Consider the following 72,089-nt stretch of genomic DNA (forward strand, 5'->3'; position numbering starts at 1 on the left):
ATATGAAAATCCAAGGGGATACATGACCCACCGCTACTAAATCTTTGTTTACGTTTGCTTGTAACTATCTGTATATGTAATACTTTATGTCAAAAATGCCAGTTTTTATTTTTCACACGACAAAAGTATATTAATCCTTTTATCTCTTGGGAAGTTTAATAAAAAGCGAAATTAATTGCCGATATCTAAATACTTTATTTTGTTGCAACGTTTCTGCCACTCGACTCGTTCCTTTCTGAATACTTGATAAACGATGAAAAAATAAAAGAGCTTTCGAGCATTTCCAAACCAAAAGGTTTAATTAACTTATTTAGTACATTATACGTCCTACTTAAAATTCAAACTTTTCCTTGAATTATGTCTTAAGTAGCTCATTTTCATAAATTAAACTGAATTCCGTTAATTTATAAACACTCGAAAACTATAGAAAGTGAAAAAAAAAAGCTTTTTGTTTTTATTGGTTAAGTTGAACCACCGACAATAGTTATTAAAAGCTCACTCTTAAAAATTTTCATTTTCATTTCACATCAAAAATATTACATTTGAGATTCGTAATAATCGAGTTCTTCGCAACAATGTTAAAGAAGCGAATTTGTTCAATGTTAACGCTCTTCACATTGTAATAGAGACATAATTATATAATCGTACTATTATTTATGAAATTTCCTCTCACCTTTATTCTCGATCCCCTTATTTTTCCTAATTTCTTCCAATGTTAGCCTCGCCCGAATGCGCACCTCCTCCTCCCCCCCCCTCCCCGCCACCACCACCACCAATGACATGCACTTAGTGGCAAATGCACGGCCATAAGTAAACGGAAATCCGGGAGACGCGATGATGGGCTTCGGCGATGTGATAAAAAATTAGCCAATCATCGTCCTCATTATCGACGTATACACTCATTCGACGTGAAAATAATCCAAATGCCACGAATAGGAGAACCGACTGTAAACATTATGGCCTTGGTCGTTGTGGAGCGGCGGCTGATACGTGCGAGTCCGACTGACCGAAGGCTTTTATCTTTCAACAAGAACGAAATTTAAGAGAGAAAGAATGTGAATAGCCCGAAACGTTTAGTGGCACTTTAGGCTTAATATCATGCCTGCCTGGTGAATTAATGCTTTTTTACCGGAGTAATAGACACTTTTCTGCGAGGTCGTGTTTATACGCAGGCGACGATCGCAGATTATCAATTCCGTGCAATGGACGGGGAATTCGATCGTTAAAGTATAGAGAAAGCGAGCTCGGATTCGTTTTTTCTATACAATTTCAATAATTTCACTATATTTGCTCATAGCGCTATTCTATTAAAATTGACTTTCAATTTTATTAAATCAATTCATCTGAGTTATCACTAATGTATTTAAATGACGTAAATTCGTTACTTATGTCCTGAGACGCACTACCATACTTTTATGCAAAATTTAATAATCACTTCGATACTTGCCAACGAACTTTATTAAAAAATTCATAATAATTCGTATGAAATAGGAGAATTCTTTTTGTTTCGATTAAAGAAAAAAAAAATATCTATTTATATTATTTTTTCATTAAAATGCACCGGGGAGTAGAAATCTAATCTAATATAAAAATATCAAATTTCACAATCGAAAGTAATTCCGTCTACTGACCAATGCGTCGATCCCCACACGCTTGGCTGCTTCAAAAACTCCTTAATACCTACTTACCTAACGATTCTCTTTAAAAGAATCGAGCTCAACACACAATGCATCTGATAATTTTAAAAGGTAAAAGGTAAAGCCATAGCGAAGAGAATTTATAGAATTTATATCGGCAAGCTCAGAAGTGGAAAGAGCAAAAATCGTGGCTTCTGCATTTCAGCGAGAAAGCGTTGAGAGTCGAGACTGGGGAAGGATATCCCGTGGGAGCGACACCGAAGAGACGAGGAAGCAACGAAAAGGCGAGTATCCGCTCGGTTCACTGATTTACAGAAGAATCCGCTTAAAGGGACGAATATATGTTGGCGCCTCGTTGCTGAGGCGTTTCGCGCGCTTCAGCCAAAGGGACTTGCAATTGCAGATGACCGCGCTTAATAATTGTTAAATATAAATGTTCGTTTGCGTCTCCTCTTCGCGACACGAAAATTAAGGCAAAGCCAAAATGACTAATATTATTTGTGCTCTGATAGTGCGCTAAGCGATAATAAAAAATTGAAAGCAACATTACTATTGTCATGACTCCGTTTACGTTAAATACATTGCAAATTGAATATCAAATCACATGATATAATAATAATATATTTAGCGGTAATATCGAACAAATAATAATACCTAATAATAATGTTTATCGTAATAAATGAATAGGTTGATTGTTATGTAACAAGTAATGATTTAAAATAAAACCAAGAATAAGTATTATTATACTAGAAAATAGTGTAAATGAGTTTTGTACAGAAATTTTTATATTTATTTTGGACTCTTTTCCTTTAAAAATAATATCTTGAGAAATATGCAATATTAAATTCAGCTATATTTCTCGTATCATATTTGCCTAGCCATGCGCATTAACGCAAACGCAACAGCACACGCGCGCGCACACACACCAAATTATATACATATATATGCATATATATATATATGGCTTTAATTATATGAGTATGTGCACAGCCATACGCGAGCAGTGAAAAATTTGCAAATTTTTTTTCACCATAAGGATAATCAATATTTATGAAGATTTTTAAACAACAACATAAATATACTTTATTTATTTGTTATAAAAGTTCGTGTAAACATATTTTATCTTAGTTTATATATAATAAATCTCTTCTCGCGTATATTTATTGCCATCGAAAGAGAAATTATAATATTTTAGGTATAATCACAGCTGCTTTCTTCGATATATATTTTTATTCTTAGATATTCATAGAATAACGACTCGTATTAAAAATAATATAAACTCTGAAATAGTTATTCGTTATAATCATGGATAAGTTATACTAAACATACGATAATAAACGATCACGTTAAATCTAATAATTTTTCCTGGAATCCATGTAAAAGCTGCAGTCGACATATATTTAAATGAAACTTTATATAATAGGACCTTATAATACGGCGGAAAGTTAGTGAATTTGGATTTTACATAAATCAGAGAATATTTTTATTTGAGTCATACATTTAATGGCACATTGATACACGGATGGCAGAATAGATCATGTGGTGAAAGTTTGTATAGCACACTTCATTAGGTTCATTCCCACCAAATTGATGATAACTTATATTTGAAAGTCAATTTTGTTTTCAAAACAAGTGAATGCTCATCCAATTTCTATAATAATATCCTCACGTAATCATAAATATAATGTACTTTAAATGCACTGAACTTTTATTTCAAAATTTGTCTCTTATAATTAATTATCATGTTTTCGCGGATTTCTAATAAAATATTTAAGCATTTATTTCAAAAATTTACGTTAATCATCATCAATATAAATTTTTTGTAAAATTTATGTAAAAAAAAATGATTACTTTTCATATCTTTTGTAAGATAATAAGTTTCAACATAAAATAGTGCTTATATGTAGATAAATTTAAATTAATTTTTTTTTTAACAATTTTCGAACTCTAGGTGATGGTCGTAATGTGATGACATAGTGAGATTATTTACATTCTGCTAAGTCTTCTATCATAATCTATAATTACGTATATTTTTAATTCTACTAATTATACTTGGGATAAATCTAATATTGCGCTAATTACTATAACGATAAATATCTTTGATATTATATAAATGAAAATGCCGTATATAATAAAATCTTTTAAGACAAAAAAAAAAATCAATTTTTTATGACAACCATCAGCTTTTATTTTATGGAGTAATAAATACCATTGAACGTGTAATAAACTTATAAAACATTTTCAAGCGCAAGCGATTTTTAAAAAATTTATATTCTTCTTAGTGGTTACGAAGCGTTACAATGAAAAAATTACTACAAAAGTAAAAATGGTACTAACAACAATTTTCAGGCGCACATCAAAATTCTTCAAATTTTTTTTTTTTTTTTTTTAAATATTCGTGATTTATACAAACTTAATAATGTCTTAATATAATGTGTCCATATGTTTATCATAATTATTATTCTTTATCTTAAGCTTATCAACTTAGCGAACGAAGTTTGCATTATATCTTTATGCTCGTGTAGTAGAAAACATGTGCGACTAAAATTTACTGAAGAGAGCTCAAATCTAAAGCTTGAACAATGACATTTACATGGTTTGTTCCGTCCTGTAGTGTTCGTAGATTAAGATTCCACAAGATCTTAAGCACACTTACACAAGTAAAGCCAAAGTACTTATATAAACTTAGTACTTGAATAATTTTAATAGGAGATGATGCAAAAATTTGAGGTACAATTTATGAGTAAAAATGCATTTTCACACTTTACTTCTTCCTTTGTTGTTTAAATTATCATAGTAATTTTAATTAGCTTACAATATTAAATTTTTAATAGTTTGCACTAAAACTGTCAAATTATGTTTGATATAGAGTGATTAAAAAAAAAATTTTATACATTTTGTTAAAATATAATATTTCGAAAGCTATAATCGCAAATAAAATGAAGAATTCTCTATTCGTTGAAAATGATTTCATATCACTAATTTAACAGAATTATTCGTAAAATTAATAAGACAAAATGTATAATAAATGAAAGTAAGATAAAATATTGACAATTTATCATTTAATTGTTGTTCTTGTTCGTATTAATTTGTTTTTATACAATTTTTATCGAGGAGAAAATTTATAGTCAAGCTATCTCTAAGCGATTATCTATTCATTGATACTTTCTCTCGAGTTATTCCCAAGAGTATGTCGTGCATACACCTTCTCCTTATCATCTCAGACTCTATATACATATGTCTATGGAAAGAAGATTTTTCAAGTTAAAAGTCCGATCTAGTGAGGTTTGCGAGTATTCGAGGATGTGAGCCGAGAGTTGGACTCGAGGGAAAAAGATTCGTTACACTTTTCGTCCTTGAAATAGTCACGAGATGTTCACACTGAATCGTTAATATTATATTCTTATATATATATATATATATATATATATATATATGAGTAACAATCAATTTGCCGTATTCAGATTAAAAGCAAAATTGCACTTAAAAGATATTGGGATTCGACAATTAATAAGATATTCTGTCTTGTTTCATGCCATTTTTCAAATATGTCAAATCAATTGTAAATGTAATTGAAGCATAACAATTCTTCCACTACTTATAGCATAAATATAAATATTATACTAATATTGTAAAATAATTAAATATATTTAATTTGAACTTTTTGAATTTTTTAAGCTTTTTAACAATTATAATATTTCAATAAATATTTACTATCCAGAATTTCTTTGAGAAATCTATAAAGAATATAATACTTTTTTTGTATGTAGATAGTTTAAATCTTATTCAGACGCTTAAATTAAAATATTTTTAATAATAATTCCTGCAAGGATTACTCCAAGGAAAATTTTTAGTAATACGTTGAAAAAAATAAAGATATATACATGATAATTGGGAAAACTAATATAAAAAAATGGATATGAACACATCTAATTATTTTAATTATTTATGTCAATATAAATTTTAATAAATTCTGTCTGGTTGTGAAATTTTAACATTATTCTGCCTTACTTTATACTCCACGTAAATAAAAATGAACCATATATTTTAAAGTTTAAAGGGAATATTTTTAATTTAAATACTTTTTACAATATTTGTTGATCCTATTAAAATTTTTTTTAATGTTTTGTATAAAGTGGTGCTACGCACTTTTCATTTAAATATTTAAAGATTTTAATAGTATTTGGAAAACAATTTAATTAAAATTGAAAAGTACGAAATAAAAATATTTATAATAAATACATCATATTATACATTTTTTAACATCTTGTGCATACCAAACATTTGTAATAAATTTCAACAATACATTGCAGCCAGAATAATGTAACAGATTGTAGGCATTTTAATTAACTATACATAGGATTTAATTAAATTTTTACTATTTTGTAAAACGTACAAGGTAAAGTTATAATATATTAATAATATCGATTATTTAATAGGTATCATTACTTTTTAAATTACAAAAAATATTAAGTATTTTATAATTGAATAAACTCTTAGTACCATTTTACTTTCCATTATACTTATATTATTTTATAATATCGATAAGAAATATAATTTATTTAACTATATACTACAAATAAATATACAAGCGTTAAAATTGTAATTACGTTTATTTTTTATTACTCATGCCCTTACGTTAATTCAAATATCCCTGAATCAATAAACTCTTTAAATATTTAATAAAATACTATATATATATATATGTTTTCAATTATTCATGATATGGCGCCATAAATTTATATGACAGCAAAAAAAACTCATTAGAATGAAGTAAAGCAAATACAAAGCTTCCTACAATGCATAGTAATTAGGACACAAACAAATTCTCTGGTTTAAATTCTTAAGGTAACGATAGTTATGTCACATGAGCTATGTAAATAAATGTCTGCATATGCATTGAGCTTTCATTATTTTGTATAATTAATATTGCTCTTATGTTTAATGAAAATGTAACATGATAACGTACGTGAGGTGAATATTACTCTCAACTCCGTATTTGAGTAATAATGTAAACAATGAACTTGACAATAATTAATTAATTATTTAGGGAATTACGTATATATAATAAGTTTAAAAAGACAAAAATTATATGGTTTATTTTTATAAACTATATTTTAAGAAAGGGCACGCGAAACTCTTATGAATACTTAAGCATTTGTGCATATACAATTAAATTAAATACAATTAAATTTTTACATTAAATAGATTTATTTTACGTATTCATTGCATCGAATATAAATTTCCAAATACCGAAATACCTAAGTAATCGTGTTATATTAATTTGAACTTTATCACTATAATGCAACTGTAGAATTTAATTTTCACACGTACTTCTTATGGTAAAATGACTAGATTACATCATTACATCAATTACGACATTCGAATATAAACAAAAAAAAAATGTCTACCTTCATAATCAAATTCATTAACAGAGTGCACAATAATTATAAGACTTAAATAATAATACGGAAAAATTGGTAAATTCTATTCTTAATTAAATACATGTATGTTTATTTACACTTGCCTTTCTCTAATATTACGTCAATTAATTATGTTATGACAACAACAAAAATTATAATTTCTTGATAAATGTCATGGTAAAATTGTTATTTTTATTTAATGAAGAGAGTAACAGTATTTTGAAAATAAATGAAAAACAAAACATTAATTTTCAAGTTTTTTTTCATACGAGTCTGTAAATTGCTAAAAATTGAATTTGCTTAACATTAATTTCCATTTTCACTGCTCAAGTCCAAATAACAATCACTATAAATATAAGAAATAAATAAATAATTTAAATAACTATAAATAATATATTAATGTAAGTAATGTAAAAAAATATAAACTATATACAAATTACGATAAAATCGTATTTAGGTTTATTTTTAAAAACACCAATACTATGTATTTTTGTGTGTATGTTTTACATCATTATGTATGAGATAGTTGAACTGCATGTTATATGTCTCAACAAATCAAATACAAATTAATAGAATTTGTGTAAGCGCTTAATAAAAAAAAAAAAAAAAAAAACTATAAACACAAAATATTAAATTAATTGGTATATCTAAGCCGATTTTACTATTTAGAAAAATACAAATTGTTACGGTGTTTTTCAAAAATGTAAAATCTACATGATTTTCTTATGTCTAATATTGAAATACAAAAATTTCTGGTATATTTGTATCGAAAAACAATAAGTGAATTATTATCGTTTTTTTTTGTTTTTTTTTTTGAAGCTTGTAAATAACATAGTGTATGCATAAATCGATATGTATTTAATTTGTGTTTATTTAATCTTATGTACTAAATATGTTTCGAGCAAATGTCAAATTATTTGCCGATTGTAATTTTTATGAATTGGCAATTATACGAAAAAATCTCATGTGAATTATATATAATAAATGAAAGTAAACTATTAAAGGTCCAATAATCGTACATTAACATAAAATCTAAAAATAATAGAATACTATAAGAAAAAAAAATACTATAATACATTGTAAGGAAGTAAAATTATTCCAAGTTCTCACGTATTATTGTAACTTTGTGTCATATAATACTTCAAATAATATTGTATTTTATGCGGTTTTTGGTGATCCTTTTAAATATCCAATAAATGCAGTTATCATTTAGAAAAACATAGCTGCCCTTAATATTGATTATAAAAAAATTGTTGCATCATTGGAAATCAGTGAAACTTTTAAGAAGGAATCAATGCTTCTGAAAATCATAAGTTTTATAGTTAATACGTTGCCCATATCTATCTTTATACCCAATGATCGATCATAATAAATGAGCGAGAGAATATCCGCTAATCCACAACACGAAGTTCTTGAATAAAGCAAAGGGTAATATTGTTCGCTAAAAAGTTAGTAATGTCATTTCGTAGCTATCAAGTATTTTTGAGGGTAAAAGATCCGAAAAAAAGCGGTATCGCTTTAGATCCAAATGAGCAGTCTATGCTAAAGAAGAATTATAGAAAGCTATCAGTCAGCTAATGCAAAAGTTGGAAAGTCGAAGTCACTTATTACGCGAATGAGAAGATTTCAACGGCGACTAATTTTACAGAAATAGTAGGAGTGATAATTCAATTTGATAGAGTGAATTATTCACAGAATGGAGGTAAAAACGTTGGCAATTTCTATTGGAGTTGAGGGATGCCGGAACGTACGTACGATCGATCCTTAAACTCGGCTTTTATCACTGTCTTATATCGCGCTTGACTTGTCGCGATTCAGACGAGAGACTACAATCGCTCGAATCTTTCTATCTGTCTCGTCTTATCGCACTAGCGCATGACCTAAAATAGAGATTTAAGACGTTTGATTGGGACATTTTTCAAAAGTTCTTTAAAATAAGATAATCGACGGTGAAACAATGGGATCCTTTTACCCTTGACAGATGCTGTAAGTCTGTATGCTTATAGCAATTAAAAAAAAAAAAAAAAATTAAAAAAAAAACCGTTCACCCGGATAGGAATAAGTAGGAATGAAATTGACGATTTCCTTATATAAAATTTGATTTTACCTGCTGTAGTCAATTTATAAAAAATCACTTATAAAATTATAAAATATTGAAAATAATAAAGGAACATTATCACTGAATCAATAAAATCACAATAATTAAGAAATATCGATATTTAAATTAATCATTATAAAGTCTATTTAAAAATTTCTTAAAAAAATAAATCACTCGTCTTTATTATCATTCCTGGATTTATTTTATATTGTATATTAATTATGTTTAATCTACATTCGCGAGAAAAGAAATCATGATGAGATTTAATATTATTAAAAAATTAAACATTAATAAAATAATTTAACACTAGTTATATAATTAAAGTGTCATCTTTATGATTTTTATTAATAATAATCTATGTGAAATGCAAATTATAGTTGTAGTAAAAAAAAAATTACAAATTTGAACTTTAGTGCATTAACTAGCATATATGCATATCAAAATTTATATAAAATCAAGAATTGGCGAATAGTTCTATGCTATGGAAGCTATTATTATTTATCTTTATCGTAATGTTCTTGAAACAATAAATTAATAAATATTCGATTCAGTTTCTAATAAATAATACATTTGTTAATTACAAGATTGTGCAAGTACCGACGATACACCGACTTATAATCCTAATTAGGGCCCCATGAATGTATTAATAACCATATTTTCAATATATATCGACAAATCTACAAATATGTAAGTAGTCGAAGAAAATTATTATTCATTACATTCCACTAACCTCTAATGATCATAATTTCTAAAATAATTTTTTTACGGTATATTATAAAATAAGTATAGTACTATCTAGATTAAAAAAAAAAAAAAAAAAAACAGGAAGAAGAAAATTTGGTATTTTTTTTAAAAAAATCTGAATCTTCTTAAGAAATTTCAATATATACCGTAATTATGCAGCAAAATATAGGAACACGACAAGTGGACGCTCAAATAGAAAGATTGGCAAAAGAGGAAAGAAGAAAAAATAGAAGGCCGGGAAAGTGGCTTTTCCGCGATAACGAGATCGTCACGTCGAAAATCGTTACATTGCTTCTAGACTTCAGTTGAGCTTGCATGCATAGAAAATCTCCCCTCTACTCTCCCTCTTTCATTTTATAGTGCTTCTGGAAAATCTTGAATTTTCTCACTTCGTGGGCTACCAAAATTTCCATCTCTATATGTCACCCTTTGATGTCTTTTTTTGATCATGTTCGTTTTTATGTCACATAATAAAATCCAAAAGATTTTCTCGCTTTCCTATTCTATTATCTTCAATATGCACATTTATCTATCGATCTGAATATGTATTTTATTATAATGATAATTTATAACGTTTGATGAACATTAGAAATTAGATAGATGGTGATTATATTTAGATGCACACATACGTATCTGGTGTGCGCGCGTGCGCGTGCGCGTGTAATTACTAGTGCATGCTAGAGGAAAATGTTTGGAGTTTACGAAACTGTTTAAACTATAAAATAACCTGTTCAAATTTTGTATCCAAATACAAATTATCTTATGTAAAAGAGCTTATGTTTCCCGCACGAATATTTTGTTATTCCTCAGAGAAAATGTTTAGCGCGGAAATTCAAAGAAAAACGCATAACATGCAACCCTTTCATATACGTACGTGAATAATGTATCATGAATGTTTTTGTAATTCGTGAAATTTAAGCTAAATGCTGGAAAAAAGAATATGTACATAAAACATATTGTAACACGTTATTTACTTACTTTTTATTATATCTTTTGACTTTCTCAATGTATCTCCGTAAACATAATTTATCTCTTTATTAAACGAAGTGAAGCCATTTTAAGGAGAAAAAAAAATTTCCACCTTGTATTTATAGAGTTTATCAAATGTAAAAAGAAGTTCATGCGCATGCCACATTTGCTCTTAAAATTTAAAATACATTTTAAAAGATAATTAAGTCTCACATGTGGTATATACGTACATATCCACGTGCAACTCTGAAATCTTTATTGACATTGGTATAAAGTAATTTGCGTGGATCGTGCCCGTGGTGGTAAAATCGATGCAAGACTCTTGTAAATTGCTCGGAAGGTGTAATAATGTGCGTGCGAAGTATTGAGGTAACTCGAGATCTCAATTCTGAGTAATGCAGAAGTCGCTTGAACGAATGAAGAAAGAAAACAATGCGACGCTAATATCTCGCATTGGCAATGGCCAGACAAAAGTAAGACAAAGTTTACTTTCTCGTAAGATGGAATTTTTCTTAAATTACGCAAGGATAAATGAGTCGCAGCTGCTAAAATTTGACAGTACCTGGCTTACTTATTATTTTGTTTTTGTTTTTTATTTTATTTTTCAAACAGCTTTTAAATAGACTTTAAATTTTCTTTTATTCGTTTTTTTTTTTTTTTTTTTTTTTTACACGTCGAACAACAATTGAAACTATCGCAATGTTGACTTTTTTGCTTCACCTTCTACCGCATTAATATGAAATTTGAGTATTTTCATGTGTTTTTACTTCAACTTTTTAATATAGCAATATTTTGATAAAAAAAAATCTTTTTCGAATTATAGTTGAATTTTTAATTAAATCAATGCACGCCACTAATGATTCAATAGTGCTCTACTATAGTTATTCAAGTAATATTTAATAACAAAAATATAAACAAATTCCTATTGCGATTATAAAAATCTATTAATTTCTGCAATGTGATTTAAAATAATATCAAGTCGTTTATAATGTAATGTTAATGCTTAAGATTATTTAATAACTTCATTTCTCGTAAGGAATCATATTAACGCTAAATACGCTAATATATTCTAATTATAATTTGTAATAATAATAATACGAAGAGATAAGATGAGTATGCGAAGTTGATTTTTTAAGAAAAGAAAATTTATTCCAAGTATATCATCTGGTTGAAATCAATATTGTTAAAATTGACAATTTGGCAGCCGAAAATGTAAAGTGCTTTGTATACTCTTTGCATTTTAAATAAAAACTTCAAACGTGTTTTTCTTAAAACTTCTTTGCCTTCATTTTTATAACGTAACTTTCAAACGGAGCCTGAGATCGACTGAAAAAAGGTGATAATGTTTAAAGCATATGTCGTTATTTTGTTTGAAGGTTTAAAAAATTTGCCAAAGATCATAGTTTTTTTTTTTTTCGAAAAGTCCATAGGTTGCGAATTTTTAGAGCTACATCCATGCAATTTTATGTTTCTTAATATAAACTCAATGGTTTTCGTGGTAATTTTTTTTTTTTTTTTTTCATAATTGTTCATATTGATTAATTCTATAGTGATTCTACACTATACACGACTCCCTATATATGCATAAAGTAACACTTGATTTAATAAAATAGGAGTAATTTTAACGTAAAAAAAAAAAAAAAAAAAAAAAAAACATCTGAATCTATTTTAATAGGTGTAAAATGGATGATTTTAAAAATGAAAATACAATCAAGTAAAAAAAAAAAAAAAAGAAGAAATTATAAGTAGTAATGAAAGTGGATGAATCATTTGAAATACTCGCGGGGAATGTGAAATATATTAAATACTCGGGATCGTCTATTTAAGCCCTAAAATGATAATCGCGGTTTAACGCAAACGAATCTCCTCGTCGCAAGTAATTTTACAGTACACATTACAATAACAATAGGGCAAGTAAATATAGCGTTTAATGGATGATCGGTATTATCCGCAAGAACTCCATAATTCAGCATCATACATGCGAGCATAGCACTGGATTATACATTAAGTGGTAATCCAGTCGTATGCAGTAGGAGCTTCTGCATATAGGTAAAACGTATATATCACCGGTGTGCACGCATCTTCAAAGAGTCATCCGAGAGCTTCTATCCACAAATACGTGTATACATACGGGCGTGAGGGTATGCCTATATGTATGCACATGGGATGAGGGTGAATATCCCCTTAGGAGCTTCGCGTCCTCGCGTCCTGATCAAAGTTCGAGGACATCGGTACATGGGATATTCCCACACTCCTCTTGCGGCAGCCTCCTACCGGCCCGAACCACAAGATACAAAACCATTTCGTTTTCTTCTGGCTTTGTGCTTTATGGACTAGATCGGCCGTACGACGATTAACTCTTCCATCTCGAGATACTACGCGGATAATGCGAAATACGAGCTTTAGCCCCCGGCTCTCCGTACTGACGAAATCTCGGCGCTGAATTGATACAACTCGGCATCTGGTTGATAAAGTTCGGTTGGCAGGGCGATTCGTTATGCCGATGATCGCCACTACCGAGTCGGTTTTTACATATCAGTCATGACAGAATCAATTTTACCTTTTCTTTATTAATCGCTATTCGATTTACGCCAACTTTTTTTTTTTTTTTTCATAACCACGTCATTCGTATTTGATGAATAATCCTTATGTGAGCTGCATGCGAATATTATTCTAAGACTCTGTAAACAATAAGCTTATTTATTTGGTAAATAGGAAGAGAATATGAAATACAGTATACGAAATAAAATTGTAAGAATCATGGGCTTATTCATTTATCAGTTTAGGTCGATAAAAATGTAAGAGAGAGAGAGAGAGAGAGAGAGAGAGAGCGAGAGAGAGAGAGAGACAGAGAGAGAAAATATATGATAGGTTAAGAGATAGGAAGAAATAGAAATTATATTAATAAAAAGTACATGGCATATAAAAGAGAGAATTTTTCGGAGAAACTGGATAAAATACATACAAGGTTGAAAATACGATGCGAAAATATGAGAATGATAAAACGAGAATAAATAAATAGGATTTGACTGGTTAGAAAAATATAACATTCATATTAGAATTAGATTTAATAATATGAAATTTTATAGAAAGAGAAGTAAGCAAAATAGAAGAAATCAAAATGTTAAAACTGTTAAAAGTGCAATAAGGCTTAAAAAACAGAACAAGAGAATCAAATAAAATCTTTTGTTCAAGCACATATAAAGCGTAAAATAATAGTGGGCAAAGGGATAGAATAGAGAATGGAAAGGTGAGGAAGGAAAGGAAAAGAATGTTGTTTTTTTTTTTTTAAATTATAAAAAAAGGAATTACAAAAATATGTGAAAAATGATGAAATTAAAAAAGATAAAAGAAATGGAAAAATCGTAGGAACGACAGAGAGTAACGAATATAGTAAGAAGTGAAGGATGGAATTAAATAACGACAAAGGCAGAAGAGAAGAACAAAAATATAATGGACTATAGAAAATTTTATACGAAGAGGAAAAGTCAAAATATTGGAACAAAAAAAAATTTTATGACCGTTATAGATAGGAGTTTAATGTCGAAATAGCGATGTGAAAATGAAGCCAAAGCAAAAGTTTATTGAAATGATGTAGAAGAAGAAGAAGACGAAGAAGACGGTGTAAAATATGTAATAAAGAAAGATAAAACATAGATGTATATCGAGAGAATATTAAGAGCGAAAGATAAAATAAAATAGAAGATAGAGATGAAAAGACAGGATATAAAGATAATTTAAGAATATGAATGGAATAAGCATACAAGTAAATTAAATAATAGACGGAATGACAACAATCGAACGAAAAATAAACAAAGAAGAAGAAAAAAAGGAAAAATAAGAAAAATTAATAAACGCGAAATGAGCTGGAAAGACGATATAGCGATAAAAGTAATTGAGATAATCGGTAATTTAAGGGTAATTAAGGAAGCGACAAATAATTACATGCGGTTATGAACAAATGCATTGTAAACATGACGAATAGCCGGGAGCTTAATAATTATGCCGATCGTAGATATATTATACTTTCGTTAGAGCAGAGTTAGTGTTAAGCCATTTATTTATTAAAAACAATGTTCGCTTATAATTGGAAGATAATCTGACATTTTCAGAATCGCATGGGTACGTGCGGGGCGTCCGTGAAACATCATTTATCCCGGTTGACGGATCAATGCACGATAGCGAGGAGCGCATGAACGAGCAGAATGTCCACGTGAGATCGACGACGACGGCGACGACGACGACTACAAGGCAGCCAGTAAGGCAGCCGTCGACGTCCGGTGGTAGTTCAAAGAGCTCCTCGGGCACGAGGATGGCTTGCGAGAAGGCTTCCCGTCGTCTGAGAGCGACTCTCCTTAAGGCCTCGAGGCTCGGTGTCACGACTGCCGATCTGGCACGTCTCCCCGCGGCCAAGAGAATCGTCTCCCAGAGGGACCACGACTGGAAGCTGGCGGTCCTGCTCCTACTAATGTTCGGCGGGGGTGTGATCGTCGCCCTTGTCTGTACAACGAGTCGGGGCTGCTCGAAAATCGAGGATATTGTGAGTTGATCACCTACCTCTTAATTCTATACGTTTATAAGCATTTCACGTCACATCGACAACATTTTCATCTCTCTCTCTCTCTCTCTCTCTCTCTCTCTCTCTCTCTCTCTCAAGTGTTGAGTCGAGAAATCTTAAAGACTGATTATCAAGTTAGTGGAATATTCGACTATTGAACAGTTTGTTGGTGAAATTTTATATTGAAAACATCAACTTCTTAAAGCTCGATTGGATTTGAATATTCGTCTTTAATGATATAATTAATAATATTTCAAGTTAATGTCGAGAGTACTTGAGAATTATAATTTAAGCATCGTCGAAGCATTTCCCTATCGAAACACAAGCATTTTACGATACAAATATGTGAAGCGTTAAGGTGTAAATTAAAAAATTTTGCATAAAAATTGTGAGCCACCGCAATGAAATTACCGACGCTATATTTGTTCGTTAAAATTCTTTATTCGGTTATTTTGCCATATTCATCGCTGAATTATAATGAAATTTTAATACGAAGATTTGCCTCAAATAACAAAAAGCCGTGAATTTTTGCAATAAATCATTTTTACGTTACGAAAATTCATACGACAGATGGATAAGGTAATCGAACGTGACGACTAATTACTCAATTTATCGTTAATCCGGCGATGCATGCAAATATTTCCCAATCGATTTCGCGACATTTTCGACTCTTCGTAAAATCTAATCTTTCATGAGAAAATTGAAGACCCCTGTGCTCGGCTTAAGATACACAATTTTTATTTAGATAATTAAGTCTCACAAAGTGGATTAAATTCCCATCGCATTACAAGCCTATCCACATTTTGAATGTATTAGAAGATTGTAAGTGTAATGGTGTATTGAAAGTAGACTATAAATTACATTGTAGCAGCGAAATGAAAAAGCTCATAGTTATTGTAGCAGAGCGGGGACGGGTTGTGACGCAATAGTTTTATCGCGATGCGCATGTGTTTCGAATAAGAAACATATGCCGTTACTATTAGCCGTCGCCTATTGGCCACGGTTATCAATGTGTGAGTGTCGAGAGTAAAGTTTCGCGCTCGAATTGCAATTGGTAGGAGGTAAGTTTGAAAAGACGTTTGGAAGTTGAAGGAGCCGCCGAATCGCAAGGAGCCGCCTTTGCAATAACCAGTTGGCTCGCTCTAGCAAACTCGATTAGGCGTCAGTTAGCAAAAAATCAAGGCCCCTCGAGAAGATAGCGTCCCGCATGCGAAATCGCATTGCCGCCGCGGACAATTAGTCCCGTGGCAGGATGCGATCCCTTGATTATGGAGCACGGCAGGGGAGATGGTAGGACCACCGAAACTAAGCGGAAACTAAGCGGAAGTAGGCTCGGCCTCGGCTCGCGGCTGATGGGATCGTTAAATACATCCTCGAGACACATTGAAATTCAAATTTCGGGCCGCCCGGCGGCACGGCTATCCACCCTCGCTCCTCCGTTCTTTTACGGGAAAACTGAGCAAGAGAGAGGAGAGGGTGACTGCTATAGATAGCGGCAATTTTCGAGCGGTTGTGTATTATGGAAAGTAATTTTCAGATCCATTCACATTTGGCTACTGCTTTTTTATCCTCGAAAGTGCGATCGTTGTACTGTTTTATGGAGTATTAACGGGTGGATGCTCGGAATCCTTGTTACTAATTATCGCTGCATTATACGAGCGCGCATCTCTCAAACATCGAATAATCATTAGTTAACTCGTGAAATAAACTCGCGCAGTAGCGTTTCAAAGTGCTCGTCTTTATTTCATGTCTAGCAATATCGATTATCAATGGCCCCCTATCGTATAATGAAGAATAAATTGATATTTGCGGAGAGTCATTTAATGATAAGCGTTAGACGTTTTATTAGTACAAATTCTAATACCCTTAATAAAAACACATTTATAAATGAAGTTTCAATAAAATATTTTACCGCTTGTGCATACGCAGAACGATTGTTTATTTAATGAAAGAGAGTCACGAATAAGGACATATCGTTTTAGCAATGATATATTATAAATAATATTAAGCTTGAATGATTTTTACATCGTGTGCTTTCCAATTATACCGTAGATTAAAAGAAATATTTGAAAAGTACATGTTTACTCAATTTTTATTTAATCTTTAAATATCCTTGGACGTATAATATCAATTTAACATACAAGTGTCTTCTTATTGTTTATAAAAAAATATAAAGTAACTTTCAGTAAGCTCATCGACACACGCCTTTCTTCCACATTAATACCCGTCTAACTATCTGTTTGTTTGTTTTTTTTTTTTGTTTTTTTTTTGTTTTTTTTTTTTTTTGTTTATATATTATTTATACGGATAATGTAAATTGAAGTCTATTTATGTAAAGAAGTAACATCACCAGGAATGATGAAATATAAAAATTTAAACTTTATATGGTTAATAATCATCGTTGCTTTGTATTATTATTGTAATCTAAAGTTCCAATCGCTTAATTAGTTAATAAACATTTTAATAAAATAGAATTTATAATGTTTATAATGATAATTGTTTCATAATTAAAGTAAATAATATGAAGTATTTATATCACAACTATTATTATTATTATTGTTTTGTTTATGTTTTTGTTGTTTTTGTTGTTGTTGTTGTTGTTGTTGTTGCCTGGTATTAGGGATATTATAATTGTCTGGACGTAAAGGTTTGGTAATAATTTATGAGTATATTACGTTTAAGTATGAAGCAGCCAGTGATAGATGAATTTCTAATATAAATTTCGTCTAAATAATTGTATCACTGTCTCACTTTACCCATTTGATCCACTATTAACAATTGTAAATTGTCAACAATAACTACTCGTATTTAGTAGTTTCTATACTCCATTTCTCCAATGTATTTCTCCATTACGCTTTAATAATCTGTTTGCATAAACCTTAGCAACTTGGCGATGATAATTAAATGCCGCAATGGTATGCGGGTCGCCGTCTTCCACACTCGAGCACATTCGTCGCTTTTAACGTCTGGTGATAAATTCAAGCAAGTGCGAGGAAGAGGCGAACCCGAAATAAATAAAAGGCATTATTGCAGCTGGCAAAACTCTTAAGTGAGTTGCTCTAATCGCCCGGGATGGATGGCGTGGGTGGGTGCTGTTGTTTGTTTGTTTGTGCGTGTGTGTGCGTGCGTGTGTGTGTGTGTGGGGGGGGGGATGTGAGGCATGAAAGAGGTTATACTTTGCCGAAATGAGCATCGTGGGCTCGTTAGCGCCTTTATTCTTCATAGTCCAATAATTGCTCATTGCAAAATACCCAACCATTTCTTATCTACCTATTTATCTGCTCGTCCATCATCCCCATCTCCATCTTTCTCTCTATTTATCCGTCTATCTATCTATCTCTCAATCTTTTTACGTGTCTTTTCTTTTCCTTTGGTTGTTGTTTGTTTGGGTATTTGTGTGTGCGTTTGTGTGCGCGCGCGCGTATACAAGTGTGACGAATACTTTGGTCATTACGCAAATGGAAGTGGCTGCTGGTGCTGGCAAGGTAAAAAGTGGCAGTGCATCAGCGCCAGCATAAATATACTGTCAAGACTTACGATGGGCCAATTTTTAAATACATCTCACCTCGAATATCTTTATACTTGCTCAGTCCCGTCAGTTGCGCCTCGATAGAAAATATTTTCATCGTCAAAAAATATCCGGACATCTTTGCATTAATTTTTCTAATACCATCCGTTAATTACAATGGATGCAATGACTATGAGGTATATTGTATAGTGGCTGGACACGAGACCATCGTGTCATTCTTTCAACTGAAAGCTTCTTTCATATTTATCGAGCTAACGTCTTATTAAGATTGTGCCATTGAATATCCTTCGTAGAATCTGCTGATTTAAGAATAAAAAATATAATGCCTAATGTAGAATGGAGGAAATGTCTGTTATTGTCTGTTCCAAGCACCGTGTAAATATCGAAAGAATTTCTGTAGTCTCGTTTATTTAAACAAATGAGAATCGTCATCGGCCGATTCGTGCCGGCTTTTCGTTAAACAAGCGGTTGGGAAAGAGGGCCGAGGAATGAATGGGGCGACATCATATCCGGTCGCGCTCCCCGATGAATGACGGGGAAGGAAGTGGAGGGTCGAGCTGGAAACGGGGTGTTCGCCGACAGCTTACCGAGGGTTGCTGCTGGTTACTGCCTCTGGTAGCAGGGATGCGATCCCTGATAGTTCAAATGTTGCATCCACCTCCCACGCGGTTCGTTACAATTAATTAATGCATCAATTTACTCGGGTTTGTATCGCTGCTGCTGCTGCTGTTGCTGCTGCTGCTGCTGCTGCGCCGCGAGTTTGTCATTCGGTCTACGCGAGCCTTCAACTCCAGGGTTCCGGATTTTGGATTTCGGGGGCTTTGATAACGACAGAGGCAGAGCAATTGGCGCCTGCTTTAAAATCCGGATGCACGGCAATAATTTCAATGCGAAACAATTCGACGCCCGATGTGATTCTCGGCGGATCGAACATTCGCTGGTCCATTATCGTATATACGAATAATAATAATAATAATAATAATAATAATAAAATATTGACGTCTGTCTGTGTCGTCTGTACTCTTTCATTATTTAATTTAATTGATTCGTTCGTTAAGATTAATTTAATAATTTTGCAATATGGACGAAGTCACCTTGCGAGCATCCATAATCTTTTAAGGATTTAGAAAATATTAACAAATTACTTTAGCATTTTGCAGGCCTCCCTCGTGATACCCAAAATTATTGTAATATTAATTTTTCGCTTAAGGTAAACGAATTTTTATTAAAATATCATTCTATGTAAATTTAGATTACATCTAGTGTGTTTTTCATTTAAGTTCCTCGCATATAGATGTGAAGATTCTTCGAGTAGTTCGTTTACTTTGTAATCCGAGCCAGATGCAGAAGGAATCGATTTTGAAAATTTGCATGTGCAATCAATTACCTGTAATTAGACTAAAATTGTTGATAAAAGGAAAAAAAAAAAAAAATAAACTGAACATTATTCGTCAATTTTCATCGCATTCTATGCATTCTTGTCGAGTGATTAGAAATTCAAAGCCTCGTTAACATGGAAACTGCAATTTATGTATGTTTTTTTTTTTTTTTTTTTTTTTTTTTGTTCTTTTCTTTTGATTTTGTTTTTCTTTTGTGTTTCATTTTATTTGTCATCCCGACAAAAGTAAGAACGAATTTTGAAAGAATGAGGATTTTCATAAGAATCTCTTGCGTACAATTGTTAATTTAAGAGTTAATGAGTTATCCTTATTATTTACTCGTCTTATTGAATCGAAAACATAGATTATGATATTTCTACATATATAGACGACGTGTACTCGGCTGATTGATATTGTCGATTAAGCGACCAGGCGACTAGCAAAATAAGTACTCGATGCCATTGTTGTTAAAGCAGTTGTAAAGTCCGTGCATCGCACGTTAGTTTGCTAAGGTAAAAAGTACGTCGAGTCATATTCCACTCGTAAATAAAATGCCCATGTCCAGGACAACGTCGGATATTCCATCTTCGGGACTGCTCCTTAGTATGCATACACGCATGCTCGCATTATGTTACAGTTAACGGCAGTTTAAGCAAGAGACGTGATCTAAAATATGAAGAGGGGCTCACACATGCGCGTCGCTCTGCGCTTCGGAGCACAGCCCGAATGCGGCACAAGCTCCCGGGCACAACCTCCTGTGCCGCGGGGGCGCGCGCTTCTCTATACATATACATGAGTTATCGTGCATGTAGACGATGGATGTAAATGGTGGATACGTCGGTGTTGCCGAGTCGTGGAATACAAATGAAATACGGCGCGGCGAAAGGAGCCATTAGTGCTGCCGGAGAAGGAACGAGGGTTCCGTACTTTTTGGCGCCCGTCACGATAGACCGAAGCTAATGGATGGAAAAATTAAGGAGGCGGCGGCGGCAGTGGTGGCGGTGGCGGTGGTGGCGGCGGCTTGTAGGGGTGATAGAGGGCGAGGGGCGATGTGCGCAGTGCCACTGGAAGCTTGGATTTGAGAAAGATGCGAGAGAAAGGGCGAACTCGATCGGGGAATGCTAATTTTGAGTCCGTGCCAATACAGTTTTAACATGTTACTTGACTGCATTAAACTTTTACGGCTGCCCATGCCCATCAACCTATTAATTATTTGTTCAATACCAGATTTACGTAGTCGTTTCATAAGCTCCCCCACCTACCTTTTATCATTATTCCTCATATATACATACATATATACATACATACATACATATATATACATATACATTATATATATATATATATATATATATATATATACATATATATATATAATTCAATAGAAAGTATCATATTATCGTAGCTTTAATAGTTTATATTCAATTTGGCTTGCATGCAATCGACCGAAACGACCTGCCTACTTCATAATAATTACAAGACATTAAAACTTGCCCGATAAAACGTCAAATAAGATATTCCATTAGCCCTACCATTTTTCACCTACAAGAGCGAAATTAATTGTAAATTTAAGAAACTAAAACAAACATAAAAAAAATAGCTCCCCATAAAGTAATTCGCAATTCGATTAAAAGTTAATATACGACGATACTAAGGCATACGTAGAACTCATACGGTTAAGAAATATATCATCGGTATTATGCAAGTGCATTACTCTGTTGATGTTATTTCATATCTTAGCTGGCAAATTGTCTATTTATTCTATATGTTTATCCGAGTAATCATCTTAAAATCCGACGCTTCTGTCAACAATCGGTGTCGCCCGCACTGGCGCTCGCTACTTCGTCCGGCCCTTGAAATGCGAATTTGTAATTAAAAACGGAGGATAAAGAGGAAAATTCACAAGAAGAATAAACTTCAATATTTACTTGCGAGCTCCGGAGAGGCGTATAAAAGATACTTTGATCTCTTTGGCTGAACGTTCACTTGAGAATTGTCTTTGGGCCGAGGCTTTGGAAAATGATCGATGCAGTGCTCGATACGCGCTAAAAATAAGGGGAAAGTTGAAGCTGAGAAAGCGATAGGGAGAGTCCCGAGGCGTAAAAGTTGAAAGGAAGGAGGAAGGAGGAAGGGTCGACGAAGAAAAAAAAAGGTGAAGCAAAGCCGAAGGGTTTTCGAGTAAATAACAGCGAGACAAAAGTTGTCTCGTTCGTATTGTTCGGCGCTAGTAAGCGATCTTGAATCGCGATTGTAAGAAGTTGCTCGTCGCCAGTTGTCGTTGTCGACGGAGCCGAGTGTTGCTGGCGAGGTGGGGTCGTGGAGCCGCGGGGATACGCCTGCATCGGGCGACTCCGTCGTAGAGAAAACGAGAATAGCCGTGCAGATCGATTAGGTGTCGGAAGTGGAGCGATAAGCCCGAGCAGGCGGTCATGCTCCGTTTGCTCGGCTAACGACGCTACGGGTCCGTTGTTCTTAAAACTATGTGCGCGAATTACTCGGCTTGCCTGTCAAATTTACAATGACGAATTGAAGAGGAGCGGTGATGAGACGGACCGATGCCGTCCCGCTTCGACAAAAATGATGGAATTTCCCGGGATTGTGTCGTGTGAAGGGAGCTGCCGAGGATGCTGCCGCCGATGCTGGTAGAAAAGCTCGTTCGGCCATATCCCGTAGTACTCGACTTTTTTGCCTGGCCGACGCGGGAAGTCGAGGAAGCTGCTTCGTCGATTCTTGTTAGTAGCAAACTTCAGAGATGCTCCGTAATTGTCCTTGATTCACTGTACTATTTATTGTTCGCTAGTTTCGGCTTCATTTTACACTTAATATTGACTTTCTCAATGCTTTGAGGGATAAGACGTTGGCTATTCTCAGAAACTTCTTCCGTACCACTTAAATTCGATACTAATATGATGAGTTTGACTTGGTGTAAAATAGAGGATTCTCATTATTTAAATGAAATATGTGTAAAAAATTCTGTGTAATTCGTGTCCTTACATACTAATTTACTTATACACGGTATTCTACTGTATGAAATATAATTTATCATTGCAAAATTTGAAATTTTATTCTACGCATTGAGATAAAACAGATAATACAGATTTCGTACCATTCCCAAATATAATTTTACAAATTATTGAAAGAACACTTAAATCTTTCACATTTGGCAACTTTTGTGAGTAATTTTGTAAATTTAATTATGTAATTGATTAATTCAATGAAGTAATGGAACATATATCTTTCATAATATAGACATACTCACAATCACTCGGGTACATACATATAATTACCTTAATAGTATTCAATTTGGTACTTTTTCTTCTTACAATATCAACTAAACTAATTCATTTAAAATTATAAAACTTTTAAGCCTTCGTTTCTTGCACTGACGATAAGATTATTAATGATCTTGTTCTAATCGCTATAGTTTTTATTGTTTAATGATTGCGTAGTAGAGAAAAAGAAGCTCGACTTCCATATAAAAACATAAGATGAGTTCTCACATTTTTCAAAGCACTCCCTTCGGCTTTCGACTCTTCACTCTTATGACTATTCATGTTTGACTTTCGAATGTAACACTCGAAAATTTCAAGCACATTTTGAATTGCCCTTACTATAGAGTCAAGGACTTTGAATTCTCTCTCTCTCTCTCTCTCTCTTACGCAAACACAGACTATTCTCACGCAGCTATACACATCCACACATATCCACACATTTTCATACTTACTGTCCCTCATTTATTCATTCATTTGTTCACTCACTCATTCGCTCACTCTCCCAGCTCTCGCTTTCTCTTACAGTTACCACTATCATTCTCTCTCTCGCTCATTCTTTTCATCATACTTTCGTCTCTCTCTCTCTCTCTCTCTATTTCTTCTTGTTTTAGACGACAAGGCATAACGTAGTGACTCTTGAAATCCACAGATGTGATTGCGGAAATGGGATGCGAGAGCGGACGTGTGCATGTTTACGATGATCATGTTCTTGAAATCGGATAAGGCAGACCCACAAGAGGTCTAGAAGGGAACTAGTGTATAATGAAGAGATGAGCACTACTCGCAAGAGGATTGATATGCAGTTGCATGGTTAGAGCAAGAGATAGATAGAGAGATAGAGAGAGAAATATTTGTCATGTCTCATAATGGAAATTATTAAAAGTTTCTTCTTCATTTTGAGCATTAGCATAAACGTCCATAATGGACTGATTAAATATCAAAAATAAAAGATTAAATATCCAGAAAAGTTCCAATCGATATAGTATCAATATAGCGCAAAATTGCTGAATAATTTTTATGATTTATCATGTTTATTATTATGTTAGTCAAGAGAAAAACTCATTTTACAGTTTTATCCTATCAACATTTTAATACCAATAATTAGCCAATAAATTCATCGAAATATAACTCATCCTACACTTCAATAACTATCGGTTAGATAACAATTCTTCTTCGTTGTCTCATTCCTTTAAGTTTTGCTAATCTTATTTTAACTTGAACGTTCCATGATAGCTGCCAAATAATCCAGCCATTTGCTTTAGTCTTAACTTTAAATTACTCTTCACGCCAGTCTTGACAAATACTTTCCTGCAGCTGCGACTGTCTGGTCATAATCTCAAGGTTTTACTAATCATTAATCACAAACTTACTTTTCCATCTTCCGTTTAAATCTTCTTTTAATCATTTATTTTTTCTCCATCTGTTTATTCTTTCATCGTATTGCGCCGTAATTATGATCTGCAATACCAATAGGAAGTAGGTCGTGTATATTTAGGAAGACACGAAGAATGGTCATTTTTGCTTAATACAGCGAATTCTTTTCATGGGTATTCCAGTGTTCAGTTCAAAAAAAGAAAAAAAAAAAATAATAAAAAAACCCACGGAAATAATATGAACATCCTTCATTTAATAAAGAAGACTGCAATTCATGCAGAAAATCCATAGCAAATCTACGTGCAATCAATATCAAGCTCATAAATATTTAGAATCAAAGGAAACGCATAATTTACTGGTTAAAAAAAAAAAAAAACGCTAGATAAGCACAAATTTTAGCAATAAAATAAATAATGTGCGATGATATCTAAAGCTCAGCTTGCTTTCGACAGTCTTAACGCCGCGTTCTTGTAGATAACTACGAAAAACGAAAAAATGCGTCACAAATCTCGTACGTAGAGATTATCAGAGATCAAAAACTCCACGTGCCTTGGTGCATGTACAATTGCATAATCATAATCATGTGTGCATGGGTCTGTCTGTATGCATGTTCGTCTATTAAACACTGTAATTTACCAAAATTGTAGGAGTAGAATGTTAAGAATCAATTCTACATAATATTAGCTTTTATATTTTTTTCTGTTCACTTGTTGTGATATGACATCGACGAGAATTTCCAAAGCATATTATCTATGCTTAATTATAAGGTGTATCGTTTGAGAAAATTAGATGAAACATTGAGGAGGTAATGTTTTTGTCAGGGTTAATAACGATTAAGTAAAAGTACCGAGAACAAAATTTGTAGATTAATCTATATTTGCTCGAAAAATTTGCACAAAATGCAAATAGAATTCAATCTGTAATTGTGTTCAGCTCAGAGACGCAAACTTATTTATAATCAAAAAAAAAAAAAAAAAGAAAAAAAAATCGTATTTAATAGAATTACTAGTAAAACACGAAGCTAAGTTTTAATTGTTATTGAAAGTAAATAAAATTACATGCTAAAATAAAGTATTTGTTCTCATCGACAATACTTTTAATTCAATTTCAAAACTTTTGCATATTATATGTACTAATGAATGAAGAATTTTCGTATAATATGTAAAAGCACGTAATTTTATGTTTAAAGTATTCCAAGTTTCAATTTACATCCAATTAAAATTATAAGAATTTATTTGTTCGAGTATTATATCTTAATGGAAGGTTACTCAATTTTAATTTCACTTAAGATACTTGATCGTAGCGACAATTATTGCTCTTATCAATATGTAAAATTATCAATTTTCAAAATATACAAATTGCCGAAAGATGAAAAATGTAAATTACAGCCAAATGTTGAACGTTCTATCTGAAAATATAGCAAAGTTTCGTCAGCTGTTGAATCCAAGCAGTTTATAAACGAATATTGCCTTTCATTATTGTCACATTTATGATAAAGTTCAACTTTTGTTAGCACATATAATTAATCACTCTGTCAAATTGTTTACCGAACAAGCAAACCCAGTTTAAATTAAATTCCAAAGAATCCTGCTTAGATCCATCATTTATTAGCTAACCCTATTGTTAATTATTGTTCTAACTATAGAGGCGAGGCTATTTCCATTTACCAAACAAGCATTTCGTATAATGAAACAATTAACACAGCAATATGTGCATATGTGCTGGCAAAGAAACAACTCTATTAATGTCTAATAAACTTTATTCTCCATTTATCGTCAATCAATTAACAACTTCACCACTTCAATGAGGAAAAAAAAGAACACCAAAACTTACGTAAGTTCAATGCACAGTTGTGGTACGTCAAGTTTCCAAATTGCCTTAATGAGTGCGAGACTGAATTTTCGAATTACGAGGAAAATTTTTCCACCTTCTTTCTCTTGCTCATTTAGCCAAATGTAAATATACGTGTACGCGCTCAAGCATACTAACATATGCCCGCACATAAACACATATCCTTGAACATAAAAAATTGAATATAAAACACATTCAATATAAAAACACATTGAATATAAAAAAAAAAAAAAAGAAAAAGATATGCATGTATGCATTCAATATAAAAAAGATCCGCGAAACATGCCTAAAGTAAAATAAAGAACTAAGGAACTTTTCATATTTGTACCGCAAACGAGATATTTTCTATTATGTATCGTTATGAAATTTTAGTGTAATCGGAAGCTTGGCAATCGAAGTCGCCGGGACATTACGTTAATTACCCATAACTTTCATAACTCCTACCATTAACAATCTTTCACTTACCCAACGATTTCGTATGCTATGCATTTTTCACATTAACGCTTGAGTATAAAAATTTATGCGCATATACATACACGTACATACATCTATAGTAATAAGATATGAAAAATCAATTATCCATCAGATGATTCAATATGCGTACAAAATGAAAGTTTGATCTTTACTCCTTTCTAATGTCGCATTTCAAATCGATAACAATTACAATCTTTAATCTACTTTATGATGTATTCTATTAAACTTCAGATTATTCTAGTAATAGTGTAATAGTATAGTAATAGTATAATGAAACGACAATTACTTTGATTGGGACGTATTGTTGATAATAATGGAATTTTTTGACACTGTGAAAGGGAGTAATTGATAATATCTTAGTAACGGTATATAGTTGATGAATGATGGACACCTAGAAAAAAGTTAATAAAGCATAAATTTTGACAAGACAAACTTCGTAGTTGTAAGGAAAATTAATTTTATTATATCTCTAATAGTATTATAGAACTTGTTATAAAGTAGACAAGGCGCAATTATTAATAAAAAGTTGGGACAATGAATTTTACATTACACGAAATGAACGACAAAAGGGAAAATACTTTATTACTCCATTTTAATGAGAATAAGTTAAGGAACTGATATTTTAAAATAAAATATATCCGATTTTGTTAATAATTAATTGATTTCTGAATTATAAGATTTAGAACTTACTAATAACTACTTTTTTTTTTTTATTATTTTTTTTTTTTTTTTTTTTTTTTTTTTTTTTTTTTTTTTTTTTTTTTTTTTTGTAACAATACCTCATTTAAGAATAATCGTCCAATGATTCTTAATACAATGCTTAGCAAAAGCTTCGAATCATCAATTTAAATGATATGAAGGATGTTATTTATTATTCATTGTTGAAAGAAATATATATTAAAGTTATTCGCTTAAATAACTATTTAATTGTTGTTCGGTAAATTATAAAAATCAATTCTTTAATATGATTTAGCAATCGTTTTCAAACATTCACGCGTGTGTTCACATAACGTCAGTCAAAATAATTAACGTGTATAATAATTAAAATTTCGAATAATTTTACGTTAAAAATCCTATGTATAAGCATGCCGTGGATGACTTTTATATTATTATGTCGTATCGCGATAACTTTTATAACTTCTTAAATACTAAAGATGTTTAAAATTTTTTAAAACTTTGTAATGAAATTGGAATAGGGAATGTTGGAATATGGAATATAAAATTTTAAGTTAAGTTTTCATTATTAAAAGGAGCACTGTTAAAAATTAACATCTAATAAAGCATATAAAAAAAAAAAAATTGTAATTCTTTTCACTTACGGTTGATTTATTTTCAAAAGTTTTTCATATATTTCCGTTAAAACTTACTTAATAACTATATAAATCGGTATAATCTATAATAATTAGCATTCGCAATAGACTGATAATCTATTTCAAAATATATATTATTACGATTTATTTTATTATCGAACATACGTGTGTTGATAATGTGGTCGAACGAAATTATATTAGAATTCATGTAAGAAATTTCGAAGTTCGTTAATATTTCTTAGTTTGAAATGATGAACAAATAGGTCTATAATACTCGTTTAATTTGCATTTCATTAATTTCCCGGATTTTTTAAAGAAATATAAAAACGTATGGCATTTTTCATATTTATAAGCTGAGTCTGAGTAAAAGATTAAAAGTTTCTTTATTTAAAAATGACAAGAAGAAAGAAATAATTTTAATTTCGCGAGAGTTGATTTTATATCCTAGGGACACAGATGCTATACAAAATAAATGGTATTTGAGGAATTTTTCCACCCTCTTTATAATTTTACGAGTTTAAGTTTGATTAAAACTGGAGTCGGATACATCGCTATGGTTCCCAAGTCAGTAATAATACATGTACTTTTATTATACATGAAGCAAATTTAATTCATACATATCCCAAGGGAATTTCTTTACATGTTTAAAAAACTGAACAAAATGGCAGATCGCTATTTATCGTACTTCATTGACAAAGGAACGTAAAAATTATAGAGTATTATAGTGGCAGATTATAATATTATAATGTAAACAAGTAATAATTAATGTGACAATTTGATTCTTCAAGGCTGCAATTATACGAGTGAAAAATATTTGACAAACCTACTTTTCGAACACTATATATATATATATATATATATATATATTCGCTTGGCTTTTAACAAATAGCATTGCAGAGATTGCCTGTTTATTTCATCATAGCGGACGCGGGAAGTTGTACCTTAAACATAATTTACATTAACATAAATATTGCGATAAGTTAATTAAGTTGACGAACTTTTGCTATTGCTTGAATATTTCAGAATTCCACTAAAGCCGGCAATTGGCTGTACAAAGCCGAGATATATCACTCGAACAAGGCGTTAAACAGAGATCACCGTTAAAGTAGAGCATAATTTTTACGAGTTGAACCATAAAATGTCTGTCAAAACTCGGTAGCCATCATCGCGGCGAGAAATGAGAAGTTAAAGCGTAGAAAAGAAGACCACTGGAATATACGCACGTAGTACATAGCCATACATAAATAATCGGCTATGTTGGCGCTCTGCAAAATAAAAGCACCGGAATGCGGAAATACGAAGAAGCTCAGGCGGCGTAATTCCTTTTCCTACATATAAACTTTATCGCGTTTACAAGGGTACGAACTCACGTCCGTCCCTGTCTTATTTATCCAATGGTTATCTCGAGCTCAACTCCAGACGCTCCAACAACAAATGTTAATACCAACTCTTATCGATGATAATTCATGTATGAATTATCCACAAATGGAAGCGACGTTGATCGACTTTGATCACGAGACCTTGAAAAAATATTAAAAAGGGACTTTAAAAGAACGTGGAAAATAATAATAAAGAATATTCTTTATGCTTATCGTTTGTCCTTCCTTTCTTTTACCACTTCGATATGACGCAGTGGATTTGAAAGAAGGAGACATGCCGAGATGAACAAGGATAATAGGGATCATAGAGTACTATGATATTTAGCGTAAAAAAATACAATTTGTGGAACGGGGTGGAGTGAAAGGGAGAAGAACTTGAGAAAAATAAAGCTTGAAATTAACCGTTAGAAGGATTCTAAGGCTTCGAACAAATCTCTTAATGACAATTTTCCAAGCTTCTTTCACCTTATCGTCTTCACCCGAGCAACCATTCTACCACGCCATTTCTGCATTTTCACACACGTATTTTCCTTGAAGCTGGCGCCTCGTTATAAGCAATAGAGAAAAAGAGAATCTACGCTTAAATTCGATCTTCCTTTAAGATACTTTTATATTTTATTTTTGTCATCACTTCTCCTTAAGTTCGATCACAAGAGATTTCGCTATTATTCATTATCTACGGCTAATACTCGACAATGATATTTTCCAATTACGTTCGGACACGTGGTTCGTTTGTATTAGATAAATCGGTACTTCCTCGTTTGCACGGTAATTTGATTTTATACTTCCATAAGCTATTTATGCCTTTCTAACATAACCCAACAACATTGACTGAAATATTATTAAAATTTTGTCCATTTCATTTCAAGCAGGAAAATTCAAAGCAGCGCCAATTTTCTTAGGAGTGAGATGGATTCTATTAATAGTGTTTGATTTATTAAAAGCTCCATCCAAGCGATCTTGTCATTGAAAATTTGACAAAATGCAATAGCGACACGAAATACTTTTCATACGGATCAACAATTGGATATTGTTCAACGATCTATATTTCCTCATTTATCCCAAGTATATTTTACTGGCAATTGCTATATTTAATTATCAAATGGGCATTAGTTTATTATAACGTAAGAATATCATAATTTTTAAACATTTATGTAATTTTTAATTTAACAGATATAATTAAAACTTTTCAAAAAGTAGAAATTGCATTAGCATAAAGGTTACATTAAAATTAACAAATGAAAAGAAAATTAGAGCTCCCGCTTATTGTAGAAAAACGTGAAAGGCCGGAAAAGATACCGTAGACATAAATAAAATGATATAAAGAATATATTTTACAAAATAGAGTACATAAATTAAATTGATCATTTGTAAAGGCTGCGACTGCTTAAAATATTAAACTTCATATTAAAGTACATGCAAAGCACGTCCTGGCATTTTAAAGCACACGGAGATATCCAACAAAGTGGCTCTCGGCAAAAGGACAAGTCACGAAAAATGGACGAAAAAGAAGAAACAACCTAACCCAAGTAATAATGGAGAGAGAGTGAAAGAGCCAAGCACAAAGAGCGAGTCTCCCTCGAAACGCGTAGTGCGAAACGCGATCCGAAGGGCGGATACGCACAGTAAAGGGAATTTACACGTGTCCTTTCTCTCTCGCTCCCTTTCTTCAGGATTCCGATATCTACCCAGCGCGCTTCGTTGCAAGAGTTCCCGGAGCTTTGCGCGCGCCCCTATGCCCTGTCGACTTTTGGCATGTTTGCACCCTCGGCTTGCAAGTATTTCGTGGCGAGTAGAAAACGAGCCAATTAAACGCACTTCAGGATACGTTATCCTTGCACTCCCTTAAACGCGTCATTTTATCGTGCACAGCCCGCCGGAATATTTAAGGCGCGAAACGGCATTCGAAAATTTGCCCGCCACGAATTCAAAGGCCTGCGTACTCGTCCTCCCACGCTTTAATTACTCGTTTATTCGCGCGGCTTTCACTTCGGACAAGCGCTTGAGTTTGGCAATGTTGTCGTGACGTAACCATTGATCGCTAAATCGCGAGTACGTCGCCACGAACGAGTACGGGGTGCTCGTTAAATCAAAGACGAGCGTTAATGGGAAGGGATAGTATATCAAATATTGGCAGGGATGCAATCAATGAGAACTCACCTGTCGCGCTTATAACTACGAGGAAACTTTACCGGTCCATCGCAGCATGAGAAAGACGCGAGACTACTACCTTTGTACAATGCTGCCAATGTCCGAGAAAACAATTAAGCACATCAGACAGAGACGCCGCCACTCCTTTTGTTTTCAGATTATACGACAAAAATCATCGGAATCAAGCGATCAAGCGTGCAGAGTCTTGACAATATCAAAAGCAATGAGGTATCGCTATCTCTATTCTATTCTGTAGATGGAAGTCTTGTTCATTATCGGCATTAACTAGGCAAACAGCTTCAAACGGCTTCAAAAACTATAAACGATCATGAAATTGCAAGAATTGTTGATGAGGAATACCAATAAGATAATATACTTGGACCAAAGTGTATTTCTAGATAGTTTTTTTTTTTTTTTTTTTTAGATTTCAACATCCTTTCCCGATCTTTGTAGTTTTAAATTTTCTAAAAGTAAAGGAAAAAAGGAATGAATCGCTTGGTCGTTTGAGCACTTTTTTTCCACCCCCCCTTTTTTTTTTTTTTTATTTTGGTTTGTTTTTGTTTTTTTTTATTTACAACATCTCGCAAGTTAATTAACATTTTCCATTATTTTATAAATTTTCATTTAAAGCAACATTATCACCACTATTTGCACTATTATTATTAAGGAATAACGAACAATAGCTACCTTTTCCAAATGATAATTACAAATTTGAACAGAAAATACAATATGTTGATATTAAATATCTCTACAATAGCTATTGTCAAGGTTTTTTTTTCTATAAAACCGCCAACATTATAATTAAAAAATTGCTTCGAACTCGAACGATTTATAATTGCTTTTAATCTTCGGGCGAGGCGTCTTTACATTATATCATTATAACACAATTCAAATTATATTTACATTTCCGAATTTTACTGGCCCCATTCATCACAATTATCCTTTATATAAACTTGTAATAAATCTTTCAATGCAAAAGAGTAAATGAGAGGCTATATTGCTTCCTAGTTAATAAAGTACCTCAGTTCTCCTCAAAATGTCTATGTTCAACGCGTTAAAATAATACACATAAATATTATTGCATCCCTTAATTGTGCAATTAGAATAAAACTTTGGTTCCCAGTACAATAAGGATTTTTACGTAAAAATACACATGATTTATTTATATTCGGAGCCGAATAATAGCTAAAAGTAAAATTTTCAAAAATGTCAGACAATAGTTTTCGAATTATGGATCCGACAAATTCATGACCATATAACATCATATTTAATTTGTTGTAGCCTAGTAATGTTCAAGAATTCCGAGAGCATTTTGAGAAATTTGAGAAATACAGAATCAACTAGAGATTATGTATTTAGGAGTGAAATTTTCTAACTTTCCATACTTCATATTCTATTATGATAAGAAATACTGCGCTCCTTGTTCAATTTTTTTGTAAGAACCGACGCGAGATCCAGTCTTAGTTTATCGATAGCAATACCATATCGATAAATGGTGAATTATCCTAATGAAAATCGGAAAAAATAGGGATATTTGAATTTCACTTAGCGCTAGTACGTCATATCAATCCTGCCAATTAAACGGCTCCGCCGCTGAATACAGCTACAACCGTAACACACGGTAAACGTGTTATCTATCTAGTTACATTCCCAAGCACCTTTCCCCTCCGCACCCTTACGCGAATACATGCCGACCTTACGATCCGCGAGGCTATATGGCGCCTTGTCTTACTCCACGTGTAATCGAGCTGGGGAAACCTCGTTAGAGGTGAGCACAGTTGGTACTACAATCGCATATCTTTTCGCCGGTATACGGATGAAACTGTATATGCTTGACTTGCCCAGTGTTCCGAGTCCGAGAGGACGCGCTTCCTTAAATTCCTCGAGTTTCTTTCTCCACTGTTTCTTTTTCTTTTCCGTCTGGCCTCAGTATGTGACTGGGGCTGAAGTTCTACAGTAAGCGAATGAGAGGGAGAGAGAGAGAGAGAGAGAGAGATGTTGCTATTTTCAATTCTAGCTGTAGTTTCATTACTGCGAAACTACGTAGAAAGAAACGTAGCAGTAAAATTCATTGCGTACTGAATTTTTTTCTTGTCGACCATACGCAACACTTTCCGCGCTTGATAGATACTTTCCTCGACAAAATTAAAAATACTATTGTTATTGCGGTATTTGCGCAATTTTCTTTAAACTGCTTTGCATTATCGTCATAATCGCATAGTAGCAGAATTTTGTTTTTAAAATTTCGTGTCATTTCAACAATTCATGATCATAAAATTGTGTTTTAAAGTTACACATATAAAATTACTTTTTAGAGCCAACTTGTATGTTCGTAAATAGTAAATTAAATAAGAGTTAGTCGATGTATCCTAATTACATGTGTATGACGGTGTGCGTGTACTGGGTTATATATATATATATATATATATATATATATATATATGCATGCGTACAGAAACACACGCACGCACGCGCGCGCGTTGATTTTGATAAAGCATTAACAAAAAGTATCTTATTATCGGGATTCTTAATCGAAATGTAAAATAGAATACATTTTAATAAACTACGAAAAAGTGTTGTATTTATCTTTTATTTCAAGTTACAATATAGCGAGCGTACATAATGTATAGTAGTGGAATATAGTACTTGAATCTATGAAAAATTGCTAAAAAGCAGCGGTAATTTAGAGATTTTTAGCTCAGCATCGACTGAATTCTTATTTTAAGATTCGTCAGGCTATGCTTTCTAATAATATTCTTCGTACGCGAGTATTACAAAATTATACGAGCCGACAAATTAAAAACTAATTCACTTATAATTTGAAAGTATTAATATAAGTAAAAGTCATTTATGCATAATTTTGTAATACAAGAGTTTTAAAAATGAATATGACAATTTTGTCTAACTAAAGTACGAAGCGTGTACCGCGTGATGTATAGATGAATGTCGTTCCACTGCACTGAATAAATATCTAATCTAAGTTTGAAATTCATCAAAAGTCAAGAGCGGGGTTATGACACTGCATCAGGACGCATAAAAAAGGTATATCAATAATTTTACTCTCCGGAACTTTCTTACGCTGGCATCAACCGCATTCCTATGCGCCCACACGCACATATCCGTGAAGATATATAGAAGCCTCTATTTAGTAACATTTCGTGCAATTTTCTCTCTCTCTCTCTCTCTCTCTCTCTCTCTATCTATCTATCTATCTCTATCTATCTCTATCTATCTCTATCTCTCAATGTATACAGTAAATATATGCCATGAGTACGTTTATTTGTTCGGATGGTTAAGAGAAATTTAACAAATTCAGTTATTATGCCTGAGTAAAAATGACAGAATATTGCAGCACTCGAGATTTTTATTTGGGTATCCTTCGCTTCTCGCTGCTCAACACTTCTTCCCCATTTCTTTATTCGAGGAGCGTGCAGATGATGTCGGATTATATAGGACAGCACCACCGCAGAAGTGCGAGACGACGGGTGGGGGCAACGAGGAGGTTGGGAGAGATGAGCAAACGAGCAAAACTTTCGGATCTCGTAATCACGTTATGCAGCGCGCGTCGCTAAATGGAACTTTAAAGTTCCATAACAAATTCCGACGGATTCCGAACTCCGCGTACATCGGCCCTGACTGGTCTTGGTCGAGGGACGAGCGAACGACAGATGACTCTGGCTATATAAGAGCCGAGAAGTTGAATTAGGAAGCTGTAGGAGCCCTTCCTGCACGATGGATGATATCATGAGAGGTCGGCTATGATCCTCGGACACTTGGATCAGTCAATTGCGCAAATACATCGAAGGGATTGTTGTTGATCAGGTGAAAGAATCTTGCTTAAATGGTTGCCATTATCATTATCTGCCAATCTTTCAGGATATTATTAGATTTCCTTTATCGATTCTCGACGGGAATGTTCTTATATTTTAAAATTTCACAAAAGATCTCTATTATACTTATCTGTCTCGATAGCAATCTCGAGGCGTGCGATTTCTGTTATTCATACATTGAAATCTCATTATTATTTTATTGTTTTAGTTTACAAATACTCGATTACACGTACATCATCGATAGGATATACTTTCTAAGTATAACGATTTGCACTTAAAGCGCATTGAATTGCTATAAATACAATTTTCTATTTATTTATGAGAGTTTTGTATTCTTAATGCAAGTAAAAGTATCATTTATAAATATATAATTGATGTATAATTTATAATCCGTGAATATCGTGCGTCAATATGATTAAATAATTATTAGTTGAAATTGCGAGCTATTTAGTTGAAATATCAATGTTCCTTCAATGTTAAATTTAACATAAATAATGTAAATAAATGTTTATGCAGAATTAAAAATCATACATATTATATTACAAGGGAGCATGTGTTTATGGTTTCTTCAAATTATATTTTACAAATACGCATTTTAATTAATAAGATATTTTAACCAATGAAAAACTGAATTTTATATTTAAGAATAGTATTTGCTCATCATCTATTATTAATATCGGTATTTATGCGAAAAATAAAGCATAATAATTTAGAAAGTAGTTTATTTTTAGAAATAAGCTTATGCATGATTGAAATTCCAAAAATAATAAACGATAGCATATGAGCTATTGATTCAGTGAGGAAGACTTTTTTATTTTTCTTTCTTTCTTCTTTTTCCTTATACTAGTATAAAAATATAGTTTTTAGAATTACGAGTCTCTTAGCATTAGAATAGATGATAATTTTTAATAAAAAATGAAAATCTATACCACAAAATAAGTATATATTAGTGAAATAAAGGGAGTGATGAGGTTTCGTAGTAGTCTCTTGTGTTGCGCATTAAAGTTATTATTTACAACAGCTGCAATTATAAAATTCTCTTTAAATTCGAATAATAGCCTGATATTATTCGTATTTGCATAGGATATATGTTTTTCATTTTATTTATAAATGTATCAAGAGGTATTCGTGTATCGATTTTATGAGATTTTCAACCATTGGTATATGTGTAATACTGTCGCACTTTTGCTCGTAAAATTTTATGTACGTAATGCAGAATTTAATGGGAATTCATGAAATCAATATAACCTAATGCTTGATGATATTGAATTTTTTATTCTTTATTAAATATTCTATATAAATAATATTGCGAATATCAAGATGCAAATGCTCTCTAGAACTATAATTCAATTATATTCTCATTTTACAATATAAAATAATACAGAACTGTAATTATATACATTTTATATAAAGGGAATATAATTATTATTCTAAGGTTTTTGTTTGTTACTTTTTAATTATAGAAACTTACGTAGAACTTTACGTATAGATGAATCGAATAAATCAATATAGAGAATTATCAAATTTTCGTCACGTTGATTGCAAGATTTGTCAAATACATTATTAATTAGTTCAACTCGCTTTTATTCATTCGCGCTCGAACTTGAAGAATAAATTTCGTCCAGGTAATTTCACTTCGAGTTTATTAAGACACCCATGATGAATTTGAATAGCGAATGTCCGATTGGAATTGCGAGTATAGGCTAGAGTTTGAACATATATGTTGCGATCCTCTGAACTGAAAATATCATGTTAAAAATAGTCGGGGAAGAGCCAATTAACCTGACATTCAAATAGCCGAAGAACTCTCCTTCATCTAGTCTATTTCCATACGAGATAGCGAATAAAAAGCGAAACAAGGTCGGAGAAAAACTCCCGATAAGTACTCGCTGTAGCCCAAAAAGAGCCCTCGAGAGGATCGGAACGCAAATGACCGCAGACTCGGAACGGCCTGGTCGCATCGATCGTCGCTCCTAGGAGATCTAATTCATCGCATGAACATTGCAATGCTTCGGCCGACGTAAGCGTGTGTGCGTAAGATATAACAAGAGGGACTCTTGATGGAATGACCCTTGAAATCGATATATTTTATAAGCGGTAGTTTGCGCGCGTTCTCACGTGGGTGATTTCGTGTTAAGCTGTTGCTAGTGAGGAGTAAGTACGACCTCGTGTACATGTAGGATACAAAGCGACGGTTGATCGAGTGACCGATAAACGATGCATTTAAGGTTCCTCGTAAATATAATTGAAATGCAGATGAATAACTCTTGCGTCGCTCATACGACCAACACCTTTGAAATAATTTAATTAACATAAATAGCACGTAAAAGCCTGTGCGATAATAGTTGAATTTAGCCGATCCTTTTCATTAGTACACGTCGGATTCCAGTGTATTAGCAAAGATTCAGCATCTGACTCAAAATTTACAATATTGGATCGCTGTAAGGCAGGAAAAAGTATCTGAAGAAAGTATTCCAAGTAGTTCCCTCGACAATTCCAGTCATTCTCTAACGAGTTAGTGCTCTACTTTGCATATTGTAATTGTGACGAATTCAATTATCCTAAAAATATACTAATACCCGGGGAATTACGATGAATAAATTTGTCATTGTACAATAAATCACTTATATTGATATGGTATTTTACTCGATCCTTGCCCATTAAATTCTCAAATACTGTATCAATACTATTTTGACGAACAGTATTGTTAACACGATATAATTACTCAAATAATTAGCTACCGATTGAAATTATTATGTATCTTTGTATTAATATTTCACTATCACTAAATGCCAGACAAGTTCTCTTACATCGACAGATTTCGATACCTTAATATAATTTTAAACTTTAGTCTTTCCTTTAACTACGCCGAGTATAGTTCTATTCGCACTTTATTAACTAAATTAAATTTACAGTTAATGTCTTTGCACTCGAACAAATTTCCCTTTACCCTTCTTCTTATCGAGCTATTTTTCTCATCAATGTCATGTCAACACCAGTTAGTTACCTTTGAATGCAACCTGTCCCCCATAAACCGACCAACCTGCTTTCATTGTAATCTTTGACTTTTATCACTCACGAACTTACGTCAACTTAAATGTAAAAAATGTGTCGTAATCAAAAGTCGAGCAAAGGTATTATTATTTCAGTTTTTGGTACGTGCTATCTACTCGTGATATCGCTGTTCCGTACAATTCGTCAAGGAAACACGAGCCCCGGCGTATCGTCACTCGGAGGCATTTGGAGGTTTTAGAGCGAAATCATTGATGGTCGAATATCTTTATTAAAAAGAGAAAATAAATTCGTTTTCGATTCACGTTTAGGTAGGTAAGCGAGGGACGAGGCAGTGAAATAGATAAGACGAGGGTGATGCGCGACGACAAGGTCGAGGAATAATAGAAGTAGAGGGCGAGGTGGAGGTTGTTTTGAGCAATATCATCGGCATTGACACAATTGTTAGGGGAAATCCAGCGCCAAAGCGTCGGGACGGCTCGTTGCTTTTGACGGAGCAGCGTAGGTAGACACGGGGCCAAACGGGACGAGATGTCCTCACGAGAGCAGAGGGACATCACGTAGCCTTCTTTAATAACGAGACTATTAGATGAGCGGGATCACGAGCAGCTCCGGGGGACGACGAGAACAGCCGAGGGTGGCTCATCTGCCGCAATTAGTTTTACGAGGCCTCGTCAGCCCCGGACGATCCACACCCCCACCCCCCCTCCTCTCACGGTCTCTCTCTCTCTCTCTCTCTCTCTCTCTCTCTCTCTCACTCACACACGCACACGCGCACACACGCGCACACACGCACATACGCACATACGCACACACGCACGCACGCACACACACGCGCACACAAACTCGCCACCTAGCACCACCGACAACCGCCGACGTGAATGGTTGAGCAGCGCGAAGGAGGTGGCCGAGCACGTTCAAGGTACCGTCGGCAGCCGCTTTGGTACGCGCGCGGAACCACGTAAATGCCACGTAATGAAGGTTATCGCTGCTCTTCGACCTGACCGAAGGCCAGACGCATCAAACGCGAGATTATTGGCGAGTTCGGTATCCGCATGCGGATGTTGATGCGCAACGATAGGTATTAAGCACGCCGAACGTGATCCCCCGATTGATTGGAAGTGGTGCCGACGTCGACGCCGGCTCTGGTTATATGGCCGACGGCGTAGCTTCCACGACTCTTTGATTACGCAATAAATATCGTGCATTCGATATTGCGCGTTATCGCATTCTTTTCTTCGCCCCTATTATCCATTCGACAATTGACGAAGTCTCTATCCAATAGCTTATGCCATTGTTTTTCGCGCGCCCGCGTGTGTGTGGTCGGTGTGGGTGTGGGTGGGGGAGGGCATATGTATGCGAGTGTGCGTAGATGTGTATTTTTTTTTTTTTATTTCGTTTTTTGTTTATGCCACTACTATATCTATCTCGCGCGCGATACTCCTGCTTTCAATGTTTAATGCATTCGCGATTGAATTGCAGAGTATGTAATTGTCGAACCATTGTATTTCGAGGGCTCCACTCGGGAACCAAAATTTATCCGACAATTGAGAAAAAAATATTATTAATATCATAGAGGGCTGAAAGGGATATTACGGCTGCCGCGACCTTTTATTCGGCGGGACAACGCAAACGTTAAATACAAATTAAGCTCAAGTGTATTTCAGAAAATCAGCCGGCAACTTTTTCAATAAAAGCTTTAACCATATTTTCCTCTTTGATTGCTAACTAAAGTGCAAACGACCGCCATACGCTGAGCTCGCTGGTCTTCAATTGGAAGTATAATAACAGTGAACGTTTTTTCTGCTAAACGAAATTAAGCTCCATCGATTATGAGCGATCGGTTATTTTATAAAGGAGGTGAAATTTCGACAAATGGTTTCCTGTTATATCGAATGCATTATTTTTCATCCTTCCCATATCTCTCTCTCTCTCTCTCTCTCTCTCTCTCTCTATCTCTATCTCTCTCTGCTCCCCTTCCTTCTCGACACCTTTTCTCATTTTCATGAATACGGCTCGTGAATTAATAGAGTCGACGCAATACGAGTTGAAATTGAACGTGAAAATCTCACACATTTGTATTTCATATTAGATGCATTTTATATTAAATTATATTTTATTAAACAGAGCATCGATTATCATTCAAACAACGGTTATATAAATATTTATAACGCTCATAACCCTATTGATTCTTTTACATTTTAAGGTGCATAAAATGCGAAGCACATGGATAGTTAACTTTTAACTTTGAAAAACACAACTCTATTATACTAATATTGTAATTATTTATTGTATATAATTATATATTGTGATGTGTACTTATCAAATTACATATTACAATAGTACTTTCATAATAAAATTAATTATCATAACATTATCATAATATTTTTACATCACAATATATAAAACAATCTTAGAGAGGGCTCTTTTTAAAAATGTATTTTTATATGAAATAGTGATAATCATATTCGAGTAAATTAAAATTAAAAAATTATAATGCTTTTATCAGCATATACATTTACTCTATAATTCACAAATCAAATTCACAAATTACAAATTTAAAGCAATATTGAATAAAATCGACACAAAGTGCAAAAAATTAGTTCCTTTTTAAATAATAATCTTCCGTTCACTTGAATTATATTAATTAACAAATACGCATATTAAACATCGAATATTAAACAAATGAAACGGATAAGCGCAATAGATTTTGCAACTTGTACTTATCATAATACGTTGTTAAATTTTCGTTTAAAAAGTTCGAAATTAATGAATTAAAAAAAATAAAGCGATTATTTTTGAACTTTTATAAATTTGAACTCGTACATCTGAATCCGATTTTCATTGCAAAACATCGAGATTTATTTTCGTTTATAAAGAGTTTTATCTTCTCGAATATTCTTCCACACTCGCTTTTTAGGAATAGTGATTCTTGCGCTACTTTCATCCTTCACAGATTCATGTGTAGGCATATGTTATTCCATTTACGAGTTTTATTCTCATGATCTTTACGATTCACGTAACGATAGACGCGTTAATTATGATAGTCAATACTCAATACATTATTTTTCTAAGATTTATAACACTAATTACCTTCTTCGACGAAAGAATAATGTAAATGATAATTTAACTACTCGTTTACGTATTTACTGTAATTTTTCTTACTCTCGGAAATTATTTGTGCACTTTAAGACATAATTTTTCTCATGTCTTAGCATTGTTTTTTTAAACGCTTGATTTATTTATAAATACAAAATATTACATAAATGTTATTTCTGATGAGAAATAAAGAGGAAATGTGTTAGTCGCGCATTGTAAACGATTTAATGTAAGAAAGTCTCTAAGAAAGTGTTATTTTTCGGAAAGTCCATTTTTTAAAGCTAATAATTATTTAAAGCTAATAAGCTTATAAGACGAAATTCTGGCATTATCTCTTAATTAAATTTTCCATTTTTAAGTTAATTTTCTTTGTAAAGCTCGTCCTAACATTGTAAAATAACCTATCCTATTATTTTCTCATTTATCTGATTTAAAAAATTATGATAAGCAGGGATCAACGTTGACCTTAGATAACAAAAGATCTTTGCGAGGTAAGTTGACCCAAGCGCTTATCTTAGCTCGCGTTGATTTGCGAATCCAAGATGAAGGAAAAAGAAAGACACGATAAAAGAAGATCTTTCCCTCGAACTCATCAAATAAAAGCAATCTGTTTTCGCCTGAAAAAGGATTAAGGAACGTCATTAACAGCTAATGAACGTCCCATGCAGGAGAGCACAGTGAGATCGAGCAATACCACGTGATAGCGAGATAAAAAAAGTATATTAATAAAATTATAGATCGAACAGGATGTACGTAAATGAGAATTTCGGCAATATATGGAGCTATCAAAGGATCCGCCATTAAAAAAAAAAAAAAAAAAAAAAAAAAAAAAAAAAAACTAATTAAATAAATAAAATATATGCATTTTCAATATAATTTGTAGTCAAGTCGATGCCGAGCATCTCCTGTCAAAACCTTGCAATTGTACATCATAAATGTTCATTTATGTACGCATCCATAAATATTTTGGAATATAGTTTGAAAATATTGGTACATTGGAAATTGATTTATGTTAAGTGCATCAGTAAATTCCAAAAGTGCTTCTTAGTAATTGTTTATCCATTATATTCAAGAAATGCAACATAAAAGTACGTCTATCGATTATTTCAATTCCGTTTAATTTTCTCCATATCATTTCCTAGGCAACGTCAACTAAAGTAATATAAAAACTAATCGGCTAAGTCTTGATCGAAGCTGAACTGTTGCAAATCGGACGAAGAACTATTTTATAGTTTGCTAATGAAAATTGGTTTCTAGATTTCTACTCTGTGCTGTTGTAACCAGTGTCATGTCCACGCTTTACAAGCTGAATTTTAATAGTTCTTAATGGCGTAACAATTAAGTTATTCCAATAACATAACGACATGCGATATGCTAATAAATTTCGAATTAATGATTCCTATGTAGTATAAGTTGTATTAGAAATTTACATTATAATTATATTTTCTCACGAGGTCAGAAGCTTCTTAATATTTAAATTTTCGTTAATTGTTACTTGGCCGTAAATAAATTATGTTAAAAAATTTATTTGAAATTACCAAGCTATATAAATGAATATAGCTTGAAAAATATATGAAAATCAAATTAATATAGTTGCAAATTGTGATAACATTGTCTCACAAACGCTGACAATTTCCGCAAATTTTAAAAATATGTTTTTCATTAATTGCAATATATGAATAAATTAAATAAAGACTATGTATAATAATAATCTAGTTTGTATTGTATTGTATTTTAAACGCACAATATTTGTAAATATCTGCAGTGATTTATTATTCATTTGGGCTTCCGATATAACTTTAGCACTCACAGATAAAATACATTTTCTAACATAAAAGTTTCCTTTATTTTATTTGAAAAAATTTAATCTTTATTAGTCCTTAAAGCATATCGCCAATATGCTTTGCAACACTCAATATTTGTCACCATTGACAAATGCTGTAAAATCGTCTTAAATCCTTTGAAGACTTTCCTGGAAACATAGCGACATATGCGACGTGTCTTATGTCACTTTCCTTCAGCACTCTAAATCTATGGACTTCGACTATATTTGCCTCTCTCGCGCGCGCATCTGAATCTCCCACACACGCGAAGAAATGGGGAAAAGGTAGGAAAGGGATGAAGAAGAGCAGACCCGATGCGTGCGCATTAATGCGGCTGAACATCTATATCATGAATTCCCCAGTACAACGGCACATGTGTCCATTTTGGCATTTATGGCGGCATTTATAACCGAGCTTGTGAGTTGTATGGGTTGAGAATGTTGTGCTATACGTGGGTGGCCTAGTCGAGCTGTAGAATCCATCGAGACACCTCTAATCATTTTCCAATTACCAGCTGATTGCCTACAGTCATTCATAAAAGTACAATTTCTGTCAGTCATTCTTAAAAGTCTAAGTTGGAAATGCTACAATGATAGATCACCTAGCCTATGTCTAGCTGTATTTTCCGAAGTATAAAATTAAAATTTCAATCTAATTGTGAATAGCTTTTATTTTCCGCGGTCTAGTATCTATGAATTTATCTATGATCTATGAATTTATCTAATATCTATGACTTTATCGGCCAATAATTATGCGAATTATTGAAGTTTGAGCTAATAAGTTTAAAACAAAGAATTGAATGCTATTGTACTTCAACTAAAAATGTATTTGATATCGTAGATCATTAGCTTTATAAAAAAAAAGGAAGTATCGCACCAATAATAATAATCCAAGTTATAGCTTAATGTTACTTTTTTTTTTTTTTTTTTCGGAAAATCAAATTCAACATGTAGATAGAAATAATTTTTATAATTTTTCACAAAGGTTTTCAAACGTATGTTAAGCCAATTGTTAATATTGTATTCAATTTTTGTGTTTTCTCCTAAAAATAAATTTACAGTATGATGAATTTCTAGAGTGCGTATTAAATGTTTTTAAGTAAATGTATTGTAATAAAATATAACATTTTAAAATATTATGATTGATATATAATTGATATTAATATAAAATATTGAAAATATAAAATTCTCAACCAATCATTTTTAAAACTTCTATCGATATCTCAGACTCGAATTAATTTTTATAATAAATCATATTTAAAATATCATGATATAAATTAACTATTAATTTTAACTACACTATAAAGCTCTGCAATAAATTGTAATAAATTGTAATAAAACATATTGAAATATTGCAGTGATATTTTATTTTAACAATAACGAGAATATCAATCATAAATATAAAATTCTTAATCACACATAACACTGTTATAATAATTTAGTATTTGAATAGAATGTATCGATGTATTTTATATTCTACCTAATATTATATATGCCTAAAGGTTAAAAAAAAAAAAAGAAAAAAAAAATTAAATTTGAATAATACTTTAGTATAATAATGTCTATATGTATGTATATCTATATATATATGTTTATATATATATATATATAACTATATATATATATATGTATGTACTATACATATAGATGCATGTGTCAATTAATTGGGTATTAGATTTAATTCATACTGTGATACATTTCCTTTCATCAATTTCGAAAGAAAAAACGAATTAATGAAAAATAATTAAAGAAAGAAATGAATAAGCTTTGCATATTCGTTTCTATATTTGAATCTTAATTTATATTCCATTGGGGCAGAAATATATGAGCATGAAGCATTCAGAGTATAAATTTCACATCGATGAGTAAAAAATAAAACATTATGAGAGAGCACGACATCGAGATGTTCATTTGTCACTGGATCAACGTCCTCTCGTTTTCTCATTCTTTCACTTTATGTATAAATGTTGGATATTAAAATTATTTACTAGAAAAAATAAGAAAAACGAGTGACTGAATAGTAACATTGAATAAAAAAATTTAAGGATTATCAGTTTTATAGATTCATTTATATATACAATTTTAAATAATCATTCGTACACACACGCACACAAGCCGACGTGTGCATGAAGTAAAATTCACAAGAAGACAATTCAAAACAGATATTTTTATTATTGAACGATAGTTTTAATTACCTTTATTAATTACTATTATTCTTTACTATTTAGTATTCTACGATTACTTACTAATTAGATAATTATAAACAGTATATTTATTATAATATTAATCATTTTATTTTAAGTTTTCTTATCTTTAAGTTATCTTACCTTTATAAAATTAGATAGAATAAAGAATTTTAATGCAAATAAAAATTACGAGATTAAAAATTGATTACGTAAGATTAATGGCTTTGTACATAAAAATAGCACATTTTTAATTACTAAGCATTACATTGTAATAATTTCCTTACGTAAGAATGCCTTTAATCAATATAATTCAGTAGCGTAATAATATAGTAGTTGCGTAAATATATTAATAATGAATAAATAAAGGCTAATAATAACAATTTTACAATGGAGCATTTATTACTTTGTCCGAATGAATAGTCTTACTTTCAAATAATTTATGATAAATTGCAATTTACAACGTTATATTGCTATTTTCCAAAACTAGCGTAATGGCAAGTGTCAATAATTGTTTTTTACAAGCAAAGGCTTCACAATGCGTAATTGTAATACTTTCCTTAACCGTTCATTGGAATTCGGGACGGAGGAGAAGTCCCGAAATGCCTAAACCTTTTCAAACTGACTATAGATCCACTGTACTACACAGATCGTCCATTGATGGGAATTTGGGCGGTTAACTCACTCTGTCGTTCTCTATACCATTATCTCGCTCTCTCCATCACTCACTCACTCACTCACTCACTCAGTCACTCACTCTCTGTCTATCTCTCTCTCTCTCTCTCTCTCTCTCTCTCTGTCTCTGTCTCTTCCCTTTTCTACTTTTTCTAGAAAACGACAAGTACAGCTGATTTGTTTTATCTCATTTTCTCTTCTTTGCTGTTGAACAATGCTCCTCGCTTCCGAACTGAAAAATACTCTGTAAAATTCCATTCGTCCACTCTTTCAACTTTTTACTTTTTACGCTACAAAACATTTAACGCATTTTTACTCCTTGTGTGTTGCAGAATTTGGCGACCTAGCCGGCACATAGTCACCACACTTCATTGTTCCCCTGAGAGGCTAACGGCACTGGAATCAGGAGTACCGGCTATGGCTAAGAGACGCCAAGCAGGAGAAAATTATTCAGCCGCAGTCTCGCTACTTGGCGCGCGCGCACGCACGCACACGCGCACACACACGCACGCACAGCGAGGTCGACAGCGCAGAAAGAGAGAAAGGCAAACACACGAACGGGCGCGTATATTTATAAACGTATAAACTTGCGTACAGACTTTGCGTATGTGCGTGTAAATGGAGAGGAAGCGCACTAGTGTGACGGCATACGATAAATGGTAAAAGATTTGTGGAAAAAGTGCGCCTGGCAAAGTATATATAAAGTATGTGTACGTCTGTGTGGAAATGTTCTGTATGGATAGTTTGCAAGTGAAAGGATGAATGGTTTAATGATATATATAGAAAGGAAGTGTAAAATTATTAAGCGTCAGCGCGATATTTCGACGATCCGAACTACATACAAGCAAGGAAAGAGAGTAAGGATAGCTTTTCTCAATCGATGCTGAATTATGCCTTTTCGTACTGCTACGTTTCCATCACCCTCTTTGTCTCTCTCTCCGTCTCTCTCTCTCTCTCTCTCTCTCTCTCTATCCCTCCCTCTCTCCCCCGCTCTTATTCACTGATCCTGTGTGTGCGCGTGTGTGCGTGCGTGCGTGTGTGTGCGCGCGCGCGTTTTTTTTTATACAATAAAGATTCATCGTAATTTTCAATTACTTAACTATAATTGTAAATGAAAATACTGCATTAAATCGAAAAAAATAAAAGAAAGTAAGTGCAATGAATTTAATGAAATTGCAAAGTATTTACAAAATAAGCTTCGTATATAGGAATATTAATCATTTATTTTTCCAATAAACAGTCATTTCGTATTTATATTTAACAATCTATTGTTCATTACTCATTTTATTATGAAAGAACGTAAAAATATTGTATTGTTATTAACGTAATAATATTAAAATTGTAGTCTAATAATAACTGATAATATTTTTTTCTCCATTACTTCCAAATAAAAGCATTATTATTAATTAATTATACGAATTAATAATTTATACGATTTGTTAATTCGTTAAAATCACTCAATTACCTTAGTAATGTTAATTATATCGGCAAGATGGTTCTACCGAAATGGGATAAAAATATATTTTTCACTCAAATATAAAATAGGTGTTCGTTAAAATTAGTCACAGATGGTATTGAAATGTGTATATATGATTTAGGGGAATTTTCTGGTAAATCCACCTTTTAACGCAGTCATTCAAATTCTCTCTTTTCATTTTTTTTTTTTTTTTTTTGCAGTCCTATCCTGTAGAATATGGGCACAAATTATAGAGCGCATATATCAATGATCGCGCTTACATATTTTACTGCTGTGGCATATAACACACTGGAATTGAAAAATTAAAGTCCCAGAAGAAAGTTGTTTGCCGAACGTGTATTTTACAGTTTATCGGACGTTCAATTGTGCAATTACAAGTGAATTTGTTCGATGTTTTTTTATTCTTCCACGACAAATTAGCGACAATAGCGATAATTAATTACAATATCAACGACCCCAAGATAAAATGACAAAGACAAAGGGAGATGGAAACACGATGCATATGGTTGCCGCAATGATCGTTAAATTTACGCTCCTGTAAACTGCGGCTAATAGACGTAAAGCTTGTACACACATACCAGGACATATAATTGTATAAATCAGCATTGATTGAGAATTGCAATAAGATGGAAATGAGGTCGTTGTTGTGGAATTAGTGTATGAATCTTTTTTATACGCCGATTATATCTGAATGTGTAATGTAATTGCGATGTACACATATAGACGTATGTGAATGAATTTACGTGAAATCATACCGAGGATCTCTTCGATTATTTATATTTGTAAAGACATACAAGAGTAGGCGACGGTATCGAGTTCATCAATTTTAGACTCAAATTCTATTTATTGTATGATTACTATAGAAAAGTAAGAATTACTTTCAGATTTTATTCTTAATGCTAATTATTGTTTTTCACATACAAATCTAACAATAATCCATCCACTTTTCATAACACGCATGAGCATTATAATCTACAAGATTTCTTATTATAATTTTAACGATTCATTCTTATAAACATATATTTAAAATTTTTCCATACTTCCATAACTATAATTAAAGATTAATAACTATTAATAAATGAAACGTATATTTTAGGAAAAATTTTTTTTCTCGCTTATTTTCTTCCGTAACTCTCGCTTATAAAACACTCGGTTTTACATGAAATGAAATTTCTATGGTCAAAAATTTGCTATTTAATTATTACAAACGATTAATTACTTATTATTAGTAAACTAATTTATATTTATTAATATATTTTTAAAAAGAATCAACAATCAATCGATCATACACTTTAAAATAATAATTTCCTTTGAAGTTGCATATTATCTGGTATAATTCTCTTGTATATGAGAAAATATAATTAATATTATATATGTAAAACGAGATGTTTATTGCAATAAAGAAAGTGTCTTGTCAATTCATTGTGAATGATAAGAACATTTTAATAACATAATCGAAAATTCCTTTTTCTATTTTATTCCTTTGAGTGTTTGTAAAAAAAATTTTTTTTTTTTTTTAATATATCGTAGTGTACGATTTTGTCTAATTACATTAATTCATTATGATATAAGTATTCATTAACTATTATTAATCGCCGTTAATTTACTGTTTGTTATTATTATATACAGATCAAATGTTAATATCAAATGTTACTACTCTATTATTAAGTGTTTTTTGCTATGATCTTGTAAAACTCGAAATTACATTACCAGACTATGAATATCTAAGATCTTCGTGTAAATGAAAACAAAAAAAAAACATATAAAAAAACTATGTAGCTAGATAATAAATTAAAATACAAATTGAAAAAGTAACACTCTGTAAAGGCATGACCGAAAGTCGATTATTATGGCGACATTTTTTCTGGCTACATCATGAATATTTAAAATCGTCTAGGTTTTTATTAATTTCTACTTTTTTATTATTATTATTTTATTTTATTTTTTTTTTGTTCCTTTTTCACTATGCAAGCTCATTCCTTTATCCCCAAGTTTTAAACGAATGGAAGGAAAAATTAACAAAATACATATTAACCACAGAGTAGAATGTAAGAGAAAAGTTGCTAATCAAACAAAGAAGTTACGCGCGTGCGTGCCTCTTGCGTGTAAAGTCGAAGAGCCAGTAAACTTTTATCCGATTATTTAAAGCCAGAAGAAGATAATTCACGGTGATACTTAGTTATCCTAAAGTAAATAAGATTTTTCTTGAGACTTTTATTATAAATTTCGAAATTAGAGCTCTAATGAGGATGGGCAATTTTCAGTGAACATTATTCTTATTACCAATTATTGGCGTAAATTTATAAATTTAGTAAAATGGATAATACAATGTATCGTATAAATGAAAATCGAATATTAAAAGAATCGCGTATTTGCTGAAATTAATTGTCACTCGTTTTCCGAAGTAATATTATGAATGATAATGATGTCGCGTATTTTAATATGAATAATTGAAAAATCAGCCATTTGAAATTTATAATTTATATCGCAATGTACGCCGTTCGAAATACAAAAATTCAATATTCCACAACTTCATATACGTAGAACAAAAATTTCATTAATTTCTGTCTATCAATAATTTTTCATAACACTTACAGGCTTTTATTTTGAAAAAATGCTTAATGAATCAAATGGCCAATCAATCGAAGGACGTCCTACCAAATGTAAAAGGATACGCGGAAAAGATCAGAGCCAAAGACAATATGAAAATGTGGAAAAGCAAGAATCCAGACAAACCCCCAGCACTCCGAAAATTCCGAAATTTATCGAACGTCCAAATTAGGTAAATCAGGAAGATTATCGGAAACGAGATTCGGACGGGGCCACCTCGATACCACCTATCGATACCACCTCGTTCAATCGTCTCGAGGGGCCGACGCGCGCGGACAACATCTGTGAGCCGAAAGGGCGCGCTTATGCAAGTGTAAGTCACACAGGGTAGAACAATACAGGGACCATCGAGAGGCTGTGCGTGGGCGCGCGCGCGCGCGCGCGCCGACTTTCATATTTAATGAATATTTCAAGGACCGGTCTCGACGGTAAATACCGCGCGCACTGCACGCGATATTCCGTATGGATATTCGTCGCGAGCGGCGCACGGAGAAGATAAATTGGCCGCGAGTCGAGTCGGGAACACGCGGAATACTAATTGAGTCGAACGTCGGCGCACGAGGTCGCGAGAGTTCGCAATGACGCTTTGATGGGATTAGGATTGTTTTATTCCATTGCATATCTACGCTTTTCTCATGACTTTGGAATTTTTAATGGGCTTTCGGTGTCAAATATGATGGAGATGGTTACGATTGGGCAAAAGTACGCTACTCAAGTAGGATTTAGGAAAAAATCGTGGAGACTTTGCTACCTTAACAATGCCGATGATAAACATCTTTGTGTGTGTGTGTGTTTAATTAGTCGAGCCAATATCTTGAAGCGCAATGTACATTATTTGCCGCTAGCTTTACAAATCTGACGTCTTGTGTAAATAATGCTTCGCGTAAATGAAAAATTAAATACTCTATCATTAGTTTATAAATATAAATATATATATATATACATCTTGCGTAAAGTGATAATTACTAAAATTCAAATGGCGGTGTTTTTATCGCAAGCGCAGCTAGCATATGAATTCTAATCGAAAGAGGAGAAAAATACATTGAGATGGATAGAAAAGGAAAATAAACAATAAGGCAAAATATCTTGTACATAATAGAATCTCGTACGTATAATAGACGCCAAGCTACGAGGGAGTAAATAAATGCATCGTTGGCATGCAACTTTGGCCATATCTTGAAAGCACTTACGAGCTGCTCATTAAATAGCGTCCGAGCTTTTCCGTTAGTGTAACTTTCTTCGACAACGACGTATGTATGCGCATGTGTATACATATGCACACACGTATATATATATATATATATATATATATATATATCATTCCAAGGTCGATTAGAAACGTATTGAGGAGTCATAGTTTCTCGAGTTTGTAGAATGACCGTGGAACCTCGATAATGACGATGACACACCATGAGAAGCGAACCACCTCTTACTTCTTAATTTTGACTTAAGCTCTATTGAGGAATAGAGGAATAGAAATTACGTCTTCTACCCAATGTCTTCGAATGACCAACGAGAGCAAAGCTTACACACCCAAATGAATTCTTCGCGGCGTTTGTTCGAAAAAGTCTAACTATTATTAAAAGTCACGTGACTCGAGTACAATATATCGATTCGTACGATTACACAGAAAATTGTCTACGCTATATGAAATCCTCGATACGTTGCCCGAGTACCATGACTTTGTAAGCTCACTGTTTTTCAGCGAATATACCGATGTTTAAATTAAAGAAAAAGTACGATAGAGTATCGAATAATGTATGTGTGCATACGTATGAGTGCGTGGATGCGTGGGATTGTGCATACGTGAAATATGAAGCTTTGAGCTATGTACATTATGACGTATTCTAATAAAAATCACGTCTATAAAATTTACAACAGTTCCATTACTTTTTTTTACATCGATAGATGCACGTTTAAATTATCATAAAATATATTATTGGATTAGAAAAAATACGATTGCTTTGGTGTCAGCGATATTTATATCTATTTTAAGATTATAATGTATATTAATACTTTTCAAATAAAATTCATTGGTTAAAAATTGTATTTCACAAATTGATTTGATAATTGAATTGATGAAATCATTTTTTCTAATAATATTTCTCGAGCAGAAAATATTCTTGATGCTACAAAGTCCAATATCATCGCGTATACCCCCAGTCACATAAAAACACAAACACACGCCCACGCGCACACAGATCTCCTATATTTTCATCCAATTTATTGAGATAAAAAGAGAAAATTCTTTTTTATTAATGTATTAAATAGACATAGAGATAAATAATATAGTTATTAGAGAATTTGCTTACCAATTTGATTAAATTTTATGATGATATTATTATTATTTTCTTTTTTTTCATTTCTCTTTAAAAATTTAACTAATTAAAATAATATTTCATTACATTACATTGAATGATGAATTTTGATAAAAATTTTGATTTATCAACAATTTTTAACTAAAAAAAAAAGCATGAATAATTGAAATAAATGAAATCTAAACGTAAAATAATGTATCTAGTACTATTTTTATTTACAAAGTTTATAAGTTGTATCGTTATATATTATTTAAGCTTTTTTTCTTTTATATATTATGAGTCTTTTAAGTATCGCTACATTCAAGTAATGATATTATATAAAATAATCGAACAAAATCGATTTTTCTTTAATACTTTTATGAATTTGAGATTGCCAAAGGTTCGGAGCTTTTTAGCTTCTTATCGACACTAACTATTCCATCTTATTATTGTACTTGGATTATGAAATCATTGAGTATCGTAATCACTAATGAGAGCAGTTATGGTTAATGGGCGCGATTATGCTTAAAATGTAATGAATAGAAAAATCTGTATTTAATTATATTCGATCAAATTTTTTAAAAATACTATGTTAAATTCTTCAAAAACTTTATGCTCAACAACATCTGGGATGCAGTAATTAATATCAAATGTATCTACTAACGGATGTCAGATATGGGTTGAGTGAAATGAATCGTAATCGGAATATTTATTTCGCTATTAATTTGCTTCATTTCTTAAGGACAAAATCTTAATCAAACGATTATATTTAACGATTGCTACTACGCTTTACATTAAATGTAACTTTAAATATTTAAAAATTTTTTGTTTAATCACTGTCTCATATCAATACGTGAAAAATGATTAATACGTTATTTCTTTATAGAAATGCATGAACAAATATATCAGAGATCTAAAGAAAGTAAATCAGAATATTTCATTAATTTGTATTAGAGAGGCATCTGAATTTATAAAGTATTGACAGTTACGAATTTATTACGAACATAATGAAAAAAGTGTGTTTTTAGTATTTTCTGTTACATGATATAGTCGAAAATTATAATAAATAATAAATTATCAATTTTTGCATTTTAAATAAATGAAAGAGTTTATTCATTGATAAGACTGTATCAACAAAATAAAATCTAGTAAAACTTACTTTTCTCAACATATAGATTAAATTAAACTTTTAATAAATTTTTCATTCTTAATGTATTATTTAAAATTTTTTCAAAATATAAATTTATAAATCAAATCTTTATAGGTTAATCATTAATTTAAAACTTTAATACCACACTTTGAACCTTAATACAATTTTAATATAATTAAAGTATTTTAATTTTGAAAGTAGAATTTTAATAATTTCGATTATGTTGCACGAAAGTTGCATGCTATCATATGAATTTCATTGTTTAGTTAATTTTTATGAATTGCATAATTAATAAAACCTCATGGAAGTTTATATTGCTTTAGTAATTAAGTTTCTTAAATATCATTTCTTTCATAAATTTGTCAAAGTTTAATATCTAATTGTTTTTTTAAATATATTTAAAAATATTAAAACATTATTATACTAAATATTTAAACTTAATTATTCAATGATTATAAAGACATTTTAAACAAAATTTATGTATTTTGTGAATTGTTTTTCTTTGCTTCTTTTTGTAAAGAGTATTTATAGGACATAATATATTGCAAGAGCTATGGGTGCAATTAGGAATAAGAATTTGTTCATGAATTGAAAGTTTTACGAAAGGAAGAGTATTTTTGCTTTTAAAAGAATGAAGAGTGAAAAGAAATATTTAAATTTTGTTCCTTTGGATTACAAAATCACCGTCCAAGTAGGTAGACCTTCTCTTTTTCTTCCAACTTTTCTCTAACCAAGCAAGATCCTCATCCCTCTTCTATTTGGCAACTTGATTGACGTCATTCCGTGATACGTTTGCAACTCCTCTTAAAGTCTCATACAAGAACAGAAGTATAAAATCGTCGTGAAATGTTAATCGGATGATTATTTCTTATAACTTTTGCACGATCATTAGAAGTCATCATTCAAAATTAAAGACTAATCACTAGGCTATTTGTACACAATTAAAAAAGTATCAAGAGAGAGAGAGAGAGAGAGAGAGAGAGAGAGAGAGAGAGAGAAAAGAGTAGAGAGAAGAGAGAACTCGAGTCATTAAGCTAACTTTCTCGGACGATAAAAGTTTTTTAATTTAATACTATCTATGGAATTCGAAAGAGTGAGAGAAGAAAAGCGGTTAGTGCGAGAAATTCGCTAGTAAGGGCTTATAACCAGCTAAAATCCGAACCTAATTAAAGCCTCCTCTTTCACTTCTCCTACTTTCTCTGTTCGCTTGAAGTATAATAAAAGAATTCGCGCTGACAACACAAAACGACTATTCATCACGGGCGTTTATGGCTTTTTCTTACGCAGCACAAACAAAAGGGTGCGAAGGTGCCTAAGAATAACATCGCAATTAATCATATCAAGACTAGAGCGACGTTAAATACTCGCACAAGAGAGCATAAAAGATTATTAACAAACAAATATTCAATCTTCTAGCTTGACTTAAAGGGCAGAAAAGCATAAAGAGAATAACGATGCATGAACGGTGACAAAATTTCTCGTGTATGTTAAATAACTGTTTTGCAATAGAAAGAGACTAACTTATTTTATTAGCATGGAACGTTGATTCATACCTTCAGAATAATCAAAGATTTATTATGATTTGAAAAAAAAAGAAAATCATGTTCACTTTATTAATTATTATTATTATTATTATTATTATTATTATTATTATTATTGTTATTAAACAGATTTCACTATATTAAATGTACTTTTTTTAATACATACGAAGTATATAAAGATTTTATTTTTATCTTATCATAATTACTAACTATTATCTATATATTGTAATGATATATTTGCGTAGTGAATATAAATCAAATTTTTTAGGAAAATTAAAATAATGGATCTTAACAATATGTAGAAATTTGCTATGCTACAACACAGTAAGTATTATTCTATTATTCATTAACTATATATATATATATATATTACTTTTTCAAAATATTTTTAACAATGTAGTGTACAGAAGAATGCAAATGTTACAAAAAAAAAAAAAAAAAATTTGTTAGATTCGACAACGAAATGATGACTAATGATACAAGTAGATGTATTCAAATAATTCAAAGTATATTTCTACATTTATATATTTTTTTATACAATGTCTGGTTAAACAATACCGATATATAATCAGATAATGTATAATGGCTGTTGAAAAGCAAATTGAGAAAAATAATAAAACTATTATTTAATAAATTATTATTAAGAATTCATTCTACAAACAAATCTTTCTTTTTAACTTTTGCAACTGCTTTTATAACATTAATTTCACAAAAAAAAAAACAAAAAACAATAATAATAATAATGCTCATGATATAATTCGAATAAATTTAAATGAAGTTTATAATTTTAATATTTAACAGCATTATCCAAGAAATCTTATTGTTGAAAAAATTAATCTTCACATTAAGTGTTCTTAAACACTTAATTGAATAACATATATATATATATATATATATGCTTGTATATTGTTCCGCTCAGAATAATAATTGCATTGGTTGTCGAAATACTCGGGAAGAGTGTTAAATGGTGAAAATGCACAGTCTCCCAACATGTTATCTTTCCATGCTTACGACAGCGTAGTTTTGAAAGAGCAAAGGCAATAATAGGTGGAAAAAGAAAAGAAGAGATATACGATAAATGGGGAGGGCAAAGAGGCGGTAACCGATCACGCGAGGAAGAAGGAGCAGAGTGGGAGGAGCTCACACACGCGGTTAAGAATCTCGGATTACGGCCTTTTAACGACGATCGTTAAGTCTCCGTGGGGTCGTCGTGTGGTCCTCTATGCTCATAATACCACAACTATTCGTTTCTTCCCGCCCTCCAGCCCATGGGAAAGACCATTATTTTTACAGCCATGGACCGGTTACGTGACGCGCGCTAAGGTTAAGTTCGTTCTTTCCTTGCGCGAGATGCGCCGTAAAGCGTAATAGATTACACGTACGGCCGCTGGTGTTTCTGCATGCAGATGCGACCGAGACTTCGCCGAGGGGATGAACCGCTACTTTACTCTCCTTATTCTTCCTTTTTTAAGAGGTCGCTTTTACTGATGACGCCAGCACTTGGGATTTCACTCTGCTTTGGAGAATACGAGAGTGCCGATTTGTGCTTGTACCTACATGACGTCGACTTAACGCCGACAAATGAAGGCTGACATTACGTAATTTCAGCGAAAGATTACATTTCACGCGGGTATGAGCAATTTTATTTTTTTCATTGCTTCCTATTCTTACAAAAAAAAGATCTATTTGTCCGTGCAAACTATTCATATCGATTAATCAGTAAAAGTGAGAGAAATCTTTACTGAAAAGACTTTCAATTTTTATCCCATTTTTTCCCGTTTTAATGAATAAAGTATCAGAAATTTCGCAAGATTATGGAATGAGAAAGTCACAGATAATACAAATCTACAAATCTAATAAGAATTTTTTTTTTTTTCATACATTTTGATATTTGAGACGTAGCACAGGCGCCTGATCTCGTGCACAATATAATAATACAATATATATAATATATACAATGTCTAATAAATATATAACAATATAAGAACAACTTGCACAAAAAGGCATCGATGAGGGAGATGGAGAAAATATCCGCTATAAAAATAAAATGTTGCGAGTTTGATGAATAGGCGCGTGAAGTCGTATGTTTTCCATTCAATCGACTCCTTCGCATTTTTTAGTAATTGTTTTTCTATAATTGTTTTAAAAACTTTGTTTGCTCGACGACAGTGTACGATAAGCATTTATTAAAACAATTAATATTAATAGCCATTATGACATTTATTACGAAAAGTAAGCAAAATATAATAAAGATAAGAAGAAGGAATATTGCATATTATTTATACCAAAAATAACTATTTTTAAATATAAAAACACTAGGCACATGCACAGTAATTACTTGCAGATTATTATCCTGGCACGGATTTCAATATACACAGGTATAATAAAGGTTTGGCATTGTGACTGCACATAACAGAATATGTCACGCTAAAGAATTGCCAAGATAAATTGAAAAAGAAAGCTGTCTTTCAAGAAAAAATATAAATGAATAATACGATGCCAATGTATTGTACGTGGTGCTGGTCAAAATTTTACAATAAAATATATAAGCTGTTATCCTTTATTAAAAATGACATTCCTGACATTATCGAGTCGTGCATTGAATGAAAAAAAAAAAGAAAAAAAAAATCTGAATGCATTAAATGCAATAAAAAAGAAAGGGATTCTCATAATTCATAGATTTTTAAAATAAAATGATGAGATTTGAAATTAATTTTAAATAATATATTTATACGCATTAGTTTCTTGCAACTCATATTACATCATATATTATTAGTCATATTGGCGCAATAATTCATGAATGGTTTTATATTCATAAATAGATATTTCAATTTCATGATAGTTTAGCTTAGTACTCGATTTAGCTATTATTTAGCATTTCAATGGCGGATGCAGATTTTTCTTTTGTTTCTTTGTTTTTTTTTCAATGAGACTATATCAAATATAGATTATACGTTCGATAAATACGTGATCGGTATTATGCTTAGTCATATACGTTAAAATATAATTTCATGTTACTCAATGTGCTTTAAACAGATATATAATTAATAACGCATTTCAAATAATCTATTCCCTTGAATATTTAAATACGATGAAACTTACTATATATAACTTTTAAATTCTTTTTTAATGATTTGTATATGCTTTTTGTTCGATGATTTTCGTTGTAATGTCAATGTCATTAAAATAGAGACAAACACGAGGTGATCATAAAAAATTAGTTTGCCATCCTATGCAATTATTATCTATATAAATGAATCTCATAAGCCGATGAATAAAGAGTTCAACTATTTCAATGAAAATATTCTGTATAAAGTATTTTTATTCAATTATAAGTATGAAGTTTAAGTATTCTCCTAAAATATTAATTATTATTCTTTAAAGAATTTTATAATGATTGGAATGCTATTGATACATTTTGTAGGTAATTTGCAAACTTGTATCTGCGCATCTAAGCATAATACACTCTTCAAATTCTAGGAATAGAAGAAGCAAATTTATCATTACAAATTTGATACCTTCAAGCATTAATTGACGTTTGTATTAGTAATGGACAAGGAGAGGCTATTTCATATCCAATCTAACCATTAGCGCAATTGAGATCCGTCGTATTAGCGTAGAGTAAACTATTTATTACCAAATGTTTTTATTACTGACAAACTATCCTTACGCTTTTTTTTCTTTCTTACCTCCTTTCAATCTAATAAATTTACTGCAAGTATATAAACTATGTATTATGTGTGTTTTTAGATGGAGTCCTTCGGATAATATGTTGGAGCATTTTTTACTATTAACTTGTTGGAGCAGTTTCATGATATAGGCAATATTTTTAGAACGAATGTGTCTCGTAATAAAATACCCTCGCTGAAAGGATAGTAGATTAATTGAAGATACATAGGATTTTTAATATGGAGTAATTAAAATTAACATTATTGGAATTAGATCGAAGAGCAAATATAACAAAAAAAAAAAAAAAAAAAAAAAAAAAAAAAAAAAAAAAAAAAAAAATGTAACAGAGCAATAATCGTAATATCATAATTTTAAAACATACTTTAATGTTAAATTATAATGAAAATAATATTGTTGGATTAATATAAGGACGGAGAGTATGTACAAGGTAACGATAAGCCACTCACAAAATAGAGTGAAGGGACGAGTGAGAAGGAAGTCAGTCGTTGACAGAGAGTTCAAGTGTACGTGCCGAGAATGAATGGTCAAGATTGTAAGCTGTAATCTACTGTATAATAAATAGTTAGATTAGCGTATATAACTCTTATAGTTGCATTGCCACTTTCGTTTAGCCCTGATAAAATAAATGCCACGCTATTAAAAGGAAAGCGTGGCGTTTAAAATAGAAAAATTTACTTCACACGTCGATTCACCTTGAAAATCATATATATTTCGATATTGCCAAGTATAATGTAACTCAACTAATAATTAGAGTGATAAAAATAAAAGGGACGTTTTTATAAGAATTCTAGTGTAAAAGGTAGAGATGAAACTGAAAACTTTACTAAAATCACATTAAGAAGCTTGTAAAATTTTATGTACTTATAAACCTTCTTATGGAACTGACGACGGATTTTATTGAGACTCTGAAAGGTTTTTCTTGATACATAAACATAAAAACCTAGCGCTGGTAGCTTTATCACATGAATTCTAGTTTTCTACACGTATAAGTTATTTGAGCAAAACTGAACATTATATCAGTAAAAGAACTTTTCTTTGTATCTTTACTTAGGTTAATAATAAGTATATAATAAGTATAAATTATATATAAATTATATATAAATAACAAGTATATAATAAGTACAAATTATGTTTACTGCAAAAAAAAAAAAAGAAAAAGAGAAAAATAAAAAATAAAAAAAAAAGATAACATGTATGAGAATGTAAGTGTAAAGATGCGGATTATTTAACTGAACAATAATAGATTACTTAGGTTAATTCGAATAAATAGTTTGAAAATACAATTACTACGTAAACGTAAAAATAATTTAGCGAAGAGAAACGTCATTGCGACTGCTTTATTTCCTGATCGATTTACGAGGTAGTGAATGCAATAATCATAATAACAACAACAACAACAACAACAACAATAACAACACTTGCCAATCGTATGTGGATGAATCTTTAGATTATTGTTTATTTAAAATTACTGTTCCATGTCGATCGTATTAACCACCAGTTCGAATTATTTTTCATTAGAACACAACCAAATTTAAGCGAAGGCTCATCTTCTCGCGAGAGGACGCAAACTAGCCAGAGACACTTTACGAGGAGACAAATTCTCTATACTTCCGTTCGACACTGATACAGGCTAGCCTTCGTACACCTTACGGTTAAGTCGTTACAAGTGCGCACTTTACAAGATCATCTACCTGCGACTATTTCTGCACGTCTACACTAGCACGCGCTCACGAAAATCATAACTTTCACGCTCGCTAGGCGATGTTGCTTAAGAAGAACAAACCTTATTATTTTATATGTATATACGACTGTACGAGTTTAATGGCAATTTCTTCTTGTGCCACAATACGTGGCTACTCTCCTTCAACTACGTACCGATGCAGCAATTTATAACGTTATATCAGTAAAGAAAAAATTCGAGTTAATTCAAGTATAGCAATTGCTCGAATTATAATTATAATTCTTTTATGAAGAAAGGATAAAATAATTTAATATAACAATGCACAATGATGACCAAATCATTCATATTTATAACGATAAAACTAACGTTGGTAAAGGCACGACAAAAACACATTTGGCTGTAAATTTAAAAATCAATATAAATAATACGCTAATTCTTTGTGTGTGAACTGTCGAATTAAAGTTTAATAAGAAATTCAAAACGGATTATGCACGCTAATAATGAAAAGATATGGGATGGAGAAAAGATTAACAAAAGGCTGTATTGAATGATGGTAAGTGACGGAATATTCTGATTGAATGAACGCATCTCTAAGGAGTTGGATGAAAAATTTTCATGATAAAAATCAAGTCGCGATAAGGCCTCATTAACTTACCGTGAGCTTAAGTTTGCCGTTTCGCGGCGAGATAACCGTCGTCTAATAACGCGAAAAGCACTTATGCTCATCTACATCCTCTGACGAGCTCGAGTTTTCGCTCCAGCGAATGCTCACGTCTCACTCCAGTAATTCAAGTTATTGTTTGGAGCGCCAACTCCGACCCTCGTCTTGGTTGACGAGGTTCCCGCCAGGAGTCCAATCCACCTATTTAATTTATCCGGGTCGCGCATGAATGCGAGCCACTCGATTACACGTGCAAAAGCTTCGGTTGCCCTCCCATTATTCCCGAGTAAAAAAAAAAAAAAAAAAAAAAAAAAAAAAAAAAAACCCCCAAAAAAAGTACGCCCGTCGATTAATCATGAGGATGCCAAAGTGTAATTACAACCATGCCCTTCTCTAATAAATTCATTGCATTTGAAAGAATTCGGTAGGAAAATTCTGCTAGCAGTAAACGCGCTTGTGCGCGCTTGCACTGATACGCTATATTAGTGTGAAAGTTTTTTTTTCTTCTTTTTCGTCAATTACATTCGTGTTTTAGAAAATCGCTATCCCGTCGGGCGTATTCGGTTTCTATCGCTAATTCGCTTAACGAGTTTCAACAGCTCGCAAATTTAACCACTTCAGCTGTATTATTCTACAATTTTCACACTCAAATGCACTTTCGAATTTGTAAATGTAACTGACGACTGTCTTGACTCATCTGGCTGCAGTTCCTATTGTGACAAAATGCGATTATTCACATTGGGTTGGAACGTACATCGTAAGAAATATTCAGCTGCTGAATCCCGACGAAAGAAATGCTGAAATTAATGCTGCTCGTTACAATTACATTCCAATATCAGATACTTTCTACAGTTTAATAATAGCGCTGGTGCGCTTCCGTTCGTTAGTAGCTTTAGCGCAATTATTATTCTCTTGGATAATTGATGAAACGTCAAACTACTCGCACTATTCGAACAAAAATATTTGACAGTACCGACTCGACTAGGAATGTTACGCGTGTAAATTGTTGGTACATGGTTGATAGGTTCGTAGAATGTTTTAACGTGCTTCTGTCACTATGCGTATCTTCACGAGTAAACTCGATGGCGCGCGCGCGCGCGCAACACGTTCGACGTAATATAAAGATTCGTCAGTGTCAAGTCAAGCGACGTGACTGTCCCATTCCCATATGCATGTCATTTCAATCTCATTCACTTTTTTTTTTTTATCTTCCCGTGTTGCACTACAGCATTACGTTTTGTTTTGTTTTGGTTGATTTTTTTTTTTTTTTTTTTTTTTTTGCTCTTCCACGGGCGGACTCTGCAAAATCACGAGGCAAATGTTTATTTTTTGCAGATACATTTTGAAAAAGGATGGCTAAAAATCTGATGAGTCGCGGAATATAAATACGCTCTAATTGGCAATTAAAAGTTATGGGCCAAGCCTGGCAGGTGATTTTTATCTGTGGCGCTATTATAAACGTGACGTTAAAGGTATATTGCTTCCCGTAGTGGTGGTAAGGAATTTTTTATTTCCTGAAAAAATGAATCGAATTAAAGGAGAACTTGCGTAATATGGCTGGAATTTAGAGAAGATACCGGAGGCTTTATAATTAGAAAAGTTTTTATGTAATCTTGGAAGCATATAAACTTAATTCTTTTTTTTCTTTTTTTTCTTTATTTTTTTTTATCTATAATAATACTATTATTGTTATTCTTAGAATATATAAATCTACGAAAATATGAAGTAAATTCGAAATTATAGTAAATTGGAGAAGCGGTCGAACAAATATGAAACGTAGCTTAATAGATCGCAGCTATTTTACCTTTACTCATCGTATTTACCAAACAAATGTTCTCCCAAGGTCTGTTAACGATAATAAAATTAATTAATCAATCAATCAGTCAATTAATTAATTAATTAATTAATGAAAACGAATGTGTGGATAATTTATAAAGAAAAAATAAAACACCAATTAATGATTATCTAAATCATTATTTTAATTAAAGATTGCAACAGTCATTTTTTGCTTTAACGATAAGTGCATTTCTTGTTTACAAAGTTTTTAATTAAAATGAAAATTTAGAACGGACCACTGTCCATAGCGAGGAGGTCTATGCCCTGTAATATAAATAAAATAGAAATAACAATCGGATAAAAATTAATGAAACCTTCGTCGAACTATGACAAACCTTACGGGAAGGAAATGTACAGTGATGGTTGCCTCGAACTACACAAGTATGTCGTCCCTGTCTTTCCGCTTGCCATTACTACATTATTACTCTTTCGGCATCCATATAATTCTCCCCACCCCCCTCTCACCCCACCGTAGGCGATATAAAATTACGCCATTCTTGAGTTATTACCCCAACCCTATACAAATCATACCATTAGCATTAATTTTGAACTGTTGAACGGTTATTTTTTCTTGGCGGCAAATCGCGGGGGTCGAGTGCAAGTACTTGCGCATACTCAGCCCGATAAGACGAATAGTTAGAAGCTACTGTGACGAGGTTTTGCCGAGATGCTGGTCGATAGATAAGGCTCTTGTCGTACGATAACAAAGCCACATTGGGCTTTTACATTATCCAGGGAAAGTGCGCGTTTTCGCTTTCTTTTCTTACATTATTCCTGTTTCGGGATAACCGAGCCGCTCGAATCACCTCTCCCCGCGACACTGGCATTTCTATTTATCAGTGAAACTTTTTCCATTTTACAGATGTTGACATTACTGATCTCTATATCGTCCATTCGTTTTTATGATTATTGCAATGTAATCTCGATGCTTTTTGTGCATTTATGCAACATTGTCGTATTAAATTCTGAATAGAAAATTATTTGGAAGATTATACATTGGATGTATATGCCGTATCAAATGTAAATACATCGAAATTTAAATATCAAAAAAAAAAAAAAAAAAAAAAAAAAAAACCAAAAAATAGCTTCTAAATAATTCCAATGACATACACGTTAACTCTGAAATTTATAATACTTTCAAAATGTACTAAGAAGCTTTTTTGTTTTTTTGTTATTGGTTTTTTTTTGTTTTGTTTATTGTTTTTTTTTTTTTTGTTTTTTTTTTGTTTTTTTGTTTGTTTTTCGAATAAGAGCAACAAGTTGAGTGTAATATTTACAACTACAATAAACTTATAGTTTGTATAAATTTATTATTACATAGCCGTCAAAAATATCTAACATATTATATACATAAAGATTTTTCAAAGCAGACACGATTATTGAGCGCAAGTCAAACAAAGCGATCCAAAAATAAAAATGAACAAGCTTAACTAATAGAGTTAGTACGGTAATTTGAATTAATATAAACTGCAAATAAGGTCACACGTATAATCACGGATTTAATAAGATCCTTTAAGAAAATATTAGATATATTTTCTGTTATCCTATGCTGCTGTTTGAAAATAATATCACCGCTCTACTTGTCAAGCAGAAATAACAATCCTTATTTGTTAGGGAATTAACGCTATTCATATTGGAGAAATGTATTTGAGCGATTATAGACTTTTAAACGATTATAAACTTGTCTATTTATTGGATATTAATACTGCAGTTTATTTAATTTGAGCCAATTTTGCACGAACTGAAGTTAAGCAATTTTTACTGTAGCGCATTAAATATACTAATTCTATAATCAATAAAGGGATTGAAAAAATATTCGAATGCGCTTCACCGAATGCTGGTGTTTCGATAAATCTATTCCATATCAACTTTCATGTTTTTTAAAATGATGCAGTTTTTACTGACTTCCAATTAGATTAGAAACATATTCCGGTGCTTCCATACGATAAGACATAATATACATCTAAGGATGTGAGATCAGTCAACGAGACGATTTTTCAGTAATTCACTGACATCTAATGCATTAAAATAATAAAGTAGTTAACATAATCATCAATCTCTTACAATTGTCATTATAAGTTGAATTATTATAATTGAATTTGAAATGTAATTTAAGTTTTACATATGACGAGAAGAATTATAGATGCTTATTTAGTGAATAGACATTTTTAAAATATCTTAATCTTATTTACATATATACTTTTCAAAAAGTTCTCGTGCTATTAATATTTAATACCTTTTACCCTTAAATATTGTATTTATTTCGACTGGTATACAATTCAGCTCCTCATTATATATTAAATACAATTGTGCAATTTCATATAGCATGCTGTACAGAATTGATATACTTTTGCATGTTCAAACGTCTCAATTTGTAAATTACAATATATTCAAGTTCACTATGATATTTAACTTTACGTATTATTTACGTTATCTTACCTATATTTTACGTTACGTGTTGTGTAGTTTTAAGGATATTTTATGCATCACATTGTGGTTACAATCTACGTTTACAATTATTAAAACTGCCTTTTACACTGAACGCAATGGAATTATCCCTTTTACAAAAACCCCTCAATGATTATATATAAATATTGCTTCGCCAATTTAAACATTTATGTAATTCATTTCTTTTTATTTTATTAAAATTTTATTATTTTTATAAGATTAAAAATCATAATATATATATATATATTCTATAATAAATTTGCAAAACTATGAATATTTTTTATCGGTTAACTTTTGCGAACGATTCTTTTTCGATTTATTATGAAATACTAATATTATTTTTATATAAATAACATGAAATATTCAATAATATTACAAAAATAGCATTTTGTGTGTGTGTGTGCGTGTGTGTGTGTGTGTGTGTGTGTGTGTGAAAAAGAGCATACCTACCATACAAATTATATATTAAAATAATGGAATAAAGGTTTTAATATTTCAATTTATTTTACTAATTATTTTATGTATAATACACATATATATATTTTACTATAAAATGAACATAGAAATGAAAATAAAAAAAAAAAGCACATGTTTAAATAGTTTTACTTTACTCGAAGAACGAAATAAAATAGATTTATAAATGATTAATTACTCTAACAAAATATAATATAAATATAGAATACATTTTATCCTATAAAGTTTTTTATTTATAAAAAAAAAAACTTAAAAAAATGACTGCAATGAAAAAGATTCATTGCATTAACGCAGGTCAGTCTTATATTTTATTTTACAGTTTCGCCACTTGCTCACCACCCCCTCCTCGCTCACTCTCTCTCTCTCTCTCTCTCTCTCTCTATGTTTCACTATTGCTCTGTTTTGTCTGTCTCTCTTATATCACTCCTGTCACGTACGCATACGCGTACCGTACATTTCTTTTGTATCTTATTCTTCCCAAGACGAGCTTTTCATGGGTTGGCAGTTGAGAGGACTCGGCGAGCCTCCGGCAACCGATAAATTTCCAACAAACTGCGAAAAGAAAACAGTGCCTGCGGCCCGAAGATACCGACGCGACAACTTTATTCTATTTGTCTCTCTTTCTAACGCGACTCTCATATTCGTATACGTGCACACACGTATCCCCAAGCGCGTACTTACAGACCTCTTAATTTATGTAAGATTCAAATAGCCTTAGGCGTACATATAACATTAATTAGTTGCTGATATACATAATGAATAATATTATGAGTGTCTGCAGTTTGATAAACTTTCTGTCCTTTACCAAAAAATTTTCTCTCTTTTTTTGAAAGTTTGCTTAACCATGTTGGTACAAATTTATGTATGAAGTTTTTATTATTGGCTCCGCACTTGTGTATTTTTAATCACATAAAAGAATATCTCCATTTATTTGTATTTTGAGTCAGTTTTCTTTTTTTGTTTAATTAAAATTTATTTTCCATAATGAAATGTTAAAATATAATTTTATCCGGAAGGATAAATGAAAATACCTCTCAGTGACTTAAGTATTAATTTAAACATTTTGTCACTATTCACTTTAGAATTTATAAGTTATCCATAATATTAGTTGAAATGTTACATTTGCCTAGAATTATAATTTTTGAATCAACTTAATTAGAAATATAATAATCTGAATAATTTTCTTACTTTTAGATAATATGAATGATATAGTTCTATGTCAATATAGAAAGATTATTTCAATTGAAACAGTTTGAGCCAATAAGTAACAATAAAGGCAATCTTTGTAAAAATTGAAGAAAAACCGATAAACAATTATTAAACTGCAATCATTATTTATAATTATATATATATATAATAGCATTATACATATGCATTTGGCTAAAGAAAAATTACGACCTTTTTTTACGATAATAACTACTTCCTAAAAGATTAAATCAATATTATTTCGCGATCCCTCTGATCTGTCTGCCTCCAATAACGAACCATTTTTCATTATATAAACGAAAGAGAGTGTTGGAGTGTTGTAACAATTTGGGCGAATCATTCATATTCCTCATCACATTGCCGGCATTGTAACGTAACTACCGCTCGGGCTCGTCTACACGTATGGCACAATACTGTGATATTAATGCCCTCTGAGGGAACAACGCGAATGCGCTCTACGGGACAAGTACATTATGTATTAAAGTTTATAGTTCTACTTCTATATAGAACGATGAACGTAAAATACCGATGATTATTATTTAGTTTTCTACAAACGTGTGTTGCACCACTTTATGAATATTCATAATTTTGTATATTGTATATTTATATTACGTTTGAAAGACTGGTTGGTTGGTTATACCTATCTTTATAATCTTTTAAACGATGATGATGATGATGATGATAATAATTAATAATAATAATAATAATAATAATAATAATAATAATGACAATGATGACAATGATGATGTTGTTGATGATGATGATGATGATGATGATGATGATGATGATAACAATAATAATAATAATAATCATAGCATTATACAGCTATTTTTGCGCTTTGGTGAATTTTAATAATTTTATTCATGAATACATGACTTAGGATAAATTTTAATTACAAATTTCCATTATTAATATGGTCATAAAAATAAATTATATTTTTTAATTTGAAATTTCTAATAATAAACAGAGACTCATTCTGTTTACATGCGCGATAAAAGAGTTTTTTTTAACATTAAACATTATATCGTTGTTTTTAAGGTGAAGAATTTTCCAGACTTTTTCTTTGCAATAGTATAATAAGTTTTTTGATAAATTATTATTACTAGTTTTCCTTCTTTCTATTTTCTTTTTACTTTTTTTTTTTTTTTTTTGTTTTTGCTTTCGTTTTTCATATAAACACGAAATTTTTAATTTTATAAGTCTTGATGTACTATTTCCAAAAACATTTTTCTACATTTATACAAGCATATTCATTTTCATACACTAGTAGTTTATATATTTGAAAAGGTTTGCAATTTAACATTCGAGTTGTATGTGAGTTACTAAACTTCGTAACTAACTTAACACAACTTTACATAATAATACATATTTTTCTTTTGAAAGAAGAAAATGTAAAATCGGGAAACCGATTATGTGGGAAATATGTTATTTATTAAATAGTACAGGAGATAAAAAATAAATATCATTTAGGAGGTCTTTTACAATATGCTTGAAGATTTTCTTAACTACTGCTGTTTGTTTTTATCAATTTTATCGACGTCGCCATTTATATAATTCAAATTTTTTGTGAATGCCAAATCGAATATCGATGATTAAATGCAATGGAGGTTGCAACAGAGAGCGTAGGGAAGGCTTTTTTCGCAGTTACCGACCCTGTAAGCGATGGTTGTCATTTCCCGAATTCGCAAGAGCGTTTAGAGCTGCGAGCATTACTTTTCTCTTTCATGTTATATCGCCCGGAGTGAAACGTTGTGAAATGCGATTCAACCCAACGAGAAAATATTTCCTAGTTTTACTTCAATCTGATAATCCGGTGGCACCTTTATTCTATTGTTTCAATTTTATTAGCACTCTGCGTAACAGCAACTTATAACATTATTTGTAATACCCACTTTCCTTATTCGTGCAAATTATTATTCGTTTATCATATGATGGGCTTTTGTGTGTGTGTGTGTGTGTGTGTGTGTGTGTGGCAAACTCAGCATTTTATAATACATTGGCTATCGAATGACGAATTTCCACGAGTAACGAGTTCGATCGGTTTATTTGATTCTTTGATTAATTCTGACAAACTGAATTTCTGTATAAATCAGTTTACTTAGTCCAAATCGAAAATGTGTAATTTGGTATAAACAAGGTGTATTTGTGCCAGCAACTTGTAATAATATGATTAATGTATTATTTTTCGTTGCTAATGGCAATTTATTTTTAGATCGAAAGACTTTTGTTTTTCGTAATTTAAGCAAGGGATTTGAATTAAAAATATTTATTTACCAATAACGAATAATATAAGTATGGTTTATAATTAATAATAATTACTGATATTATTAATTAATTTTCAATAACGATTGCTAGGTCACTAATGTCATTTAACATTTGCTTTCTAACAATACTCGGTTGACTGTACATTCTTTTTTATTCTGTTGACAATGAAGAATTGCATTTCGACAATTTTATGCGATCAATCGCAAAACTTTATAATTTAAGTATATTTAAAATGAACTAGCAATAAGTTAATTCTATCGCTAAAAGTCTCAATTTATAAAATTATTTTTTCTATTCTTTATATATATATATGCTTCGTTACAAGTATGACGTAGCAACGTTTCCAGTCATTATTATAAAGTTACGCGTAAGCTAAATTATACGCATAAAAAATAAATAAATATTTTACTCACAAAATATGTAAACTTTTTAGAAGAAAGACTCGTAACGTCAAGTAATTTCATTGATATCAACACTTACTTAGAATAATAAAAATAAACAAAATAGCTGACGCATACGATAGATTTAAAAGTATTCTCATTATAACAGAAAAAAAAAACAAATTAATTTATCAGTGAAAAGTTAAGCAAATTTCCTTATTTAAAGAATTGACTTGCAATTATTAATTGCCAAATAGATGCCTTTATATGTTTGTCTTGCGGGACAATGCTTTTCAGTTAATAAAATCAGGCACACATTCGTATATCGAAAGTTCAAATATCCTGTGATTTTGTTGCCTGCCATTGTGTCAAATGATATCTAAAATTATCATCGATGCGAAATTATTTAGGAAACAAATGCGCATTCAATTTAATAATCATACAAATATCCCATTTTTTATCTTATGCTAGCTATTGTACAACTCGTCATATATTAATTATTTCTTATTATATAATAATATATAATATATAATAATAATAATAATAATAATAATAATAATAATAATAAGAATAAGAATAAGAATAAGAATAAGAATACAAGTCTGTATATTCGCTTTGACTTTCAGGCGCGTTGAAAAATTTATACTCTCACGTCTTTTTCCCTCTTCAAATTCACATTAACTGCAAATTTTACCGTCACTTCCTTCATGCTCTATAATTTTGAATGAAAAACATTGGGCCGCGAATTAAAAAACTCGATTACAGTCGAGTGAAATATTCAGAGGGACATCGAAACTGTTTCAATACATAATTAGTTGGTACTATGCGAGTTAGAAAGCCGTGTGTGTATATTGAGCGCGTGAATTCCAACAGACGCGAAGAGGCGCATCATCGAACAGTTCCGTCAATAAAATTTTTGTCCAGCTAGACGCTGCAATGCACACACACGCACGCGCACGCGAAGCCTCGCCTGGGATTTATAAATATTTATAAATATGTTTTTCCTGCTTTATCGTCACGTGTTTATCCGCGCACACGAGCACTATTCGTGTTATTACGAGTCGATGGTACTACATTCTCCTACAAGGCTGAATAGTTCGGGTAACCGCTATTGACAAACCGTATGAGCGAGAAACGGCGATATGGCATATTATTTGCTTTTCGAACTGTACGATACACGCATAATTCGGTTTATTCTGCCAACGTTGTTAGTTCGACATGACGTCCCACACATAAGTGAGAGACTACCGCTTTTTTCTATGCACTGTGAATTTTCTTTGATACTACAAACTGGTGCATGATGGCAGATAAAAAAGTGACGTCATGTGAAAATACAATTCGAGTATAATTTTAAAACTTTTTTAATTACTTTAGATTGCAAATCTTTCGATACAAAGGCCATGAAATATACTATATATACACAATATTGGATATGATATTGATTATCTTAGTTAGTTGCAACAATAAGAAAAAACAAAATAGCAAACAAAAGCAAAATGATTCCACTCGATCAAACATAATTACAGAGAAGAAACGATTCGTTCGGGTTAACGCACATACTTCCTATTACAATCGAGTTCATACTATAATTATAGTTAAGATCA

At 31.7% G+C, this 72,089-nt stretch overlaps 1 protein-coding gene across 1 annotated transcript; it reads left to right on the plus strand.

Moving 5' to 3' along the window:
* The first annotated feature begins 14,929 nt into the window (after positions 1–14,929).
* LOC105359479 (uncharacterized) lies at positions 14,930–47,257 on the plus strand. Its single transcript, XM_011496096.1, has 2 exons — positions 14,930–15,411; positions 47,102–47,257. Exons 1-2 carry the CDS (start codon positions 15,043–15,045, stop codon positions 47,114–47,116), a joined length of 384 nt encoding a protein of 127 aa, XP_011494398.1. The 5' UTR covers positions 14,930–15,042; the 3' UTR covers positions 47,117–47,257.
* The last annotated feature ends 24,832 nt before the right edge of the window (positions 47,258–72,089 follow it).

Source organism: Ceratosolen solmsi, unplaced genomic scaffold (assembly GCF_000503995.2).
Source record: "Ceratosolen solmsi marchali unplaced genomic scaffold, CerSol_1.0 scaffold10, whole genome shotgun sequence".
Taxonomy (NCBI): Eukaryota; Metazoa; Arthropoda; class Insecta; order Hymenoptera; family Agaonidae; genus Ceratosolen; species Ceratosolen solmsi.

Coding starts and splice junctions, on each gene's coding strand:
- LOC105359479 (XM_011496096.1), top strand. CDS start 15,043: ATGCACGATAGCGAGGAGCGCATGAACGAGCAGAATGTCCACGTGAGA.